This window comes from Setaria italica, chromosome V, assembly GCF_000263155.2.
Source record: "Setaria italica strain Yugu1 chromosome V, Setaria_italica_v2.0, whole genome shotgun sequence".
Classification (NCBI taxonomy): domain Eukaryota; kingdom Viridiplantae; phylum Streptophyta; class Magnoliopsida; order Poales; family Poaceae; genus Setaria; species Setaria italica.
The window spans coordinates 39071098-39138234 of record NC_028454.1 but is presented as its reverse complement, the minus strand read 5'-3'; the positions used below and the strand labels follow the sequence as shown (position 1 = coordinate 39138234).

Genomic DNA, 67137 nt, shown 5'->3' with positions numbered 1-67137 from the left:
GCGCCAAGTGGAGATACGGACGGATCGCGCGGGGGGGTTGCCCCGCGACGCCGGCGCCCGCCTTGTTTGTTTTCGCCCGGGCGACTGATGGTGGGTGATGGCGACAGGCGGCGGGCCGGGCGGGTGGGCGGCGTGCAGCGCGCGGCGCGGGGTGGGACGGGCGGGACACGTCTCCGCCTGCCGTGCGGCCGTGCCACCACCACAGGGTCCAAGTCGTTGTCTCCGCAGCTGCGCGCGCCCGCCCGGCCGGCCGCCCCACACCCCCACTTGACGACGTCTCCCTCCACCGACCGCTTGCTGGCGTACGTGGACGCGGTTTCGCTGGCGTAAGGATCTCGGCATCGCGCCGGATCTCTCGCTCCCGGGATTTGACGACGGCGGGTGGGGCTGGTGGTGGAGCGGATGGGGGCACCTGACTGTTCCTCTTAAATTATCTTGTTCACCAACGCCTTTCAACTTAACTCTATGAACTAAGGGCAGGTTAAATTCTACTTTGACTCTGTTTGGTTCTCCCATCTAAATTTTAGTCGCTTTAAATACAAACAAGATCATGCTAAACTTTAGCTGCAGCTAAAGATCTTTAGCTGGTTGAACCCAATTAAACCACATAAACCCTTAAAAGACCATATGGCCCCTCCACCCAGCTACCCACCCTCGGTCGGTCCCTGCCTGTCCCCATATTCATCTGCTTGCTCCGCTCCACCCGCCTGCCCGCTGTGGCTCCACCCCGCTTGGGGGAGGCACCGCCGCCATAGCTTGCCCGGCCGTGCTGGATCCCGCTTTGCCGCCGCTATCGAGGATAGATCCCTAGTACCCGCAAGGAAGGAAGAAGATACACTCCTACTAGGATTCCTCTATGATCATACTAGGATTCATACCTTGTAATCCTACTAGAAGTTCTCCTTATAATCGACTAGTAATCCCACCCCTAGAGTATATAAAGGAGGGCAGGGGTCCCTAGATCGGTAGGCTAAGACCTTATAGAATCATAGAACCACAACAGAGGACCAAATCCTCAACACCAAACAATATCCAAGCACAAGGACCAATATATAACACCCCAACAAGACGTACGGTATTACTCTACTCTGGCGGTCCGAAACTGTATAAATCTGTTGTGTCCTCGCTTCTACCTACGAGTTCCAAGTCCGACGATTCCCCACCAACCAATCTACTACCTCAGCACCTCCCTCGGTAGGTTGCCGGGTATAAAACACCGATAGCCGCTTGCCCGGCCGTGGCTCGCCTCTGCTCCTTCGTCTGCAAGAACAGCAACTACGGCGCCTCGCCGCCAAGAGCTACCCAGATCGCCGTCGTCGACCCTCCCTAGATCGCTGCCACCGTCGTGCGAGCTGCGCCGCCACCCTCCTCCTTGGATTTTGGCCGAGCCTCTCGACCTCAAGTAGAGGCGCTCCTTCATGTCATGGTCCATAATGATGCAGATCTTGCAGTTGAGATGCAGCGTCGTTGAGCGGCCTGGCAGGGTTGTTGGCCTTGGGGGCTGTGAAGGCGTTGTAGTCATCATCCATCCTGCACGTGACGGCCTCACAGCTCGCCGAGATGCCGCATCGCCCACCGCGGACGCCGCTCGACGGGATGCCATGGTGCTCCCTCGTGTGTGTGTGTGAGGGGGGGTGCTGTGCCAGGGCCGCCGCTGGTCGCTGGGATGTTGCATCGCTCGTTGCGGACGCCGTGCTAGACCCGTCGCTCGCCTCCGTGGTGCTCCCTCGCGGGGGAAGGGGGAGCCACTCGCCACGGATGCTTGTCGGGATGCCGCGCCAAGGGGATGCGGGGGAAGGAGGCCCGCGACCTCCAGTTAGATGAGAGGCGGAATTTTTCTGGAAGGAAAGGATAAAAGGGAAGATAGATGAGAGGTGGGAGGGGTAAAATAGACAAATAACTGGTCAACCACCATTTAGCTGGTGGATCCAAACATAACTGGATGATATTTAGCTGGTTAAAAAAGACACAGTAATCAGTGTGGTCGGAAATACTCACATACTCCTACACCCATTTTGATGAATTTTCACACATGCGCTGCTATACCTCAGATAAATGTTTTCGAGGGTCTGGACCAACATATATTAAGATTGATGAATTTATCATACGTGCTTCTCTGTCAACAAACATGCTGCCTGATAAGATAATTAACCGAAAAGAGTTGAGACTCGAACCCATATGAATATTTTGAAATCTAACTAACTGCGCTATGTTTTCTCCAATATATACAAATTTGTAAGCCCTAAAACCCCGTATCAGCCTCCACGCTTTCCCATTTTTTTCTATTGTGGGAACTTGTCCGTACGGGAGCAACGAAAGATTTTTGGTTTGCATTTCCATGGCGCCTCAGAATCGGTCCATGTGCGTACACGGGCCAGGCCTCTTGTGGGCTGTGGCCTAGAAGGCACCGCGTGCGCCTTTCAAGTTTCGTTACTCGTAATCCTTTCTGAATCTGGGCATTGGATAATCCGAGCACTGGGGATAGCTTATTTGACACAAATAATTGGATTGGAGGGTGCTTACTTCTAACATGATAACCAAAAACTTGAACTAATATGCTGAATACCACGGTAAATTGAATACCTTCGACGTATCGACCGGTGGCGCCGATAGATCTATGGCTACAATCCCGTCATCAGGCTATCAGGAACCGAGACAAACTTTCATACACATCTAGAGCACAGAACAAATGCACTTCTTGCACAACAAAACCGCTATGCGTTAGGGCCCCAAATGCTCGTTTTAATTTAGTTGGACCATGCTTGTATTTTTTCACACGTTAAGAACTCAATGGAGTATTCATTCTAGATGTCGAAAAATTCGAAACATTCACATCTTACAGGATCGTCGTAGCACTGTTCGTACAAGCTGAAGATCACAGGAATAACAGGCTTCGCTGACATCAACATTTTGAAGAAAGTCATTAATTGCTTCTAGAGCCTCCAATGCCTAAACGTCGTAGAAATGATGAACTGCATGCAGTTTCGTAAATGTAGAAAAATCCGCCAAGCAATGTAGAAAAATCCGCCAAGCACGTCAATCCATTCGAGAAGTAAACCTGACAAGGACGATTTGGTTGCGAAAACGTTGCCTGAATTGAAGAATACGCTTTGCAGTAATAGCATGTCATTATCTGGGAAAGGGAATAGAGAATGTTCAGGAAAACCGTGACATGCAGTTTGTTAGAAAGCGCATTAAAAAGAAGTCAGTTGTGAAGTAAACAGAATATCAATCGGAGAAATGAAGAGACGATAGACGGAGCCGCGTACCCCTCCGCGTCGTCTCCCTCGGGGCGACGGGAGGGGCCTCCAAACCCAGCGCCCAACCAGTACCGGTGATTTTGAGGCTCTCTAGTGAACTCGTCACAACGGCTCTTCTAGACTATATATAAATTTTATAATATATATAAGCACTAATTTTTCTTGCAAAGCAAAGATAAATACAGTGATATATTTTTAATTAACATGTTCGATAATTATCGAGGAACAATGTAGACTAAAACTAATATGATTACCTTAAAGAAGAATAGAACTTCATAATATCCATTGCTTCTCGTAAAAAGATATTTCTTCAAGCGTTTCTTGATGCAAATCATCAAGGACAATATTGAGATCAATAGTGTCTAAGATATCCCTCTCGATAGTGCACATAGCCAATCCATTTAACATTTCTTGTGACATAGTTGATCTCAAATAGTTCTTGAACAACTTCAATTTTGAGAAACTTCTTTCAGCCGAGGCTACAGTCACACGTACAGTTAAGAGGATTCGATAGTCAACTGAAATATTTGGATAGCAATCTGCAGCTATAACAAACTCCAGAATCTCAAACGCTGACATCAAAGAATCTGGCAAAGTCACTTGTAGCACCTTTAATTCTAAAAAAAATCATTAATCTCAACATCGGATGAGTCTTCGTGAGAAAGTATTTCCACAAAATTCTTGCAGCGCAGTCAAAGATCAGCTTCATCCAAAGATTTCAAATATTTTGAGTTGAACAAGAACCTAGAAACGTTATCAAATTCTTTCATCTACTCAAATCTACTAGTCAGTGAAGCAATTGCAGCATCAATCATAACATTGAAGTACTCTACTCTAAACGAGTCCACAACAGACTGTTGTATTTTCTCGTCTTGGTCATCTTGTTCATCAAAATATTTCTTTCTCTTTCCTTGATGTTTTGTACGAAATTTTGGCTCTATATCCATTTCAGATGCAATATTTTTTGCTGTATCCATACTAGAAGTGAAACCTTCATCTCTATACTTCTTAAAATATGATATGACACCTTCAATATGTTTGAGAGTAGCATCTATACTCACAATTTTAGATTGCAACTTCTTGCTCAACTTATTTATAAAGAATAAAATATCATACCAAATAACCAAACCAACTAAAAATTCAAAATTCTCTAGTGCACTCACCAAATATTGACATTCACTAACTGCCATTAGGTCATCAGTTGAACCCTTCTCTGGTACTATTAAAGCTGATCTTATTTGAGGAGTTTGGAATCTGATAGCTTGAACACTTTTTATTCGGCTTTCCCAGCGTGTATTAGACCATGACTTAACTGTCGATCCTGGGACACTGTCCACCAAAATCTTCCACCTTTTGGTAGATTTTGCAAACAATGTGTATATACGTTGGATGATAAAAAAAAAAGAAATAGCTTTCCTGCAAGATTCAACAAATAGTAAGTTTCAAACTTTTCCCAAATCATGGCATATTATATGAAAATAATGTATAATAGAAATAATAGTTCTTCGATTAATTTCAAGCAAGCACTTCTGAATGCCTTGGTGTTTTCCCTCCATATTTGAACCATTATCATAGCCTTGTCCTCTCACATCAGCAATATTCAAATCAAGATAGGCCAATGCATTCTTTAATTCATTAAAAAGATCCAATCCTCATGTGTCATCTACCTTCAAGAACTCTAGGAAGAACTCCTCTACCCTTGGAACATTCCTCGACATATTGACACACCGAACAATTAGAGTCATTATTCTTCATGGCTCACATCTGGAGTACAATCTAAAATCACAGAAAAATACTTGGCATCCTTGATGATCTTTGATATAGTTTGTTTCACACAATCTGCTAGAAGAGAAATCATCTCATTCTGAATTTTATGCCCAAGATAATGACAACGAATCTCACTATTTTGAATTAATATAGTCTTGCATCACGGGATCAAATTCACCCATCATTTCAACGTGCCCAGAAAGTTACCATTGCTATCTTGATATAGTTTCTCATTTTTCCCTCCAAAAGCCAAATTCTGTATAGAACCTTTTGAGATTCAATAAATTGATCTTCTATTTTTTTTCCGTTTACTTTTCTGAGCCCCGACAAATATTTCTTAGGTAACATTCTATGATTCTCACACCTAAATTAGAAGAAAAACACGACTATATGAGTACCGAGTACTAGAAGTCTGAAGTAATTAATTTAGATTAAAAAATGATGAAGGAAAAAATACCTAGGGGCTAGGGCCTAATCGGCTAATGAATTGATGATTGATGAAGTGATGATCGGCTGCAGTGATTGGCTAGGGCCTGATCGCCGCCTTGCCGTGCGCGGTGCCAAGCGCTGCGCCGTTTATCCTGATGACCTGATCTGTTTCGTGCCTCTGCGAGCGGCGAGTCGAGTCCGCGGCGGCTGTGGCTCCGTCCCTCCGTGAGTCAGTGCGTGACTCCGCCTCTTCGCATTCAGCTACTGCGGTGCTCGCGTACGTGGTACATACTAAGGGCCGGGGTCTCTGTATACCTGGGTCTGGGCCCCTCCCTCCCATGGGCCCTCGAGTCGTCGCACTTTTGGCACCTCTCTAGGGTCAGCACTGCGCCCAACCCACCTGCCGCTCCAACAAATCAACAGCGGCCGGCGGTGGAGCCAAGCGGCCTCCGCTCTCCTTCGTTTTTCGCTTCTTGTTTCCCTTCCTTTCTGCTGATCCGCAGACATGCCGTGCGGGTGCCATGGCCATTCGATGCCTGGCTGGCGTGCTGCTCTCGTGATGGCCAGATCCGGTCCTTCCATGCCCGGATCTACTCGTTGGTGTCCTTGCTCAGCTGGGATGTGCCATAGCCGGCCGAGCCCCACCTCCTCCACCCTTCTTCCTTGTTGCTCAGATCTGGGTGCCCTTCCACAGGTGTAACGCCCGTAAAATTACCAACTCAAATCACTCGCTAAAAACTCATTTTAAAATTTTTTTCCCGACCGTCGAGCTCCCAAGAAATCATTTCCTTTCCGCCGGACCAGCTGTCCCGGCACCCGACGTCGTCAACCCTCTTTTTCCGTTCCCCGCAAATTTCGCCGCGTGCCGGACGGAAGACCGCCGCGCGTGCCCGCGACCATTTTCGCAATCGCCGCCATCTATTTCTTTTTCCTTCTTTTCCTTCTTTTCCTTCTTTCTTTTTCTTTCATTTTCCTTCACTTTCTTTTCTTCCTTTTTTTTCCTCGCACCAACAGCACCTTACTTTCTTTTCCTACGTACCGCATGCATGCATGCATGCACTGTTTCTTTTTTTTCTATTTTCTTTTCCCCCTGGAACTTGGTGGTGGCCGCATGCACCGTTTCTTTTTTCTATTTTCTTTCCCTTGGAACTTAGTGCCGGCCGCATACACCGCTTCTAGCTCCGCACACATGCGCCTCGTTCTTTTCCTTTCTACCCCCTGCCGCATGCTCCAGAGCATGTGCTCCAGTGCATGTCACCTGGTGCCTGGCTTTTCTTGGCGCGCGTGTACTTCCCCTGGGCCCGTGCCTGGCCTCCAGCGCTGGCCTCCTGCACCTCTGCTGCTCGCATAGCTGCTGCACGCCACCTCCTGCCACCCCCGGTCCTACCTGCACAACGCACGCACCCCAGCACACTGCTACCTAGCGCTCAGCTCCTCCCTCGCACGCGTCCATGGTCATCCACGCACGCACGCGCTGCGCCCGGCCACTCCTGCGCCGGAGCACGCTCGCTCCTCTGCACCAGTCCGCCCGGCCGCACTCGCGTGCCAGCGCTCGCCCGCTCGCCCGCGCCCGCCTGCGCAGCGCACGCCCGGCCTTTGGCGCCTAGCGCCTGGCCGCACGCGCTGCGTCGTCGGCCGCCGGTCGCTGCCGTCCCACCGCACGTCACGCCGGCCATCACCTCGGTGGACTCCCTGTGCTCCTCGTCGACCGAGCCACCACGCCATCCACGAGGACGTCCACTCCGTCACGCCACCGGCCGGAAGTCCGGCCGTCATCATCACCTCAGACCTCCGCCCGCCCCTCCCGTCGCCTATAAAAAGGGCCGAGGCCGGCCCCCCCTGCCACCACCTCACCTCGCCTTCTAGCTCGCCTCCCCCTTCTCCACCGACCCTGTGCGCCGCCGCCAGAGCTCCTCCCGCCGCCCTTTTTCCCCACGCCTGCCCCCTCGCTTCCCATCGCCGAATCCCCAAGGTGAGGGTCAAAATGGAGTCCCCTCGGTCTCCTCTACCTCCCCCGCCGCTTGGTCTCGCCACCGGTAAGCTTGACCGGCTGGCCCACCGCTGGATTTCCTCCTACCTCCGTGTACTCGTGCTCCACGAAGAAGAAGGGAAGAATCCCCTTCAATTTCGATCTAACCCCCTCCTTTCCTCTAATTACAAACCAGCCCTTCCACCTCTCTCAAAGAAGTTTCGCGAATACGCCCTTCCACCTTTCAGAAATAATTACAAATAGGTCCCTGGTTCTCGCAGTTTAGTCCTAAAACCTTGTTTTAAGCCCATAACACTCCTTTATTTCATCATTTCATGCGCCAAACTTTCTCCAATTGATCCCAAATTCGACCACGGCCTCCTCCCATATACTTCCGCCGAGGCATATCCAAATTTCATGAAAATACTCACCCCACCTATTTTCCGTTCGCATTCTCTGTTCGGAGCTTGACGGATAAAATCTTATTTCTTTTTATTTATTGTGTGCTCGTTTGTGTGTGTCGTAGATCGCGGAGTACCCGAGGAGGAGCACGAGGAGGAGTTCGACCGCGAGCCCGAGCCCGAGGACCTGTACCGCGAGCAGGAGCTCCCGGAGGGCTTTGAGAACGGCAAGTCCAATCTCACCCTTTGATGCATATTTAATACCTAGTTTTTCAAACACAACCTATTGGCCTATTTTATAAAATGCATATTGTTTTATCGCAAGACATGGTTGGATAGCCACCCCTTGATTGTTATGATTATTCCTTGTTGTCCTATATTTGTCTCTAAATATGAGTTGCTCTGTTTAGATGATAAATACTGCTAGAATGCTTAGGAACTCGTTACTCAACTTCAATCATGACTACACTTATTTATTCAGAAAATAAATGTGTGAGTGTGTTCAACTGAGGAGATGGGTTTTCGGGTGTAAAGAGAAGAGATGCATAGATGAGATGGATGGTTGTTTCTTGTGTGAAATGCCAGAATGTTGAGCTCGTACCTTAGTGGTTGAGCAAGGTTGGAAGATATCCATCTTGTCATGGTTAAGGACCGAGTTGATGTGTCATCTTCCCTAATTCAACCATCGTGCAACCACTCGACCGTTGTATGGGCAACGGCTTAGCATAAATCCCACTAGCTAAACTGTTAGTCTTCAGGTGTGCTGGTGAGCAACGGGAGCCCATGGAAAAGGAGTAAGCTCTTGGTGACTTAGGTCCCGGTTCCGACCTCGTGGATAGGTCGTTAACCCCTTGGATACTTCCGTGTTGACTAGTTAGTGTTGGCTAAGGTGGGTAATGGCTTTGTTAGGATCCGCACCGGCACCAAGGTGATCGTGCTGCGGTACCCTACTTGTGGGAAAAGTGTACAACCTCTGCAGAGTTAAAACCTATCCGGGTAGTCGTGTCCACGGTATTGGACGAGTTACGGCTTGGTCACATAACTAGCATTTGGAGATGGTTGGTTTTTATGGCGTGTGTTGGATTTTGGAAGTGTCCGGCAGTTGTGCCGTGCGCTACGGCGGACGGGGAGTCCGGTAGCGATAAAACTTTGATCCTTTGTGTAGGATCAACCCCACTTCATATTTCGGTTACTAAATAAAATGCTTTGCGAAACTCTTTGAAAATAAACCCATGCATGTGTTGAAAATCTAGCTTTATTGCAAATGAACCTTAACCTTATCCTTGTCATATCCTGTGCATATTCTTGTTGTATCCCCCTCCATGGATGGGGTTGGATTTGTTGAGTACTTTTGTACTCACCCCTGTTTTGTTGCTTCAGAGGAGGATCCGGACTACGTCGCCGAGGATCTCAAGTAGGAGGTTGCGTCTGCACCCAACGCTGCCTGCGGTGTTGGCCCTTTTGCAGGATGCTTTCGCTGACGCATAGTTCCGATTGCAGCCCGGAGTCCGACTGGACTGCAACTTGGATTTTGTATTGTTATCGCTTTAGTTTTACTTTGGGTGTGGCTTGCCCACCCGCTCCTTCGGGAGCTGTACGGTTTCTGAACTATCTGTTGAATAAATGTGTTATCAGCCTCCTGGGACTGATAATTGGATCACATTTAGTCTCTACTTATGTGGGGACGCTTCAACAGGACTCGGTGCCTGCTCAACTCCGTGCGGCCATCCTTGGTCAGCTTCGGCCAGTGGCCGAAGTCGACCTCCTTCCGGCTGGGCAGGATGCGCTTGGAGCCCTGCTTGATGGCGCACATGATTGGAGTGGTGGCCGTTAGCCTATGCGCTTCTTATGAGTGCAACTTGGTGCGTCGGTTGCCTTTCCCTAGTCGGCCGCTGGGGAAGGCGGGGCTCCTGACCACACGTGCCGGTCATCCGGGCTCACGTGGTCCGCAGAGACGCGGCAGCCGCATTGTGGCCATCGCGAGCTCTGTGGTGCTGTTATGGAGGTGACATTTTGGATGTAGCGGCGGCTCCCGTGCAGCGAAAGCTCCGCGCTCGGTGCGCGGGGTGCCTTACCTTTACACAGCTAGCCTTGGCTGTGGCCTCCTGTCCATGCAGCGAAAGCTTCACGCTCGGCGCAGGGGGGGTGATTCACCTTCGCACAGCCTGCCGTGTGCTCCCATCCTTGCTCGAGATGTCCTTGTGATTGGGAGATTTGGGTGTTCTTCGTGCTTCTATTCCTGCGGCCTGTAGGCTAGCCTCTTGGTTCCCTGTTGTTGGCATTTACTGGAAGCCAGTGAGAACACTGCTGGTGCCTCTGCTTCGTCACTGCACTCCATGTTGATGGTGCCATCAAATCAAATGCTGGGTCTTTCTCCATGGTTGTTGGCCTTCCTTCCTTGGTTTCCTTCCCTTGTAGAACCCGGATGTGTTGCGTGATGTGTTGCCATTGGCTTCAGGGGAGGTCAGTGTTGCCGTTGAGCTTCGATCGGTATGGTTCCATCACCCTTAGTCCCCCCTTTGTTGTGCGGTCCCTTCATCCTTCGTGGATTCCTCCTCTCGTTGGACGTGGAAGGGCGGCAACGGTGTGGCGCAGCGATGACGGGTGATTGGAAGTGCATTGGCCTTGGTAAGCCGGCAAGTATGCTACTCGGGGTGGTGCCCACCGGCAATCAGCGGATGTTTATTTGTTGTTTTCCTTGTCTTTTCTTCTAGTCCCGTGTTTCTTTCTCCCATATGTTTGTGTTGTGCTGCACTCACAACTACTGAAGTTGTGTTCCAATTGTACCTCTGTGCTCCGTAATTTGTGGTTTGCCACAATTTTTAATGACAAGTTTAGGCTGGCATCGTGCCCGCCGTAGTTCCCGTCAAAAATCAATTGGAGAAATCAAGGTATTCGCACAAGTAGTCAAGTACCAAGGATAGCCCACAGGATAAGTGGGCTAAACGCCTAAATTGCTCCAGCAAATTTAAACAGGACAAAGAGGTTCTACCACGCGAACTCTTCAAAAATTCCTGCAGAGACTCTGCATCAAAATCATCACCCAGAGGAAACACATCATGGGCAACCAGTTGGTTGATGAAGATATGTACTCTGGTTACGGGTTATTGCATTTCTTAGATACTGTCTAGAAACAAAATCTATTGCCTAACTTGCAGTTCAATATTCCAAAAATCAAACAGGATGAAAATGATTGGTGGGGAATTTGAATTTGGGGTTTAGGGCCGGGATTCAGTACGAAGAAACGAGGCCATGCCATTTTCTTCAGGTGAAAGCATTGGGCAGCCCAGCATTCCTTTCAAGTGTTCGCACTAGAATCCTGCTATATACATCACCCGTTAGGCCCTGCGCTAACTTTCCTAGACCTAGGACCACTACGCAAGCCCATTTAGAGTAACCTCAAGGCCTCTTAACTGATCTCAGAAAGCCCAACTAGAATCCATTCTCATGGCATTCTGGATGAAATCCACTAGGAAAACTAGAAAGCAGGCAGGCGCGGCTTTGCCGCTGCCCCCGTCGGAGTGAACCAGCCCATGGGTCTCTGCCTTGCGAAATACCTCATCGTTTTAGCATGCAGTTGTTCATGTTATACATCTGGTACTGGATTGTGTCTTTTAATAGACTTTCTATTGATATATTATCATTTTTTTTGTATTTTATTTGTTATTTGCATATAGATTTATGAAAGATGTTGAATCACTACAATGACAACCTAAAATTAGGGAAAAATTTTGGTGCAACCTTAAGGTCTCATTGACTATAATCAAGTGATGCAGCATACATTATTTCAATCAAATATTACAAAGTCTCCAAGCAACGCTTTCTTTATGCTATATATTGTAAGGTAACTGTGAAGAGTAGCTGGCAGGAATTATATCTCAGGCAACGGTAGTATGGAGCTTTTAGTTAATATATTTCAAATTACTATGCAGCAGGATATCCCAGCGCCCAGTAGATGTGGTTCTAAGGCACTGTATCCATGTACTCCCCCCTCCATCCCAAATTATAGATCATTTTGACTTTCCTATTATTATATGCATCTAAACATAGTGTATATCTAAGTGCATAACAAAGTCTATAAATCTAAAAAAGCTAAAACGAGTCTTCTTCATGGTATATTTTACAATATCCTGCTGGCAACGCTGGATTGGAAGTCCAATGATCTCCTATGATCCTTCGCTTATAAATCACGAGCTAGAAATCCATTTAGAGCACATAAATGATCGATGGAAGAATCATGACACCTTCTGGAAGACCTGAATCACCGACCAGCAAACAAGCTAGTGCCCATGGGATAGAAGATTGTCTTATATATATACTCTAAAAGAAAAATTTATAGATAATTTCAGCAATGAAAACTATCCAGATTGTCTTATGGATCGTCACCCTTGTCAAAACTTTCATAAAACATTTTATTTCATTCCTCAACCTGAGCATGTTGTACCTTTGGAAAGGCTATTGCCTTTGCCGGCAAGTCATATGCAACCTGTATGGTTAGAAGATCCATACATCAGCTCAGTCATAGATGAAATGGTGGTAAAAATAGAGCCAAAATGTCAAGTGTCATTAAGCAAAGAAAAAAAAAGGTTCTCCTTATCCCACATGTTAAAGTGGATCGAATAACGAAGTAACAAACTTGATGTCACTGTAGTAGGAAATTGCAACATGGTAAATGCGCTTCAGATTATCCATCTTCTAAGCAAAAGCAAAGGAAAAGCTAGGATTTCCTTTTCCCATAAATTGTTCTGGATATGCAATATTTTACTAACTCTCAGTGGAGAATAACAATTTTACTAACTTTTAGTGGAGAATAGCATCAAATGTGAAATACATTGCCTATTTGCCTGCATTGTAGAACAACAAATTTCAAGCTTGTTGTTTATGTGGCAGATAATCAGAAATTAAGATTTAAAGTTCAGAGTTCAATCAAATGATGAATCCTGCTACTATCAAGTTTGCAGCATAAATCAAAAGTTCAGAGTGTATTGCTAGCTGGTGAAGGAACCATAAAGGAGAGGTAGTCCACATAGCCCAAAGCAATGAGAAGAGCTAATTAAGTGACTTGTCAGCATGACGTGTGAAATCAGGCATATGAAATGGTAATGGGGAACATGGGAGCGGAACTGCAAAAGAATGGTGGCGCCTTGCTGCTGCGAGGATGAAGACACAGGTCAGCAGAGGTGCGTCCCTGTGTCCGCAGCCGTGGCTCGTCGCCGTCACGGGGAAGGCTATTGGCTAGTGGGGAACGGACGCGCCGGCTCTGCCTTGCATCCCCAGGCAGCAGGCACCACGCCTACCCCGCGCCCTGCACCCGCGTCCGATGGTCGGTGCGGACGACGTCAGCGCCGCTGCATATCATGATCCTTCTCCTTGCGTTGGGCTCTATATAGTTGCTCTCTCAGAGGGGAGGCGGCAGAGGAGCGCAGCCCTCGACGGAAGCAGTGACGGCGCCGTGTAAGTGAAGATTGGGAGCAGCGAGGAGGAAAGGGGAGGGAGCAGGAGCAGCAAAGGAGCGGTGGCGCGGATCAGGCTGCGCCGCTGTGGCGGGGAGCTAAGGCGGCGGATAAGACCTTCAGCTTGAGCGGATTCATGAGGAATCGTGCCGAGGATACGCAATATGCGGTTGTTGACCTTGGCGTATACGGTGGCGGGGCCGGGTTGGCCGAGACAAGGGCGGCAAGGTAAGCGTCGGGCAGAGGTAGCCAGGTAGGTGGCGGCACAGACGATGCAGCAGGCGGGGGAGCCTGGCCGGCGAGCCGGCCGGGACTCCAGGAGCAGAGGAAGGCGCGGACGGCGGGCAGAGGCCAGCGGGCGGCACGGCATGCGAAGATGACGGTTTCGTCACGCTCGGGAATGTTCGAGAAGAGCTATTTTCCATGCCCGTGGTTGAACGGCCCGATCAAAATCCAACGGCCAGGAAATGGAAGTGACGTGGCCCAATCCAGTGCCTGATCTTGAACGCCGGATTCGGTCTTAAAAGATTTTGTTGTCAAGTTCATTTCAAGCATGAAAAACGGAACTGTGATGGAGAAGTCCATAGTTTAGCTAAGAGTGTGTGTTCTTTTGCTCCTGGGAAATATATTTGGCTCATTTGCCCACCGGAGTTCCTCCACGTACCTATGAACATTTTTGCAAATGAATGATCGTATATGTTTTTCCCTAAAAATATTAGAATCCACTCTCATGAAAATAAATAAAATAAAATAGTTAAAAGAACGCAGAATCTAAGAAGAAAATAGAAGAAATGGCACGTTTATATTTTTAGGACATGCCAGTTGCAGGGCAGGTCTGCTGCACAATTCGGTACTAGAAACCCAATTCGGCCTGCTACACAATCCTCGCTCGTTAGGCCTTGAGCTAATTTTGCTACACGACCCACCCAGCTCTCTCTCGGCCTCAACAGATATCAGAAGGCCCACCTAGAGTCCATTCTCTCGAGAAGGAAAATAAAATAAAAAAAGGGAACGCAGAATCTTAGCTGTAGCAGAAGATGGTCCAAATCATACCCGTTTATATTTTTCTGAGACGGCCTCATCACTGGACTATACTCCTACATACATATACGCAATGCTATCTTGGCTGCGACGCCGAAGAATTTTCGAAATCAGATCTCGCTTTTCAAAAGAAACGGGAACTAGATCTCAACCGTACACTCAACCACTTCAACACGTGATGAACCACGGCCGCAGGCCGCCGCGCCGGACGGGATTCGCCAACGGCCCGCTGCTGTGTCGCTCGCGCAGCCCTGCCCAGCACCCCGGGCGCCGCCGGCCTGAACGTCCCGTACGCCCCTCGCTTTCCCTGTCCTCTCCCCTGGCCGGCTGGCCGTCTGTCGCGTCCAGCCCTCGTCGAATCCGGTCAGACCTGCCACACGAACACGCACGCACACTACGCACAACAACGCGGGCGCGTCGCGTCGCGTCCCTCCCTTCTCTCTTTCCTCTCTCTCCCGTCCTTTCTCCCTCTGCCCTGCCCTGCCCTGCGCCTCTGCCTCCGCCCCGCAGTTCCCACACCCCCACCCTTCCTCCCTCACGCTCTCCTCCCTGTCAACGAAACCACCGCCACCGCCCCTCCTCCTCCTCCCCCCCACCCCCCCAGCGCCTCGAGAAGGGAACGCCGCCGCAGCCGCCGGGAGGTCGTGGGGGCCCTGACGCGAAATGCCCGCCCAGAAGCGCCCGTTCCCGTCGCCCACCCCGGACGATCCCGACGGCCGCGTCGCGGCGCGGCACGCCGCCGGTGGCGGCGACGGAGGCCGGGGCGGAGGCTCGCGTGAGGTGGACGGGGACACCTCCGCGCGTCGGGGGAGCGCGCTGCACCAGGAGCCTCGCGACGGCGGTGGTGAGACGAACGAACCCGCGGCGCGCCCCTGCCTCTCCACGCGCGCGTCGCGTTCGATGCCCTGGGTCCGTGGATGCGTCTGAGGGGTTTCGTCTCTGTCCGGGTGGTTTCGCAGATCCCGAAGACGACGGGGGCGGCGGCGGAGGAGGAGAAGACGGGAGCGACACCGACAGCGAGTCGACCGTGAGCGCCGGCAGCATGGATGGGTAAGCCCCACCCACGACTTACCTGTCACCTCCCACCTTCTCCGACCTCTCCCAGGTCGTATCGCGTGGCCGTCAAGGCGATCCGACGACCTTGTCGCCGCCTCGTGTCTTGCGCGCTAGCCGCTAGCTCCGGCTCGTAATTGCTGCAGACTGGCATCCGGCGAGGCACGTGCGCACCCGCGGTGAGCTTAGGCTAGAGTTGGTAGAACAATGTGCGCCACGATTGCTTCGTTCGGATTGCTCCTATTTGCTCTCTGCTCGTGGCGTCGGGCGAGCTGATCACCGTCTAGCAGCAAGAGATATGGATCCCCGCTAGAAGCATTGAACGTGCGTGGCGTCTCAGGCCGTGCTTTCGATGGTGTGCATGTCTCCGCCATGGTAACTATTTTCATGTGGACGGCATGGCTGTCGCGGCGAATTACTGGGCCAGCATTGATCCTTACTTCCTTGGCCATTGTTACCGTGATGCTTCCATAGTTCCGTGGCGTAGCCGCCGAGGCCCGAGGCCGGGCCACATCTCCTGCTTGTGCTTGTCCCTCGAGCTCACGTCCACTTCAGGTTCTCTCTGTAGTTTGTAGACAGGCAGGCGGCTATGGAACGCAAGAACCTGATTTTCCTTGCGCCACCGCAATTGATATGTGGATTGCTCTATCAAATTGGTTTCTAGTTTATGACTTCTGTTGACAGAAAGCTTCTAGAGTCTGGATTCTTGCTCAGAGCCTGAAGTGTTTTCTTTTCTCCCCCGAATAGCTACCTAGCTGCTCCCTATCTTTTCCTCCTGCAACCGTGGACTAAAAGTATCAGTGTTCTTAATTTAAGTCGAAAGCATGAGGGACACACGTTTACAGACATACAACTTGCAACGTTGTACCAATCGCAGCAAGCAACTAGCGGGATCTAATAAAATTAGCATATCGTTATCAGACAGCCTGACCGTTTGTAGCCTAATGAACTGAAGAGTTGCTATTAGCCCTTGTAAGTTGTAACCTCTCCATCACAGCATAACTAGAAGTTTCCACGCTCCATCAGTAGTAGAGCTGTGTGAATAACTGAACATATCTTAATTAGTGCTGCATCTTCTGAAACATTCTTTTGCATGCCTAGCTTCGTCAGGAAAGGGAAGTATTTTATGCTTCCAGTGCAATTGACTTCTGCATATACGCTTCCTTTCTCCGATAAAATAGTGTCATTCCATCGTGGGAACACTTGGTTTTGATTGGACTGAATTAGTGGCCCTTTTGTTTTCAGTTGTCTTACCTTGCTAGTACGTCGGTGACTTGCTCAGGTTGCTGTTCCACTGACCACCGTTGCTGCCTTGCTATCAAAAATGGCCACTCCCCTGCTGTAAGCTACGCAAACTGAAGAGTCTATGCTGTGTTTTCGTCCTGGATGGTTTCCTTTCAATGTGCTCTACAAACTGACGAACAGAGATCAATTTATAAGCGGGGCCATGGAAGATCTCCTGAGCTGATCTCCGCCAGTCCGCCGGCCGCTGGAGGCTGGAAAGGTTGGCAGATTGCCGGCAGCCGGAAGCGGCAACATTGAAGATTGATTAGACCCAACTGGCAGCCGCGCACGGTGAGAGAGGCGGAGCAACGCCGGCAGAGGTGGGTCTCAGGCTGCTCGCCGCAGAGCGAAGCCGGGGACGTGGACGACGATGCTTCTACAGCAAACAACAGCTAAGCCGGCGACGCAGCAGCGATTTGCCCGACGCATGTTCTGCAATCTCTGCCTCAATCTGAAACAAGAACACCTGCGTGTTCCCACGTATAGATCGAGCGCCGAGCGGTATGCAAGAACAGCCCTCGGCTTCCTCGGTTCCTCCTCAGGCGGAATCGGAGTCGCCGCTGCCAGCCGCCAAGCCCAGGAACGCGGAAGGCGGCAGCCGGCAGGCGAGGCGGCCTTGACGCCTGCATGTCCCGCGCGTCGCTTGCTGTTGCTGCCTCGCCCCTAGTATCTCGCCGCGCGACTTCCTAAGCCAGTCCGAGCGGAAGCATCAGGCGCCGGCCCCCACCGGCAGTCAGTCAGAGAGAGAGAGAGAGAGAGACCCAAACCTGCAGGCCACCACAAGACGAACACCCCTCCGGCCTCGCGAGCCCCTGCTTTATTTTCCTCTTTCTCTCCGCCTCCCTTCGCAGGCTCCCGCAACCCACCTGGCCACCTCCCACCTCTCCATATACTCCTGCCCTCCCTCCCCCATCCTCCCCGTCGACCCACACCGCCTCCCCTCCCAAGCCCCGCACGCCTCGCGGGGGTGGCCAACCACCGCCCCGCACCCCCGCCGCAATCCCAGACCCAAGATCCTAGGGGCAGAGAAAGCCAGAATGCCCGCGCAGAAGCGCCGGCTCCCATCGGCCTCCTCGAGACCCCGCGACTACGTCGCGGCTCCCGGCTCTGACGCCGCCACCTCCGGCGGCGGCGGAGGCGTAGGAGAAGGAAGAGGAGGACGCCCGCCGCTGCCGAGCGGGGGCGCCGCCAAGCGGAGGTTGACCGAGCCAAAGCCGCAGCGCGGACTCGAAGACGGTGAGCTTGATGACGGCATCGGGGCCGCCCTCCCGCGACCCTCGCTCTCGCGATGTGCATGTCGCGTTCTGTATCTCCGCGCGGATATGGCTGAGAGGCTTCTGTGTGCTTCGATGGGTTTGGCAGATTCGGACGCGGAGGATGGCGGCGGCGCGGACGGCGACAGCGAGTCCTCGCAGAGCGACGGCGGCGGCAACGACGAGTGAGCTTTCCTCCCCTCCTGCGCGTTCTCTCCCTCCCACCCCGTCCGGGCTCGTGGATCCCGTGCGGTTGCCTATGCGATATGGCTTGCCGCCGTCTCGCGTGCCCACGCCTCGTGCACCTCACCCTCGGTTCCTCGTTTCCCGAGTCCCGACCCGCCGGTGACTCGTCCGAAGCGGTGCCTGCCGGAGCCTGTGGGCTTGGTGCTTGATGAGCTGCCCGTTTCGGGCATGGTTGCTTAGTTCCTGTGATCGGGTCGCGTCTATGCAACCGCACCGATCGCAGAGCGGACGACATGGATGATTGACATCAGCTCTGTTGAGCTAGGGACCGTCTTCTACGTGCGGGGTGCATGCTTCCATCACGATGCCGGCATGGCCGCGATGGAGATTGGTCGCCTGCCGGCGGGGAGTAGGCCCTATCAGTTTCAGTTGTGCAGCTACCTGTTTGTGTCGTGCACTTGTACTGTTATGCTCGAATCTCATCTGAAGTTCTCTGAACTGCTCTGTCTGCCATGGCTTTAGCTATACGTTGGAAGAGCTTCCAGTTCCGACTGTAATGTTGATGATCTGTAGCAGCTTGCGAGTTTCTATTTTGAAACTGTTGTTTCCCTGGCATAGACGATCCTGATTGATGTTGCCTTAGGTGTTCTAACTCTGTTCGGTGTAGAGGATTTCTTTTTCCCTGTGATTCCACCCCCTCCCACATACATGATTCTTTGTTAGAAATGCAAACCATGTTTTCCAATCAGCAATGCACATACTTTGGAAATTCATAAGATGTGACAGATACTACAGATCGGTTTCAGTGTCAAGACCAATTTTGGTATTCTTTTTGGTTAGGTGTCTCTATCAATATATTCATCGCAGCTGTTAAGCAAGTCTTTACCATGACTATTACAGTGCTGATACCTCCTGGATAGTTGAGTACTTAAGTATGCTCTAATATTCAGCTTTTTATTTAAATACCAACCGTCGCTTACGCCTTCTATATGCGATCTTTGTGTAGTATCATACAAGAGCTATATTTTTGTTACTTCAATAGAAAATAGCTATATTTAGTATACTTTAGCTGCATCTCAGTGCACTACATAGATTCAAGATCATTGTTGAGGTTCACGGGCTTTGAAAGATTTGATGTTTTACATGGTCTGAAGATCTGAACTGTTTCCTCTCTCAGGTTTATGCTTGTGAAATTAGCAGAGATACGGAAGGAGGTACAGTGCCCTATCTGTTTAGGTGAGAATATCCTTTCTCAATTTTCTTAGAGCTTTTGATATTATGTTTTTGTTCTTCAGATTTCTCACTTGAAAATTGAAACCTGGACATGGTATGATGCCCTTATGCTTGTGTACATATCTGAAGTTTTTTTCGGTTTCACTGCATTATTTAACCTAGCATATTAAACAGCCAGATTGTTTCATTAATGCAATTGTGTATTTTGTGTCGTTAGTAAAATGGTGATCTGCAAACTATTGTTGATAAGACTATGCTATTTATTGGTGTCAACTAGTTATTGTTCAGTTGAGACACTTTGAAGGATACCTGTGCACTTGCATTAGTTTTCTTTCATTTGTTGTAATATGTAGCATCGCTACATTGACACATTCCTCATCCATAGCATTTTTTTTGTTATTTTGTTATTTAGCATATCTACATTGAAGCATTGGATTTGTAGGAGCTGTGTTTCTACATTGAATTGTCAGCACTAGCAATCTGTTAGGAGAAACTCATCCTCCAGTTATTTTTATCATGATAATGTGGCTTCCTTGTATCATATACTCGACACTGTTTTTGGTGGATTATGCCAAATGTAAATCATACTGTATGTTTAGATGTGATCCACTTTCTGACCCTTGTAATATTTCGTGTCCACTGTGGCTGTACCCTTGCTGATTCTGGAGTCAGTTCATCTCTAATTTCACCAGCTATCATGTGTCACATCTGATAGTATCATTCCTTTCCAGTTATAGGCATATAGTGCTGTTTATCGCCTCGTCATTTTACAAAACATGCTAAGTGGTTGTATTAATCTAAGCTAAGGAAGGTCATGGATTAAACCCTAGCAGATCCAAGTAGAAAATCTGTTACTAACTACAATAATTTACAAGTTTCAAGTTTGAGAATATATTGCTTGATTTGCATCATTTTCTGTCAGATGATGATGCAAATCAAGCAATATATTTCTGTCAGATTTACAATAATTTACAAGTTTCAAGTTTGAGAATATAATCCTTCTAATTTGCAGGCATTATCCGGAAGACAAGGACAGTTATGGAATGTTTGCACCGGTTCTGTAGAGACTGCATTGATAAATCTATGCGACTAGGGTATGGTAGCAGACACCATATTTCTGAAATCATGTCACAGTAACAATCTTAAAATGTGGAATTTACAGCCTAATTTTCACTCCAGATCATAAAATAGAGTGAATCAGTGCTCTGATTTTGCAGAAATAATGAATGCCCAGCATGTCGCACTCATTGTGCAAGCAGACGTTCTTTGAGGGATGATCCTAATTATGATGCACTGATTACAGCCTTATATCCAGATATTGACAAGTACGAGGAAGAGGTGATGTCTATGAGCCCCATAATCATTAGTTATTTGTTTTATTAGCCTCATTTAGTTCTTTGAAGTCCTAATATACTTGTCACTTCAGGAGCTTGCTTTCAGTGAACAGGAGAAGACTCGGAATAAAAAGGTGTGCTCCTATGCTTTTGAAGTACCAGCACTTTATATGCTTATGCAAAATTCATTTTCTTTATAATCTTATATTTGACCATCAACATCAATGCCCTGTTGTTTTTTTCATTAAAAAGATTCAAGAAACCATTGAGGAAACATTTCGAAGACAGTCCGAGGCAATTGGTAAGAAGCGTTCCACAGCAAAAGCAACCGCCACTGCCTTTGCACGGAAGTACAGGAGAAATATGCAAACACGGGGCAGAGGCAGAACCGTAACCCCTGATATTGCCCCTACTGGCTCTGATGATGAGGATATACAAGAAGAAAATGCCAATGAGGTCACCAAAGAGCCATCTTCTGCTGATGATCATTCTCCAGATTTAAGACAGAGAAGGTGTAGGAAGAGGTCTGCATCACAAGCTTCACCTGCTAGAACCATTGGCAGTAGTGACCAAAGCGTTGAAGAAAACGAAGTAGTTGGTGGAAAAGAAATTTTGGCCACATCCCCACTGCGGGGAGAGATGCTTGCATGGGGAAAAAATGGTACACGGAGCCAGAATCGACATGGCAGTGCTAGTTCCAATGGCAGAATAGGGAGGAGTGGGCGCATTGCAAAATTGGTTGATCACCTCCGTACTACTGATGAAATGGATAAAGAGGTATTTTAAAACTGCATGCGATCAGATAGTGAACGTGAATTTCATTTTGTATTTATGCTCTTCTGGACATAGTCATTTTCTCATAGTTATACTTTAGAATTTAGGAATTATTTATGAATTGAAACATGTTTCAAAGAGGGACAGAATTGCGAGTTTTGCACTCATGGCATGTTTCTCCAGTGTTGCTGGCCTTTTACTCTTTTTCCCCTTCTCTTCAAGGGAGTAGGAAAGGGTTGCCAACCTTTTTGTCACAGCAGATGCCTCTACTGTGCTGAATTGTCCATATTTCTATTTTGCAGTTCCACTTGTATCTTGTTCTCCTTCCTATCAATGGACAAAGCACGCCTAATTTGGAAAAGCCCTATCTAAGTTGTCGACCAACCTTGTCCATTCAACATCTTGTAAAGGTGATTCCTTTGTCTCAATAAATATCTTCTTGGCTTTTGAACAATCCAAGAAAGACTGAAATTTGCATTCTTTCAGCTCATTGCTCCTCAATTGTCTCGGAAAGACGAAGAACTTGAGATGTACATAAGGATGGACCGGCACAATGGAAGTGTTGGCTCAAAGGCTTCCAGTACAGGTGAGGCAGAACCACGTCCATTTGATGGCTTGGAAAGACTGAGGGGAGATAAACTTCTTTCGGACCTTCACCCTTCATTTGCCTCAAGCAACGGTGATCTGGTAAGTGCAAGGCCCAGTCTTGAAATAGATTTACTGAGATTATGCTTGCTCATTGTTGCACCTCTGATGATACTGTGCTCTTGTCTTTAATTGCCAGGAGTTGCTGTATGCTTTGAAATCTGGAGAGTAGATCAATTTTGGTCCTCGGATATCAATTTATGAGGTCACTTTCCATGTAAAAAAAGTATTTAATGTGCAAAAATGGTGAAGCTATCGTTTTTTCCTCATGTTATTTTACCATCTCTGTAATATATAATGAACTGGTTAGCTGATGTCCTCAGTAGGTGAATCAAGCTGTCCTCTAAGTGTTCTTTTATATCAGTTGGTGCCTTGGTGGGATAATGAGAAGCTGGTTGCTGATTAAGATCAAATCAACTCATAAGTCTGCCACCATATGCTTCTCTTCTTCTTATTCTTGAGTTGATTGCGAACTTTGGCCTGACCCTCGACCAAATATGATACGGCATGAGTTTCCAGTTGTTGTACCCTGCTTTGTCGTCCCGCTCCAATAACTCCGCACGGCTTAGCGACATAAACACCAAACACATTTCAAATCCATTTTAGTGGGCACGCTGTTGTACGCAAATTTAATTAGGATTTGGGGCCATGAACAATTAATTATCCAAGCAGCAGATGAACCATGAAAGCGTAAAGATCACGACGTAACTAGGACGAAGCTGCAAAAAAGTTTCGGTTGCTCATCAGAAGACGGCGCGACGCGAGGAAGAGGACGAGCTCCGCCCAGAAGTCAGCCAACACCTTCCAGGCTCTATCGTGGACTTACCTGAGCTCACTCCCGAGCTTCGCTCCCATCCCCAATAGGCCAATACAGTGAGCTCCCTGCTGCAGCTCCAGTAGCTTGACGCGCCTGCCTCTCATGGCGCCACACCCGGCGAGGTGCTCCCGGGCCTCCATGACGACCGCGTTGAAGACCCGCCTCGTGTCGTAGCCGTGCACCGGCAGCATGTCCGGGACGAACGCCACCAGGTAGGCGCAGTAGTCCGACAGGCACTTCGCCACCAGACGCCAGACGGTCGCCGGCGAGCGCGGCACCGCCTGTCGCGGCGTCATCGCCTCGCAGATGGCCGTCCCGACGTGCCACACGAGGACCGTGTGTGGAAGTGCGTGGGCAGCTCGTACTTGCAGAACCTCCGGTTGAGCAGCTTGAATACCGTGAACGACCGGGCGACGTCTTCGAGGATGCCGCCGTGCTCCCTGCTGAAGACGCTCGCGCTCTGGCCATCGATCCACTGCCAGACGGTGTCGACCGTTGTGATGAAGGCGCACGCGGCGATGGCCGTCCTGTAGTCCGGCTTGGAGAAGTACGGGAGGGTGAAGTCTTCACCGAATCGCCGTGGAATATGTATGGTGGCGGCGTTCCTTGCATGGTGGCGGTGTCGGAAGACATGGCCGGACTCGAGCTCCGTCATCATGTGGTCGGCGCCCACCGCTTGGTGTACTTTTTCATGAGGCCGTACGTCCTCCCTGCTCGCCGCCGCCTCCTCAGCGCCTGGAACTTGGCGTGGGCCTTGGCGATGCTCAGGGTCCAGAACACCCAGATCGTGGCGCTGTAGCTCTTGTTCCGGCCCTCGCAGCGGACCATCACCCACAGCACCATCAGGATCTGCAGGCCCTGCCACAGCAGCGCCCGCTTCCACCGCTCGACGTCGCGCAGCGAAAAAGCATTACTACGCCGTGGTTGATAGGTTGTAGGCGGTGAGGGAGTCGGCTGGCGCCGGCCTGCACCAGGAGGGCGGCGCCCACACAGCACGAAGGTCTGGTCGTGGAACGGGCCGGCCTTCAGCAGGCCGATGGTGTGGGACGAGGACGGCGGGGAGCGTGTAGACCGCCGCCCAGACGAGGAAGCGGAAGGGCTTGTCGCCGCGCTGGTGCCGCCGTGCCGGTGCCGGCTCAGGATGATGAGTCGGGCCAGGAGCCCAGGAGGCTGCTGCTGAGGAGGACGAAGGCCTCCACGCGCACCAGCCGTCCTTCCACGGTCCTGATGCTCTCGACGATGGTCGGCTGGTCGCCGTGGTATTCTTCAGCCCCATCGGAAGCTGCTTTCAGTGCTCTTCCCGTCGTACCGTACGCGGCTGCTTCACTGAGCTGCAATGGTCTTTCAATGACAGCAGTATAATTACACGCGCGTCAGTCCTTTTGCCACGCAAATTTTTTGAACCAATCACGTCTTCTATGGCTCACAGTAGAGCTAGGTCAACTGTCAACAAGAAAAATACACGGTACGGTGGCTAAATCTGGCGCGTTTCTCGTTCACGTTCTTTCATAGCAAGTAGCAGCACTGAAAGATAGTGCTTAGAACATCTGGTTGTCAAATCATAGGTTCTAAGTCGGATCGAAGGTAATTTAGGCAAGATCAAAGCATAAACTAATAGAAACGTATTGACCAGAATCGCAGAATTAGGTTCTTTAATTCATTGATTGATCAAAGAGTTATAAAATCGGATGATATAATCGAGATTTTGACGATCATAGTTTAGATTTCAGAAAAGGGTATATGATAAAAGAAGTTTTATATTTATTTGTAGTAATAAAGTTATAGTGATTTCGCATATTGAAACCTTTTTCTGGATTACCTGATTTTTTGCAACACCTTGATTTGGGCGTGAAACTCATAAAAAATACTCAAATTTTACTTAAAAAAATCCAATGGTAAAAGGGAAAAAATATTCAAGGGGTGAGGCGGAGAATCCGTTATTTTTCACCTACACCTTTTAGTTCTATATTTATCCTCTACAACAAAAAGGAGACAGAGACAGGATGACAACGGCCACAAAAGCACTATGGCCTTAGCATCGATGAATCATGGCTATCGTGGTGCATTGATCATACATTGTAATACATCATGGAAATGACAGATGGCAATGTAAAAGCAGTAAATATGCAGAAATGAAAGGTTATCCGCAATGCAAGTATTCACAAAAACACAAACAACAACAAAATCAATACTAACCGGTATATTTATAGTAACTATCCAGGTTCGAATCTCTCCCCTTTTGTATTTAAATGTCTTTTGGTGTATGTTATCCTGCATATTCCATCAAATGTTGAAAATTTGAAATCAATCACTCCAAATCACCATGGCATAGATTGCAATTTGCTTCCCCGTGAATAAGTAGCCGTGTGTCCGTTCTCGCACGGCACAATAGCACAGTTGACGAATATCCAATCGATTTTTTCCACACCTATCAGCAGCAGCCGGCAACAAGCCAGCGCGAGGCTCCGATGCTACGGCCGCCGTCGGCGCCAGCGCCACTACGCCCTTCCACTCCCCGCGCCTCCCCGCTTCCGCCCCCCAGAGCGGCAAACCCTAACACCGACTCCACAACCACCAGCGCCGCCGCCGCGGGCAAAGCGGCCAACATGGGCGCGGCGGCGTGGTGGCGGCGCGCGCTCGGGCAGCGGTTCAACCCGGCCGGCGTGGCCGCGGTGGCGTCCGTCGCGGCGTCCGAGCCGCGCCTGGCGCTGCCGCACGTGTCGGTGCAGGACATCCGGTGGCTCGACTGGGCCGAGCTCCGCCGCGCCGGCTTCTGCGGCGTCGTCTTCGACAAGGACAACACGCTCACGGCCCCCTACGCGCCTGCGCTCTGGCCGCCGCTCGCCGCCGCGTTCGACCAGTGCCGCGCGGCGTTCCCGCCCGGCGCCCTCGCCATCTACAGCAACTCCGCAGGTCTGGCTGCCCCCACGAGCCGTTGAATTGGGGGGAAAGCTATTTGCTGATATGGGGACTATGGATATGATTGAACCGTTGGTGGGTGTGCGCAGGGTTGAAGGAGTACGATCCAGATGGTGTAGATGCGAGGGCAATCGAGGCGGCCATCGAGGGTGTTCATGTGATCAGCCATGGCAAGTGCAGACTCACTGTCCTCTGAAACACACGACCCAGTAGCCTGAATAGTTCGTAGTCGATCATGATTTTGGTTCGGATTGTTGGATAATCCTCTTTAGTTCTTAAACTTGGTTCGCCTGTTAGTCATATCACTATAATCTGGCATTGTGTGGAAATGATTTTGTTCAAGGTAATGGCTTAATGGGTATATTGCAAACTGTAGGAATCTAATGTCTGCATTAGTTATGGAACTTGTTAAAATCTTCGGCAAAATCCCTTAGTTTTTAGAAGAAAACTCACTGGGTGGAGCTAATTTGTTGCCTGATGGTCCATATGATTTTGTTTTTGAACAATGCCCATTTACATTTCAACGTTAACCCACACCATCACTTTGTTTGATTGTGTCATTTGTATTGAAATATTGGACACTGAAATGCACCTCACAATTTTTTATACGTGTGTACTTTTCTTCCATAATTTGACTTTTCCTATAGATAATGAAGATAATATGCATCTATGCATTCGTTCTGTTGAGTGCAGATACAAAGAAACCTGGTGGAGCAGCTAAGGAAATAGAGACTTACTTTGGTTGTTCAGCCTCAAATCTTGTGATGGTAGGAGTTTAATTATGAGCTATTTACTCATAACATGTACAAGTTTTCTAACTTAAATTTGTCACTGCTCCAGGTTGGTGACCGATACTTCACTGACGTGGTCTACGGGAACAGGAATGGCTTTCTTACAGTGTTTACAGAACCATTAAATGTTTCTGATGAATCTTTCATTGTCAAAAGGGTATATTTCCTATTTCTCCTGTGAAAGCTGATATAATATTTATGACCCTGAAAGGAAAAATGAAGTTGGGTGGTATTATTTATATAACCCTAATGCTGAAACTATACTCTGCTAAGGCACTAGCGAACAGCTTTGTTCATGGATTTGTGGCCTAATATGAAGCTGCATGATATTGTCATAAGTTATACGTTAATGAATGGAAACCAAGCTCTTGAGGGTGATACACCATACCTTGTGATGATTGTTGTATCCTAGAATAATAGTCAGTCTGGCATCACGGAAATTATTTGAACAACTACTGTACTAAAGTACTAACTGCCTATCTCACAAATCGCACCCAAGGTGCTCTTCTATCATTCATTTATAAATGATGTTTGTCAGTAGCTGAAAATTTCTAACAACGATTCAGTGTCATGTTCCATAGAAGTTGCAGTTAAAAAGACTTGTTCATGTTCTTAGACCATGGTTCCTGATCATATTCTTTATTCAGTCACACCAGATTTGGCAAATAGATATAAGGGTCCTCAACATTAGCTTGTGGATTTGAAGTTTAGACATTTTAAAGTATTTGTTGCTGATTATTTTTTATTAAAGATAATGCTCGAGCATATGGTGTTTCTGACTATTTATTTATTCTATGATGCCTGATGACCACCTGTAACGTAGTTCTTACTGATTTGTGATAATATTCTGCTTTCTCAGGTTAGGAAACTGGAGGCATACCTCATCAGTTATTGGTACAAGAAAGGGCACAAACCCATTAAGCATCCTTTGCTCCCAGATGCAAGAAGCATTGTGAAATTTGACCCGTATGATGACTAAGTTACAACCGGAGCATGGCATGATGATCTATGCTGCTCCTGCTGATACTAGAAATTCATTGGTTTCTCTCCTCCAGATCAGCAAGTGTAGAGAGATGGTGTTTGTTGCCGAGAAGATTACAAGGGAGAATATATGGTGTGTAGAGATTTTCTTTTCTTTCTATCTTTTAGCATAATGGAATTCAGGGAAATATATTTTTGATAATCCTGTGTGCGAACATTTACTTTGTTAGTCCTTGGTTCTTTGCTGCATGATAGTACCAACATGCGTCTCCCTAAGAAAATATAGTACGTGACATGGTCACGTACAGTAATAGCTTATGCAGTTCAGTACCCATATACATCACCTTCGTTGTCGCCCATGGCCCTTGCCGTGTGGCATTGACAACTGTACAGCGGCAGGAACGCAGCGGATGTCTATCACCCTTCCACACTCAATGGTATTTGTCACGTGATATGACAGTTTTGCACGAATGCTGACCTAGTGCGATTATTTCTGGGGTTAACTAGCCAGGTGTACCTGACTTCTGAATATATGAAAATTCATAATATGTAGGAAGTTCAGCCCAGGAGGCGGCATCAGCGCAGAGCTTGAATTGACAGATATTTTGAATATGCAAAATTCACGGTTTCCACATATTAGACTGAACCTCTGACAACCATTCATTTCTACATAGAGCAGCAAAGCCTGCATAAGCCTTTCGTTGTGATTTGAAAAACTTGTTAGTGTTCACGGTGTACCTCTGAACTGCTCATGTTTTGCGTTATTTTTCCTCGATATATAAAATAACATTCGTATGCTTTTATTTGCACAGCAGTTTCTCTGGTGTTTACAGAGATGACTTTGGCTTGGAGGATGAAGATTTCTGTCCATATGAATACACACCTAGTCCACGCTTCTTCCCAAGACGACCAGCATCAACATACTGAACGAGAAGAGGGCAAGGGCTGTACTTGTTATCTCCAAGGCCATTGTGAAGTACTCGGAGTACTGAAAGACAAACGTCCAACCCAATGAAATCGGCGAGCTGCAGAGGACCCATGGGGTGATTTGTGCCCAGCTTCATCCCTGTGTCGATGTCTTCTTTGGTCGCCACTCCAGTGTACAGCGCCCAGAACGCCTCATTGATCATAGGCATGAGAACGCGGTTCACAATGAATCCTGGGTAATCGTGCGAGCATATGACAGTCTTACCAAGCCTGCAAATTTTGAAATCATCAGGCAATCTCAAGCGTAGCAATTCTAGTAACATTGACATTACAGATTAGACAGGTGTTGTCAACATCCAAGATAGGCTAGTGCTGTGCTGAGACAGGTGCGTGTTGCTTTAAAACCTGTGTGCCATTTTGTGGGCAAAATTGTTGAGTGGCACAATCATGTGGGTATTGAAAGATTTGTGTTGGAAGGGATAACCACTGATGCACTATGTTACCTACTACAACTGTCAGAAGTTTTGACCAGGTAAATACTGCTGGTAGTGTCAATTCAGGAGCTAAAACTTCACCAGAACTTTGAAAAGAAGCAAACTCAATGTCTTTTAGACCAATTCACTTGTTTTGTGCCACTAGTCATGAACAAACTGATTAAGGTGAAAGCACTTAAGCACATAGCGCAAAGCTTTACCTCTCAGAAAAAGATTTGACCGTAGCAAACACCTCATCTGATGTATCAGCTCCTCGGATAATCTCGATCAATTTCATTATCGGAGGAGGGTTAAAGAAGTGCATGCCTATCACCTGCAGTAAGTAGCTAACTTTACGATCTTGAAGACTAAATTCATATTCTTGGCATGTAAAGATAATGCCGGATTGATCATCACCTGAGCGGGGCGTTTGGTAGCTGAAGCCAGGCGGGTTATGGAGATGGAGCTAGTGTTGGACGCAAGAATGGTTGAGGGCTTCGTGATCTTATCCAGCTCCACGAACAGCCTCTTCTTGACATCTTCGTTCTCAACGATGGCCTCAATCACAAGATCCGCGTCCCTGAGATCTTGCACGGCGGAGACGCACCTTATCCGCCCGATGGAGTCTTCGCACGCGGCCTGGAGACGAAGCGAGCCCAAACTTTGTCAAGGGGAAACCAGAAAGCGGGATCTTTTACCGAGCGACTGAGCCCTGATTTGGGAAGGATGCTTCCGGAGGTCAACGCGCTCACCTGGGAGAGGTGGCCTTTGGCGGCGAGGCGGCGCAGGGAGGAGGAGATGGATGCGACGGCGCGGGAGAGGGCGGCGGGGTCGGCGTCGAGGAGGAGGACGGCGCAGCCGGCGGCGGCGGCGAGCTGGGCTATGCCCGAGCCCATCTGCCCCGCGCCGATCACGCCCACCGCCGCGATCTCACTCGCTGTCGCCATGGTTTCGTCTCCGAGGAAGCGGTCGGGCTTATCGTCTTCGGATCCTTCTGAGCTCTGACCACTACTGCACTAGAGACAGGAGTTCGCAAGCCGAAGCAAAGCAGAACACCTTTCGTGACGTCTCGTGCATTTCTACTGGTGTGCCAGCTTACGCGACTCTCTCTCTTTTTTTTCCTCTGATGAAAAATCGCAATAGATAGTTCCGAAATTACAAAGATTACTGATTGAAAGTCATTTTCGCTTGTTTCGAAACACAAAATTTAGAATCATTTTCTACCGCTATGTGACGTAGGCTGGCAATATTCTAGTACATACTGTAATGGCCTACGTGCTAGCCTGAATGCGGCATCAGCAGGGATGGGCATAGCAATATAGCATACCGTTCGTAGTTCACCTAATGTTGGAGGCAATTAGGCCAGGGACAATATGGTGATTTGAAATAGTCACCAGTGTACTCAAAATCAATAGTATCTGTGTAAAACTAGAAATTCATGCAATCACTAGTCACAGCTTCTCCATTCCAAAATACAACCACAAATCGATCACATACACCCGAATTCTCAATATCCATGCATAAGCATAACACACATGCAACCTGCAAACCCACTTGCATTCCTGCACAAGTCACACAGTTCAAAAAAAACTTCCAATCCAAAGAAAAAAGAAAAAGGGTCACTCGCATTCCCACACACAAGTCACCCAGTCCGACTGATAGACGTTCCTCGATGCAGCGTGAGAAAGTCTATACGAGCATGACCGCTGCGGCCTGCAGCGTGAGGAGAGTCTACAGGAGCATGACCGCCGCGGCCAGCAGAGAGGACCCGACGCACGCCATCCAGGTGCCGCCGCTGAGGCCGCGGGGGGCATCGCTGGAGCCTCCGCCGAAGCGGACCCCGCCTCTGCCGCGCTTCGCTTCCGCGACGTCCGCGAGGCTCGCCGCGCAGATCAGGAGCACGACGAGCAGGAGCGCGCACAGTGGCAGGACCCGTCTCATCGTCGTCATCGATCTCCCAGGCAGGCTACTGCTACCCTCACGGAATGGCAACCTCTGTGTTGTGGCTGTGGACTTGTGGTGGAGTGGTTTCTTCTTCCCTCAGTCCAGGTTGTCGTGGCCAGGTGCGCGCCCACCTGGGGGTTTTATGCGCGATCTCAGGAGTTGACCAGTAACGTGTTAGCAACTAACGAGGAGTGCTCGGTACTATGTACGACGAAGCAGGCGGCGGCACAGCCCGGTAGTTGGAAATTCTATGCTGGTTTTTTTATGTTGCTGATGCTTGGCTTGAAAAGTCTGCGGGGACACGTCATTGTGATTGGTTCCATGGACTAAAGTCTAGTTTGTGTCACATCGAATATTCGGATGTTAATTACGAGGACTAAATATGAGCTAATTATAAAACTAATTACACAGATGGAGGCTAATTCACGAGACGAATCTATTAAGCCTAATTAATCCATCATTAGCAAATGGTTACATTGTCAAATCATGGACTAATTAGTTTCCATAGATTCGTTTCGCAAATTAGTCTCCATATGTCCAATTGGTTTTGTAATTAATCTATATTTAATACTTCTAATAGTATCTAAACATTCGATGTGACAGGAATTTTAGAACCTCCTAAGTCGTTTTCACCTCTGTATTCTGCAGGGGACACATAACACCTGATTATTGCTGTTATCCTCAACTTTATTTGCAAGTCATCTTGCCTCCGTATCGAAAAGAACGATAAGCGTGTTATTCGAGCTAATTAAAACAATTTGACTTAGGATAAACATAAAAGGACAAACATAAAAGGACAAGGACGGAGAGAGTAATTGACTTGAATAGAAATTATCCGCCAATCTTAATACTAAAGCTCCGAGATAGGTTCCCTATCCCACTCGGTCTACGGTTTTGGTCTACGGTTTTCTAAGTACACTCACTCCTCTCAATCAGATGACGTCTTAAAATTATGCAGTCAAATCTCAAAAACTTTGATCACTCTTGAAAAATGATATGATCGAGACTTTGAAAGCAAGTATGTCCCTATTTCAGTTTTGATGGTTAATGATATCCTGATCATTGCAAACAACATGTATTTTGCAAGGTAATTTAAAGGTAAGTTACAAGGGTTTATTCAATATTATTTTTGGTCCCCTATATATTGATTATCTCAGCATTAGTGCAAATTAAAGGATGCGTGTGGAGGCTAATATAAGGACAATAGTTCTAAGTGTTCTTTTAGTCGAGAAATACTTAGATGCAGCTTAAGTCTTTATTATCTTTTGGTTGTACTATAAAGGGAGCGAAAAGTAGTACTTATTAGAATTTCGGTGTTGTGACTACTTGTGAAATCTAGCGTTAAGTATCTCTGGTGAAGCCAGGGATGTGAAAAAACTTTACCCATCTATTGAATTGGTGTGGTTTTTTGAGCAAAATGACTCACCAGATGTTTGTTTTGGAGCAACGGATACTTTCAGCGTTGTTAGAATGCAGAAGTGTCGTTGAAACAAGAATCACATGATGCTCCAGTGATTTATGCTTAAATCACCGGACACTTCACCGAAGTTAAGGTGGACATGGAGTTTTTTAGTCGTCTCTTGCTACACTCACTGCTGGTGGACTCAGTAGGAACACCGAATGGTATCACCGGACAACACATTGTAAATAACCTGGATTTGGAATGCCTCGGTTTGGAACACTGATAGGCCATGATAAACATGTATTGGCCCTGCAACTGAGAGGAGGAAAGGCCCAGCAAGTTATGCGTCCATCGAAGGCCCAACAAGGCTACAAGAGCACGGCCGCGGCGGCCAGCAGCTGAGGAACCGACGCACGCCGTCCAGGTGCCGCCGCTGAGGCCACGGGAGCAGCCGCTGCGGGTGTAGTTTCCCCTGGTTCTCGCCGCTGCCGGGCTACCGGGGTAGGTGCTGCGGAAACCCCTGCTGCCTCCGTGCCTCGCTTCTGCGACGCCCACCACCCACCAGGCCACCAGGCTTTGCCGCGGCAGAGGAGCAGGACGAGGAGCGCGTACAGGCACAGCCGCGTCATCTTCGTGCTGGTGCTAGAGGCACGGGACGGCTCGTGTTGTGGTGGGTCTGCTTATGCACGATCCGGAGCTGACCCGAACTGACCTGTTGACCAGTATACGCCACAGGTTCTGAGCACAAGACGAGCAGACGACACGGACACGGTTGTTGGACTTGGACATGTATATCTCTCTGTTTGACGCACATTCTTTTTTACAGAATCTGGTTTGAGAACTTTGCAGGAACACGATGGCACCTAACGCATTGGCTGCCTTCAGAGGGGACGCGGATCACTGTTCTAGCTCAACGTTGAATTTTGCAGCAAGTCGTTAATCACTCTTCCGCTGAAGACAAGGGTTTCTTTTGTCAGTCTACGATATAACTGCGGATCGACAGGCCATAGCCGTGTGTTATCAGATGAACTGGGCTGCGATATAAAAATACTCCAGCATTCTTGGTAGCGGAGCTCCATCGACTCGGTCTATGTGCGCGTGGCCAGGTAGATCGATTGCTAGCTCACACTATAAAGACTCGACGACTTTACAACGCGGTCCAGGCTACTAGTACTCGGTACTCGCTGGGACGCAGCATTAGCGGGGAGTTTGCTTGTGCGCACAGCACACCGTTCATTGGTCACCTAATGTTGATGGCAATTAGAGAGTTTGGTGCGTGTTTTCTAAGTAACCAAAAGCCTGACCACCTAATTTCAATTGCCATTGTGTTGCTTCGGGTTATCGAATTGCGCGTTTACATTACATGCACTCAGAACTAATTGTCTTTGTAAAAAAACTCGAAATTCATGACACGGTCACTAATTACAGTTTCTCCATGGACCATGGCAAATGCAGCAACAGGATCTATGCACAACACTGTCAACACATCACCCAGTTCATGAGAACAAAAAAGGGAACCTGTACGTACTCCAAAATCCAAATAAGAAAAACATAAGAAGAGAAAAACTATGTACGCCATAGACGCTCGTCGATGAAGCGTGAGAAGAGTCTACTGTCTACAGGAGCATGGCCGCCGCGGCCAGCAGCGAGGACCCGGCGCACGCCGTCCAGGTGCCGCCGCTGAGGCCGCGGGAGCCGCCGCTGCGGCTTCCTCTGGCTGCGCCGGTGCCGCCGAAGGCGCGGCCGCCCCTGCCTCCGCCGCGCCTCGCCTCCGCGAGGCTCGCCGCGCAGAGGAGCACGACGAGCAGGAGAGCGCACAGTGGCAGGACCCGCCCCATCGTCTTCATCTGATCTCCCAGGCTATTGCTACCCTCACGGAACGGCGCCCTGCTGCGGTGAATGAATGGTTTCTTCGCTCAGTTCAGGTTGTCGTGGGCAGCTTTCGCGCCCATCTGGCTTGTATTTATGCTCGATCCCCGGAGTTGACCACTTCTGACGTGTTAACAGCCTAAACAAGTAAGCAGGACACCACGAAACCACGGCAGAGCATGGTAGTTGATATTTTACTGAATTTCGTTGTTGTTGATTTGGTTTGGAAAGTCGGCAGGAACGCGTTGCGCCTGATCTTTGTTGTTATCTTGAACAGTTTCGTTGAATTTTGCGAGTCGTTTCGCTTCTGTGTTGAAGAAAGCGATTTTTTTATGTCACCTCTTGTTGACCGATAGATTGGAGTAAGCTATAGGCGTGCTATCCCATCTATTCACTCCTGATGCCGAAGCTCCCTGATAGGTTCCCTCTCCGACTCGGTCTACGTGCACGAGCCAGGAGATTATGGTGCGCTGTTTATAAGCTGGTTGATAAAGAGCTCCTCCTTCTAATGCATTGTGAGACATCAATTATGTGATTTTCTATATTGAATTTTAAGGAAAAGTGATTCTGCCTTGACATGAACCAGAAGAAGTTATCTTTTTTTTTTGTTCCCAGTCCTTTAATTCATTTTCGATAATCACTTTAGAGTTACTTATATATGTAAATTATTGTTTGACAATCAGCCAATGTACTTCTTTGGAGCTCCGCTAACATGGATGCCGCTTTAAAATTTATGCAGTGAAACCTCAAAAGCTTTGATCATTGATGAACACAAAATGGTCCAAGGTTTGACACTTTTTAAATGAGCCGTCCCAAAAAAACAAATCATTCTAGGATTCAAAATTTATCTAAAAAAGTCATTTTACCGTATTTAGTATATGCATGTGGCAACCAGTTAGCGCTAAATATGGCTAATAAATAGGAGCAATCAAGATCATTATACTTCCTTGTTAATTTGGTCTAAACTTTCTATAATGACTTTTTTTTTGGACGGAGTGGACTTGCCATGACACTTTCATTCTCATGGTCACTATAGACTGTACCCTAAATTACAAGTGTGAACTATAATTAAGACAACCTTATTTCAATGAACAATGTAGCTTCGACTTCACAATTATGCGCGCTTACATGTACACAGAATCAACGCCACTCGTACAGAACTCAACATTTACGACGACAAAGATTTACATCCCCTGACCACGGATTGTGATTCACCGTTTCCCCTGCGTGCGCGCCAACCATGGCCATGCACATCCCAACACCCAAGCACACCGCCCAATTCATACGCAGCAGCTACAGTACTACGCATCTCCACGAACGCACGCTGATACAGCGCGACCGGAGGCAGCCTACAAGAGCACGGCCGCGGCGGCCAGCAGGGAGGAGCCGAGGCACGCCGTCCAGGTGCCGCCGCTGAGGCCGCGGGGGCAGGCGCCGTTGGCGCTGCGGGGTAGTTTCTCCTGGTTCCGTGCCTGCCGGGGTGGTAGGTGTTGCGGAACCCGCTCCTGCCTCCGCGACGCCCGCCAGGCTCGCCGCGCAGAGGAGCACGACGAGTTATTCATCATGTTTTCAAACACAAATTTTGGCTTGAGAAGTTTGCACTTTGCAGGAACACGGTTGCATATCGGGATGGGTTGGACTGCGATTGGCCACGTAGTTCCCTGGTACACTTCTCACCCGCCGACTCGGTCTACATGCACGTGGCCGAGTCGATTGATTGTTAGCTCACACCGGAACGAGTTACCGACTTTACAACGCGGTCCAGGCGAGGTTGCCCCGCGCCACTGGTGCACGTTGCTGCTAGCCTGAAAGTAACGCTCTTTACGATCGAAATAGAAACCCGGCAAGTCGCTTTCTGCTATGAAGATTCGACAAGCATCTGTGTGCTGCCGAAGATGAGGTCAAAGCCAAAAGAAAGGACATCAGCGATGATCATTATGTCCGCAGCCGGCGGATAGTATTGTACCAAAAAAAAGGCGCCCATTTTTCCTTTATTATCCTTTTTTATAAGAGAATAAAATATGGGCCCATGTTGATCAAGACTCAAATTGGGTGATAGTGAGGCCTATTCACGAGAATGGCCCACGGGCCACGTGCAGGTAAAATCAGCAGCAGATGGCCCATCTGCACAACCGCACAATGCAAGTTCCGCAGCCCAACAACCAGCGACAGTCCCGAACCGGAAATCCTATCCTCTCCCGGGAGACGGAAAACTAGTTATTGCGAATGCTTTAAGATTCGTGTACGCACTCATGGCCATTCAATCTGTATCGTCTTCCTTCGCCGCCCGCCTCCATGCCCAGCGCGGCGCCTCGCCCCTGCACGGCCCGCCTAGGGAATGGAGGAGTGGGAGGTGGGCAGGAGCAGCTCGGTAGCGAGGTCGCCGTCGGCTGTGGGTGGTGGTCGAGGCGGCGGCGATTTAGGGTTTATGAGGGTGAGGTTTCATGGCCACCAGCCTTAGAGGAGAAGGTCGGGGGACAGCGGTAGGCCCAGTAGCGAGGGTAAGGCGGTGCTTCTGAGCAGGGTAACAAGCTTTAGGTTAGAGAGGACGAGGTGGAGGATGGCGGTGGACAGTGGGTGGGTAGTGTGGCGGTGTGGAGAAATTTGGATTTTTGCCATTGCAAATATTGAGCTTCGTAATTTTATCACTGTAATTGTTGGCTTCGCAAATTTACCACTTAAATTGTTGGCATCTTGATTTTCTTGCCATTACGCCTCTTTTACTATTTTTATATTCCTTTTCTATTTTTATAAGTGGGTCATGGGTTGTATCGTGGCGATCAGCGGCCAGCCGATAGGATAAATGGCCGAGGGTATTTTCATCCTTTCGCTGGTCTGAAAAATAGAAAAGAAATATAGAAACAGTAAAAGAGACTTAATGGCAGAAAAAATTAAGATGCCAACGATTTAAGTGGTAAACTTGCGAAGCAAACTTTTGCGATAAAGTTGCGAAGGCTCAATGTTTACAATGGCAAAAATCTAAATTTCGGCGCGGCAGCCGCCGGCCGAGGCGGTGGAGGCGGCGGCGGGGATGGTGAGCTGTGCAGGGAAAAAGATGAAGGGGAGGATGGGTCGGCGTTGGGCTGGAAGTTCACATGCATAGAGAGCCCCCGTCCCGAACTCCTTGCCTACCCCCACATCCGACGGCGGAAGAAGCGCCGCCCGCCACGGCAAGCCCGGCGAACCCCTCGGCGTCCTGCGCCGCCAGCTACGCGTACGTCCCATCCTCTCTCTGCTCGCATTGATCCCGTCCTTCGATTAACCGTGATAAAACAAAGATTTGGACCTCACCAGTAACCAGTTAACCTAATAATTGTAACACCCCAAAAGTCTTCTTATTGCCAAATGCCAATGCTTTATAAGTACCAATTTCAAGTAATCGTCTTATTTTTGATGCACATAAAAAGTAATGTATGGGCTACCGATCTTTATTCTCCAGCCATCTGCTTCAGATCATGCAACATCGGCATAGAAATCTTGTATTGTGATCCGGACTGCTATTGGGATCCTCACTGTATGCTGCTCGTTGTACCAAGTCAGGCTGCCAAATGTGTAGTCCCCTTGCACCTTCCACAGTGGTTTTATGCTAGCCTTGAAGGTGTGCACTTTCTTTGTGGAATTGAAGACTAGTGTTGCTGGTTCAACTCTGATCTTGACTCCTAAGGGGGACTGAATGTCTGATCGATAAACCGCGTCGATCTTGCCAACATTTGTCACTGTTCTCTCCACCTTAATTGTGTGCCTCAGTTCAGGAATAGATATAGATGGCAGGTTTAGGTGATAGGCTGGCTTCGTTGTGATGTTGCAAATCTCGTATTTCTTGATCTGGCATTCAAAGAACTTGTTGTACTCCCTTGGATCAATGTCGTAAATGAGGCCAGGATCAGCAGCTCCATTAGGATTTATGTTCCCCCCTCCATAGTCAAATGGGTCAGCTACCTTCCTAGGTAGTGCTTCTGCTAAAATTGGCGTGCCATGTTCATCCTTGGTTGATGCTTTTTCCATGCAATAGGTAAATCATAAGTAAGGTGGTGCATATGAGTTCACCGATATAGCATTTCATGAGGATGAGATGATTACCAGAGGTGATAATTGCAGATTTTAGGGCAGCATGAGACCATTGGGGATGTAGAACCTTTAGCAATGCCACAACACCTGCTACATGTGGTGTTGCCATTGATGTTCCTGAGTTAAATACGTACGCATCTTTTGTGGCTGCTAAAATGTTGACTCCTGGGGCTGCTATGTCAGGCTGTTAAAAGTGGTAATGCCAAGATCAGGAAAGTGCTGTTGCAATAAATCATAGCTAACTTATGTAATAAATTAAATATCAGCCTATATCCTTATGTTCTATATTTTTGTCACAAGATGCATGCACAGGTAAAATGTAGATGACTTTCCCCAAAACAATTTAGATTGTCTATACAAAATGGATTCACTGTGTTCAGCTTGTGTACCTTAAGAATTGTAGGGTATTTGATGGATGGGCCTCTTGAGGAGAACATTGCAACCTTTGGTGCCAGAACTTGTTTTCCTGTAACGCTGCTTGCTGGCTCAATCTTTACAATTGGTAATCTACACAATTACATTACTAGACTATTTAAGATTTTTTGTGGTTGTGGAGAAAATATAACCGCTAAGCTTGGTAGCTCACAAAATAATTCTTACCGTTGACTGCCAATGTATGTTAGAACTTGAAACCCAATATCAATGTCAATTAAAACACAGGGCATGCCTTGGCATCCCTCAGTGCTCACAAGAAAATCTGTGGTATATAGAGCCAAAATAAGGCCAGATGCGCCACCACTATGGACATTTGCTAAGGCATCTTTGAAAATTTTTGCTACTGGGCCAAAAGTTATTTCAATGCAGAGAACAACTTTTCCCTTGATATTTGTGCCATTTAGCGCTTCCCTTGAACAGCTGTAAACAGAAAAATGAAAATGATTGCTCACAAGTACTTCCAACTTAGATCCGGCATATATTGAAAAATGTAATTAATTAAGAAACTGAACAGCACTCAAACATACTTGCCACCGTTTACAAGTGTCTGGAATCTGCTGTTGGATTCGTTCTTCAACATGTAATATAGTGATTGGCCCTGCAAATATATATAAGAGACTATTAGACATTAGTGGAATAGAAGCCTAGAAGGTGCCCCCCCAGCATTCCAAAAGAATAATGTGCCTCTACTACATACAATTAATTTCTTCTTGTTTCCCAGGGTAATGGTAGTTGGAAAAGATCGATCAATCTTGCTTGCTGCGACTGTAATGACCCAAGGAGCTGTGTTAAAGAGAACTTGTGATCTTGGACCACTGTTTCCCCCAGCATAAACAACAGTAATCCCATTCTGGATGGCATGGAGTGCACCAAAAGAATCCTCATCGACGGCTAATGAGAGAGACAGGATGTCAACTCCATCATGTATTGCGTCGTCCATTGCTGCTAGCACTGCAGCATTTGTAAGGTATACCCCATTCTCCTCCTCCCACCCAACTTTATACACTGCAAGGCGCGCTCTGGGTGCACCACCACGTGCTACCCCTTCCCCCAGGCCATGGAGGCTGACTCCCTCTACCACTGATCCAGCTGCTGTGGATGCTGTGTGCGTTCCATGCCCATTCATGTCTCGAGCAGACATGTAATTCAGCTTGTGGCTGGCTTTGTTGAGACCTGCAGCATAATACCTTGCGCCGATGATTTTCCTGCTGCAATTTGTACGCCCCCACTCTTGTCCTAGTTGACACACACCCTTCCATCGTGGTGGTATTATTCCGTATCCATGATCGCTGAAACTTCTTGATTCAGGCCAGATCCCTGCATCAATTGTCTTACTTAACTACATCCATGACACCATTCATTAAGGTTTTTAAGTAATTTATTGCCAAAAGTTTACAGCTGAGAGCTGTCTTTGTAAACTGAAGGACTGACCTGTGTCAATTATCCCAATAATTATGTCTTCTCCATAATTGCTCCTCTGCAGAAGTTCACTAGGTCGTTGGTAATTCAGCCCCAGGAAATCCCAGCTTCGCGTGGTCAACAATTCATGCTTCTGATTTGGAGTAACACTGATTACTTCAGGTAACTCTGAACATAAAAAATATGTAAAGTCAATCTTCTATTGAAGAGAACAGAGAGAAGAACTTTATAAGATTCTCCCTGGGAAAGTATGCATAGTTATAGAGATCAAATAGAACACATCAGAGAACACTCAGCTTTCCTCCTGTGGAGGGCAGTGCATTACTTAATGGAAGTGAATTAGTTTCAGATAGAAGACATTCTTTCAACCACTAACGCAATATATGTTTGTAAGTGTACTCTATTCAGTCAGCAAATAGGATCACATATATTCAGTTTGGCGATCTTAACTAGCAATAGCAGACTTAGCAGTGAGCTAAATTTCTTAGCTAATGCCAGCGCACCTGCAAGGTTTTCAGCCTGATCTTCAGTTAACATTGCCGCAAATCCTGAGAAGCCATGCTTGTAGCTGTAAGCAACGGAGTCTATTGCCTCTTCCTTGCTGAAACTCAGCTAGCAAGCAATGATGAGAAACAAATACACACATATTTGGAGGTCAAACAAATATGAACTATATACAAACTGTTTCTGATGGTATGGACTGGAACTCAAAAAACAAAACAATACATAATGGTTACCTTCCAAGGATGGTGCTGAGCATTTCGTGGTGTGAAGCAGCGACAAGACTAGGGTCATCATGTTTCTTGTCACCCAGGTAGGCAATGTATAACTATGCATACAGAGATACACAAAACATCATTTAACGGATAATAGGGCTAATTATATGTGTAGACCTCAAATCTCAAAACAATTTTGAAATTAAAACTCTAGATATACCTCCCTTGAAATTTGAATACTGAACTCTGAGTATGTTAGAAGAAATTAGAAGGATGAATTTGCTTTGAACTGTGAGCAATGGTCTTTTTCGTTCCTCCTTTTGTTCAGTACTTTGGTTTATAATTGCTAAAACATTTCTTTTTCTGTTACTTTTATACATGAATACATGTAAATGGAGTACTTTTATAAGTAATTCAACAAATTTATTTTCATATATTTTTAAAACTAATTTGATACCCAAACTACAAGTTTATGCACCATGGTTCTTGTGTACTAAATATCTTCCAATCGAATAGAACTATGAAAAGAAATATAGTTTAACGTTCTATTCATACCTTGCGAGATCCATCTGCTCTGATCATGAAACTAAAGCAAATCAGGAGGCAAGCTGATAGACGCTGAGAGCGAGAGTGAAAAGCCATGTTGCCAGTACATGCTAATTCGATCCAGTGGGTTACGCTATTTGTAGGCTATGAGGTCTTCAGTTCTTGTAGGTGGCTATGTCCAGGAAAAAAAGGTCAGAAATTTGGTTATGTCTTGAAAGAAACGCCAGAGACAGGTTCTGTTTGACGAGTCAATCTTTGAAAATTCATCTCTCGCTATCACTGTGTGTCTCTTGTCATCATTTATCACTGTGCAAGACAAAACGGCATCTGATTTGCTTAGTAAGCTTCTTGGTGGTTCAGCTTCCTCCATGGAGCCTCCGACAAAACTACTTAATTTGATGGGATTGGTGTTTCTCCTTGCTCCAGTTCAGTAGCTACAACCTCCAGCTTATCTTGCATGTTTGCTATATTTAATATTCATTAATTGGAGCACTACCAGAGGTATGCTATAATTTTTTCATCTTTGCTACACACGTGTTAAACTAAGAAATTAAACTTGTGTAGATGTGGACTGTGGAGGACAGAAATACAGATTCCAAACGAGGTTTGCACTACAAAAACTCAGGGCAATAGCCAAAGACTCTTCTGATTTGTGCTAAATGTAGTTTCTCTGAATTCAGTCCATCTTGTGTTTCTCAATCATTGCGGAATCTTGACAATCCACGGCGATGATTTTGTCAGTTTTTCCAGGTCACTGCACAACATCGCACGTAGTCACCTTCCATGGTCTCACCAACGTACTAACGGATGACTATGCAATGATGCTGGTTCTTCTAATGTGATATGCCATCAGAGTCTTCAGTCTACCTTTGCTTTCTTTGGGACGAAGTAGAAGAAGAAAAGGCTCAGCCTCATGCTGCAATATTCTGTTTCCTTCGAGTTGAAGTATGACAGGAAAGGTCATAACCTGATGCAGTATACCTTTATATAAGATTAAAAAAGAAAAATCTGAACTTGTGTCAGGCATCTTTTCGGTGGGTAATTATACATCACCTGTACTGTGTTTTTTCTTTCTTTCCAGACACACATGATAGATGCATATTGTTGCATTAAGAGGAAGAATAATTAAGAGTTTACAATGCCAGTCTGAGGGGAAACTCACAATCCCAAGAGCATTAGAGGCTACTTATACAAATAACAGAATAACCAGTTCAAGGCAAGGATCCTAGGCTACCCTAGTGGCTTGGCAATCCAAGAGCTGCAAGCTGCTTGGCTCCTGCATGCGTGGCAGAGTTTCTCTTCCTCCAGACTTCCACGATGGAGACGACAAATTAGCTTTCCTCCATGCCTGGTAAAATTACGCTATCCTCCATGCCCGTTTGCAGCTGCACTGTCTGAATTTGGTGCCAGAGGTCAAGATACTGGGCGATTGCTTGCACTGTGAGCGGACTAGTGATTTCTTGGATCCAAAGCTTATTGGATATGCCCTCAGCCACCGTTCTTGACAAGAACATGTCTTCAAAGTGCGTGGCCGACTAAGCACCTGTACACTGTACTGCGTGGCGTTGTCATTGGCTAAGGATGGTCAAATGTGGACCATTCTGTTAACTTTCCCCCCCTCATTTAGTGTCCTTTTCAGCATAATGAATGTGGCCAAAATAGAGTTCATATTCCATTTGACAATTGCAGTCCTCTATATATAGGCACAAAAGATGAGTCTCAGAGCTGCTCGGGCTTGGATTGTGATGGACTTAGCCGGTTAGCCCCTGTTTGCTTGGGCTTCTTCTAGAGTGCTAGCGGGCAACCAGAGAAGCCCGCTTTTGAGAAACCAAAAGCTTTCCCTGATTGCCTGGCAATATGGAGCTGTGGAGAAGCCAAAAATCACCCAAACAAACACGGACTGACTCAACAAGCTTGGCTTGTAGAGTCATTGGAATTTTTATTGTTATCCTAATAAGCCAAGTTGAGGTGAGCCCATGGTCACCCTCCACTAAAACTTGGGGCTAGCAAATGACTTGGACCTGGCTAATGCTACTCGGTCTTCATTACCAAGTAAGCATCTGTACATTTAGGTATATCATTATATCCAAACAACTACCGGAATCAGGGCGTTTCGGTGCCTAAATTTAGCAAATTTAAAGAAAAACAAACCTTTTAAACCCTCCAATTAATAAAAAAAGAAATAAAAATATGTATACTGCTTATTTTCACAGGTTGACGGCTCTAAGTTTATCATAGTGTATAGTGCATGATTTTGTTGTATAATGAATACAAGCATATTTCAACCAAAAGCACTAGAATTGTATGCCAATAGAGCTGTATTTTCAATCATAACGTTGTGGTTGTAGAACAAAAACTTCTGTCAAGTACAGAACTGTGTGGACAGTTCAGCTGGTCATGTTCAGACTGTTTCTATGAGCGCCATGATATTGGTAAGAACACTATGACATTGGCTGCATGTTTCACCTACTTATGCAACATCAGCATATAAATCATGGATTGTCATCCGGATGGCAATTGGAACGCGCACTGTCTTTTCGCCATTGTGCCAAGTAAGGCTACCAAAAGTGCAGTCCCCTTGTAACCTCCAAAGAGGTGATAACTTCACCTGAAATGTGATAACTTTGTTTGCAGCGTTGAACATGAGAACATGCCGCTCAACATCCATCTTCACTCCGGCTGGGCTTTCAATAGAAGCGTGGTAAACTACATCGACCTCACCTACATTTGTGACCGTTCTCGAGATGGTAACCGGGTACCTTAGGTCTGGGACCGAGATGGATGGCAGGTTCAGGAGATACCCAGGTAGCACCGTTGCATTGCAGACTGTGGATGTCTTGATGATGCACCCAAAGAACTTGGTGTAATCATTTGGATCAATGTCGTAAATCAGGCCAGGGTCAGCTGCCCTGTTGGGGTTTATGTGGCCCCCTCCGTAGTCAAATGGGTCAGCAATCTTTCGAGGCAATCCTTGTGCGAGTATGGGCATGCCACGCCCATCATTTATAGATGCTTCAGCCATGCAAAATGTGACAAGAGGTTAGACAATGACTGATGTTGCTTGACATGAATTAGAGGTGGTGTTCTGAATTCTGGTTAGAATGTAAACTAAATTACCGGTGGTCATGATGGCTGATTTCAGTGCAGCAGGGGACCAATCTGGGTACAGAGCTCTCAGTAGCGCGATGACGCCTGCTACGTGTGGTGTTGCCATAGATGTCCCTGATTTGAATACATATGCATCTTGTTGAGCTGCTAAGATGGTTGCTCCTGGTGCAGCTATGTCAGGCTGATGAGGAAGAATGCAAGATAGCAGTGAGATGGCAACATAATGATTGAGTCACCAGTGGAGGTGTACATTTTAATAGCTAGGCACCTTTATAACTTGAGGGTAGTCGATCGATGGACCTCTCGAGGAGAATGCTGCCACTTTTGGAGCCAGTGCCTCTTCACCTGCGACGGTGAGCGCTGGTGTGATCTTTGCAATTGGTGACCTGAATAAAACAGTGAGAAATTTATCGGAGAAAAGCTCGAAGTTATTGCAAAAGGATCCCATAATCATCTGGGGACTTCTAACCCGCAATGTCAATTGACCGTTAATTGAAGATAGGGATGCAGTTTGCATCATCACGAATAACACTGAAACAACTATCATCTTCACTAATGAGATAGTCCTCACCACCTGCAGTTATTGCTCAGTTTTCTTGTCTTGTTTTGCTGCAAGCTCTCTTTTATAAAATCTGCATTTTTTTTGTAGCCTTCCTTACCGCAATGATAGCAAACAATAGTTGACTTTGGACATGACTGTGATTTCCCCCCGGATTTGCTTCTGCCATGCTAAATTTTAACTTGACTTCGACTACGGCTTTCTTCTTTATTTTGAGCCACATATGCATCAGAAGATGATGGCAAATTGTTGCCCTTTTCTTTTCTTCTAGCTTCCTCATTCAGCAGGATGTTCTTAACCATCTCAAGAGTCAGCTTACCATGGAGCTGAATTGCTAAGTGACACAACAAGCGTGTTCCAGCTGTCCGGCAATGAGTTCAACAATAATAATACTTGCACTTTATCATCAAGATTTATCTTCATAACTGATAGCTGATTTGTGTGGCCTGAGAAGACATTCAAGTGTTCAATAACACTGCTGCCATCTCGGTACTCTAGCTTTGCAAGTCGCTTTACCATCGAGGCGTTGTTCACCGCTGTCTTCTGCTCATACATAGACTCAAAATTTTGCGATAACTTGAATGCATCTGTGTCATTAGCAACATGGTAGAAAATATTGTGGTTGATGTATAAACGAATCATACCTACTGCCTTCCAATTTAGAACTATCCGATCTTCCTCCATGACTCCTGTAGGAATTTCATCTCTTATAATTGGCTCATATAAATCCTTGCAATATAGCAAGTCCTCCATCATGGGCTTCTATAGAGAGTATATAGAGAGTAATTAGAAGCATCCAACTTGATCATACCACTTGACATGGCGCTATCTTCCATGGCCAATGTGAGTTCTTCACCTCCAGTAGTAATTATGACCTGATACCAATTTATGTTGGGATAACCACGCAGCGGGAGCTGATAATTTTAGCAAGCACAGGATGTCAACCTATTCACGAAGGACAACATATGTATCACATATATTTGGAGGAAATTGCAGCAGGAATATATCAACAATTGCAACCGGATCTCATCACCAATTGCAACTTGCAACTGAGAAACACATCAACCAGAGAGACACCAGATTTAATGTGGAAAACCCCAAATCGAGGAAAAATCACGGGACCAAGCCAGCCAAATCTTCTTCCACTACATCAAGATAGGGACTGCCAAATCTGCTTGTGGGAATACAACAAGTTCTTCTCTAGATAGCACTAGAAGTTCACATACATCAAGATTTCACTATCTTGGACAGCAACAACAAGATTTGGGGCTACAAGCTAGGGTATGGAAGGACCTCACCAAAGAGTGGTGGAACACCAGATTGGAGGCACTAAGGCAAAGAGTGGTGGAACAACAGATTGGAGGCACCAAGGATGAGGATCTGCTGCTTCTCAACCTTGCGGACGAATCCCTCTTGCTCTCTCGCAAGTTCTCCTCTCCAATCTCCCTTCTTCTCCCTCTCTCTGTTCTTCTCCTTGTGGAGGATGTACTCTGAAATTTCATGGCTCTCTCTTCTCCCTTCTCTGGAGGCTTCTCCTTCCTTCTATTGTAAGGCAACACACAATGTGCTAAAGCCACCTAAGATTGGTCCACACCTTAGACTTTGTTTCCCTTACAAGTGGGGCTACTCACTACCACATCACGAGGAGGATTACCCAACACCAAATATGATATAATTTTAAGGGTACTTTCTTTAAGGCAGCTGGTGAGGTCACTGGACAGCACCAGAAAGTTTGAGCTTCGCAAGCTACCCGAATCCCTATTAGTATTTCAATTGTTTGAACAAGTGTGTGTATAAAACAAGTTGTCAGAAATCAAGATGCCTCAGCAGTCTGAGGTTTAGCAAAATCAGAGAAAGGAGCCCTTGAAACTATATAATCGTGAGAAAAAGAGAAAGATCTATGATATTTGTTTTGGTGGGACCAAATCATAACAATGCTGATTAATCAAAGCTATAGTATTCGTATAATTTACAAATGTATTCTCAATTAAAAGCACATTTGTAACAGAATATCTGTACTTTGACATAGTTATTAGAGTTGCGATTGAATACAACTAGATTTAGCCCACACAATAGTGCTGTTGTTTGGCTACATTTGATAAAGAAATGGGGGGAAAAAGGTAAAGCCACAGTGGAGCTTAGCATATCTCATTTTCATGTATTGTTGCCAACAGCCCAACACTCTGTTATTTTCTTCAGAAAGGAAAAGAACCCTATGATAATGCCTGCATGTTTCACCCTACCTATGCAACATCTGCATAGAAATCATAAATCGTCATCTGGACTGCTATTGGAATCCGAACTGTCTTTTGGTCATTGTGCCAAGTAAGGCTGCCAAACGTGTAATCCCCTTGTAACCTCCACAGGGGTGATAACTTCACCTGAAATGTGATAACTTTGTTTGTAGCATTGAACACAAGAACAGATGGCTCAACATCCATCTTGATTCCAGCAGGGCTTTCAGTTACTGCATGGTAAACTGCATCGACCTCACCTACGTTTGTGACCGTTCTTGATACAGTAATGGGGTGCTTCAGATCTGGAATGGCGATGGATGGTAAGTTCAGATGGTACCCAGGTAACATTGTTGCATTGCACTGTATGAATTTCTTAAAGGTGCACCCAAAGAACTTGTCATAATCACTTGGATCAATGTCGTAAATCAGGCCAGGTTCGGCTGCTTTGTTAGGGTTTATGTTCCCACCTCCATAGTCGAATGGATCAGCGATCTTCCGAGGCAATCCTTGTGCCAGTATTGGCATGCTGCGTGCATCAGTTATTGATGCTTCAACCATGCAAAATTGTAACAGAGGTTAGAGAAAAAAATGAGGCTGCTTCACATGATTTAGAAGTAGTGTTCTGAGTTCTGGGTAGCATGAACTATGTTACCAGTGGTCATGATGGCTGATTTTACTGCAGCTGGAGACCAATTTGGGTGCAGAGCTTTCAGCAGTGCAACAGCACCTGCTACATGTGGCGTTGCCATAGACGTCCCTGAAAGGAGCGCATAGGAGTCTCCCTTGGCTGCTAAGATGCTGGCTCCTGGTGCTGCTATGTCAGGCTGTGAAGCAAGCAAAACTGCAGTGAGATGACAGGATTATTGCTCAGTCACCAATGATGCCATAGGTTTATGTCTGTGGACCTTGATAACTTCAGGGTAGTCAATCGATGGACCTCTTGAGGAGAATGCTGCGATTTTTGGGGCCACCACCTCTTCACCTGTGACGGAGCGCGCTGGCTCGATCTTCGCCACCGGAGAGCTGCTTAAAAGTTAAAACAGTCAGAGATCCATAGCATAGAGGCTTGAACTCATTGCAGGAAAGATCCTCAACCGAGAGCTCTGATTTGCCATGTTAATTGATCAGTCAGTATGAAGAAGAATGCAATTTGGTGGTTCACCTTGCAGCACCCATGTAATTGCCAATCTGGTTCGCCATGTTGAAGTCCACAAGAACGCATGGAATGCCTTTGCAATCAGCTTCCGCATCGAGGGCATCCATGCTGTATTGAGCAAAAATAAGACCTGAGGCCCCGGCATCGAGGACGTTCTTCAACGCGAGTGGGAAGAGCGCAAGTGGTGGTACTTGGAAAGCTACACACAGCACAATCTGGCCCCTCACATCCGTGCCGTTCAGAGCATCATCAGTGCATCTAACCACATGGAGAAACATGGAGAAAAGATGAACTGGTCAGCTATAAAAATCAAAATGACTGGAATCTGCACAAAAACTAAGCAGCAAAACACAGCAAAGGAACTAAATATCGTACAGGCCTCCATTGGCAAGAAGCCTGAAGGTACGCCCTGACGAATTCCTCCCTTCATAGTACAGAGATTGTCCCTGAAAAAAATTTAGCAGAGTTGGCTCAAGATCATTGCTCATAATCAAGTCAGGAACAGTCATTAAGGATTTAAGGTATTTCCACGTAATCTTGTTACTTACCACGATCTGTTTCTTGTTTCCCAGCGTGATCACGGTTGGAAAAGATCGATCAATCTTGCTCGCTGCGACGGTGATGACCCAAGGAGCTGTGTTCCGGACCACCTGCGGCATGGGCCCGGAGTTCCCGGCAGCGTACACCACGGTGATCCCCTTCTGGACGGCGTGCAGGGCGCCGAAGGAGTTCTCCTCCACGACGAGCGACAGCGACAGCACGTCCACTCCGTCGTGTATCGCATCATCGATGGCCGCGAGCACGGTGGCCGTGTTGCCGGACCCAGCCCCGCGGCCGCTGCCCCAGACAGACTTGTACACCGCGATGCGGGCCCTGGGCGCGCCACCACGCGCTGTGCCGGAGGCAAGGCCGTGGAAGCTTGCCGCCTCCACGACCGAGCCCGCCGCCGTGGACGCCGTGTGCGTGCCGTGGCCGTTGGCGTCCCGCGCCGAGAGGTAATCGCTCTTGAGCTCCTCCTCGGCCACGCCCGCGTGGTAGAACCGCGCGCCGATGATCTTGCGGCTGCAGTTGCTGCGGTCCCAGCCCACCCCGACCTGGCACACGCCTTTCCACCGTGACGGCACCGGCTCGTAGCCGTCGTCGCTGAAGCTTCTCGACTCCGGCCAAATTCCTGTGACAACCCCAGGATCAGCGTTCGCAAGAAATGGCGCCAAAGGCATGCTCCTGAGCAAAATCACTTGAGCAGTCAATTTACCTGTGTCAATAATCCCGATGATGGTGTCTTCTCCATATCTGCTTCTGTGGAGAAGATCGGAAGGCACTTTGTCGTTTAGGCCCAGCCCCAGGAAGTCCCAGCTTCGTGTGGTCGTCGTCTGGTACCTCCTGCTCGGTTGCACACTGATGACTTCCGGCAAGTCTAGATGGACCATGCGAACAAGCAAACAGAACTTCAGTGAGCTTTTCGAAAACTCATTCATAGTGCTTAATCAGACCTTATCTGACCTGCAAGTTGCTGTGCTTGCTCTTTCGTAAGCATGGCCGCGAAGCCCGAGAATCCATGCTTGTAGCTATAGATGATGGAATCTAAAATATCTTGTTTACTGAAATTTCAGGATTGTGCATGGTCAGTCCATTGGAACACAGGTGGCTTGTAATGCTGTTGAGTGGTGAAGTATGATTACGGTTCGCAAAAGAGTCTTAAGACGAAATCAGAGCTGGGAACGAGTGTCGAGTTGAAGTGATCAGATTGAATAAAAAGGTCACCTTTCAAGAACGCTTGATAGTGTTTCATGGTGCGAGGCAACGACATGATCTGGGTGTCCATGCTTCCTTTCGCCCAGGTATGCTACGTACAGCTACGCGAAGATAGATAACATAGTTGAGAAACAGAGAGAGAACAAATCAGGGTAAGGCAGGCAGGCTTACCTTCTTACGCGATGCGTGCACTTCGACTTGAAGCGTGCAAAAGCAGAGCAGAAGCAACAGTGGAGCCAAACGACGGTGGTAAGAAGAGGGTGTTTCCATCCCCGTTCTCGCCTACTTGCAACTGGGCACGGCAGGGCCTATTTGTATGTGTCAATGTTCCCTAGGTCAACAGACGAATTAAATTTTCTATCGGTCGCTTTTCTCTAAACTTTGTTGAAAACTCTAAACTTTTATTTATCTTGGAATGTTATCCGCGCGATGATACCATGGCAATACGGTACTGATGACGTAGTTCTTCAGCTCTCACGTCTCATTCGCTCCTCGGTCTACTACCGATGGAAACGGGCAAGCGACAGATACCTTTTTTTCTCTTCTCTTTTCTTTTCTTTTTAATCGGGTGCTAGCGACCTCTCGTCGTGAATCCTGATTACGACCAAACTCGAATTTCCTATTAAAATGGACGGTGATTTTTTTTTGAAACTAAAATGGACGGTGTTTTGTTAGACGAATACAAAACTTTTTTTTTAGTGAAGTTAGACAACACACGTCTGCTGGAGTGTAAAGCCCAACTATCTGGTGTACAAGTTTCATATAGAAATGAGCCCATATTTTTAGTGGGCCTAATCATCTGGATAGCTGTGCAATTGGGTATTTGCCCCGAGATAGGATTCGAGTTGGCCCAAGGCCCTCTCCTCTCCAACCCGATCGCCTTTTCTTCAGCAGTTAGCAGTTTCCCGCCGCCGCTCACCTCGGCGCGCTTTCGCCGTCCCGTCCGCGCCTGGCAGGCAGGCCGCAGGCACCTGCAGCCGAGGTAACCTTCTGCTCGCTCCCTCTATTCCACTGGTTAGTTTCGTGTTTCCTGACTCGGATTTCTGAAGCCTTGGATCTCGATCAATTTGCGATCGCTTGTTGATCCATGTTCTCGCTCCAAGTCAAGCAGGCAAGCGCAACTTGGGGCTTCTCTGGGGGAGGATTGTTGTGTCGATTTGTTCTCCGATCCTGTAGGCGCTGGGGTTGATAGGGGGGCGGTAGAGGGCTTGATTGGCCCTGGCTCTTCCGACTGTCTGGAATATATGGGGAACTTTTTGTTCCCTAATGATGAATCCAAGGGGAGCTGATTTTGCGTTTTTTTTTTGCTAGGGTCATGACCTTATCTGATACATTGGCTTTCAATTGGAGCAATTTTAGCTGTATAAACAAAGACACCAATATTTTCAATTAAAGGGATTTGTACAGCACCAGCTGGATTTTGACATGATCATTAAGGTACAAATACTGCTTTAGCCAGTGGAGTAGCGCAGCATATTTAGCTTATTGGCTATAAGGAAAAGAAATATCCAAGTAAAACCATAGTGGAACTTTTGGCATGTCTTATTTTTTTTCCTAGACAGTGCAACGAACACCATGATATTTCCTTCAAAGAGTAAAATCACTTTATGATTTTGCCTGTTTCACCTTTCTTATGCAACATCTGCAAACAGATCATGAATCGTGATCCGGGCTGCAACAGGAATTCGCACCGTCCTATGATCATTGTACCACGTTATGCTGCCAAACGTGTAGTCTCCTTGTAACCTCCACATAGGTGATAACTTGACCTGGAATGTATGAACTTTGTTTGCGGCATTGAACACAAGAACAGACGGCTCAACTTCAATCCTGACTCCAGCCGGGCTCTCAATCGCAACGTGGTAAACTGCATCGACCTCGCCTACATTTGTGACGGTTCTTGGTACAGTAACTGGATTTCTCAGATCTGGAACTGAGATGGATGGCAGGTTCAAGAGATACCCTGGCACCGATGTTCCATTGCAGCTTACGGATGTTTTGATGATGCAGCTAAAGAAGTAGTTGTAATCGTTTGGATCAATGTCATAAATCAGACCAGGATCAGCTGCTCTGTTAGGGTTGATGTGCCCACCTCCATAGTCGAATGGGTCGGCAATCTTTCGAGGCAACCCTTCAGCCAGTATTGGCATGCCATGTTCGTCAGTTACAGATGCTTCACCATGCAAAATGAAGCAGAGGTAAGGCAAATGTCATGTTGCCTAGTCAATAGTCAATTAATCATGATTTCAGAAGTTATCTAAAGTTACGGTAGATCGGCCTAATTACCGGTGGTGACAATGGCAGATTTCAGTGCAGCAGGAGACCACTGTGGATGTAGAGCTTTCAGCAGGGCGATGATGCCAGCTACGTGCGGGGCAGCCATTGATGTCCCTGACATAATCTCGTAGTTGTCTCCGACTGCTGCTAAGATGCTGGTTCCAGGCGCAGCTACGTCAGGCTGTCGAGGAAGAAGCAAAACTGGAGTGAGATGGCCTGTCATGGCTTGTAGTGCCAACTGCGTAGTGCTACCTTGTTACCTTGATAACATCAGCGTTGTGGATTGATGGACCTCTGGAGGAGAATGCTGCCACTTTGGGAGCCAATAACTCTTTGCTCGTAAAGGTTCGCGCTGGTTCAATCTTCGCCACGGCAGAGCTGCTTAAGACAATCGGAAATTTACTGAGAGAAGATTCAGCTCAATATAGAACCGAGAGAAATTCACCGGGAGCATAGTAACTTGAAATTTTTGGTTTGACCCATAAGTGTTATACCTTGCGGTTGTCCTGTAATATTCTAAAATCTTGTAGCCGGTGTCAAGGTCCACAAGAACACAGGCAATGCCTCGGCAATTAGCTGTGACTCCATCTAGACCATTGGTCGTATACTGAGCAAAAACAAGACCAGAGCCCCCGGCGTCCTGGACGTTTTGTAACGCATTTGTGAATTCCGAGGTCGGGGTTAGCGCTCGTTCTCGGTTTGATGGAAAGCATAACACGATCCGCCTTTCCAAATCCGTACCATTCAGAGCTTCCGCCGTGCAGCTAATAATCACAGGAAGCAAAACTTATCTGGTCAGCTTCAAGATGTGACACGGTAGGAAATCTCAAGAAGGGTAAAATTTAAGTTAGTGACTTAACGTACAGGCCTCCAACGCCGCCAATGGCAAGGCTTCGGAAACTGCTCCTGGATGAGTTCTTCTCTTGGTAGTAGAGAGATTGTCCCTGCAAAATTGGTAGATTTCTCTCAAGATCGGTAACTTTTACTCTTTCTACATCAGAAGTATCATGCAAGAGTAGTAGTGACTTAGTGATTGTTCAGAGGTGGCATTTGTATTCCGTACTACTATTTGTTGCTTGTTTCCCAACGTGATCACGGTTGGAAACGAGCGATCAATTGTACTCGCGGCTACGGTGATGACCCACGGGGCAGTATTCCCAATGGTCTGCGGTCTTGGACCGTCGTTCCCGGCCGAGTATACGATGGTGATCCCCTTCTGCACCGCGTGCAAGGCACCAAACGAGCTTGTGTCGCGGAGGGCACCGAGGGACAACGACAGCACGTCCACCCCGTCGTGTATCGCGTCGTCGATGGCCGCGAGCACAGTGGCGCTGCTGCCCCTACCGCGAGGGCCCCACAAGGACTTGTACACCGCGATGCGAGCTCTGTGCGCCCCGCCATGCGCGGCACCCGCGGCGAGGCCGTGAAAGCTGGCCGCTTCCACGATCGAGCCCGCCGCGGTGGACGCCGCGTGCGTGCCGTGGCCGTTGACGCCCCGTGGCGACAGGTAGTCGGACTTGAGGAGATTCGCGTCAATTCCGGCGCTGTAGAACCGTGCCCCAATGATCTTGCGGCTACAGTTGCTGCTGCCCCAGGCCTCTCCGATTTGGCACATGCCTCTCCACCGTGGTGGCACGGGTCCGTACCCTTCGTCGTTGAAGCTTCTCGACTCTGGCCAGATACCTAGAGCAGGTACGGTGTATTAGCATGATGCACATTACGGTTTGCACAAGATTTTTGGCACCAAAAGAGCGAAAAGACGAGTTTCTGAACGAGATCATATATATTGATCACTTTCGTAAAGTATGATGGGATTGGGTACGGACCACTGTCGACAACCCCGATAATTATGTCCTCTCCATATCTGCTTTTTTGTAGTAGCTCACTGGGCATTTGGTAGCTCAGACCAAGGAAGTCCCAGCTTCGAGTTGTTGTCGCCGTGTAGCTTCTGCTTGGTTCGACACTGATGACTTCTGGAAACTCTGTAGAGTTAACAAATCCAGAGCCGCGGTTATCAGTTTACTGATGATTTTGCACGACTACAAGGTGAAGAACAAAGCGATCACAAAACTGATCAAGCAGTAAGCAAGAGGGCGAGCGAGTGTGATCGAGGCCTTGTTGGAGCAGAAATTAAAGACTGAAAGTCCTGACCTGCGAGCTGTTTAGCTTGGTCTTCAGTAAGCATAGCTGCGAAGCCTGAGAAACCATGCTTGTAGTTATGAACCACGGAGGCCAAAGAATCTTCCTTGCTGAAAGTTTAGGATCGGAGCAGCAGTATGACGTATTAAGTAGCAAATTTACATAGCTAATCATCGTGTTGATCGATCATGGAATTAGAGTAGAGCGAGAGAAAGGGAATGGGCTGGCTGAAAGAGGCTATATTATATGCATGCGTACCTTCCAAGAACATCACTGAGAAGATCATGGTGCGAAGCGATGACATCTTCGGGGTGTCCATGTTTCACATCGCCTAGGTACACGATATACAGCTGCAAACATTGCAGATTGGAAATTATGTCTTTGAAACATTCTTTAGCGAGTAATATCATACCGCTCTAGGTCGTAGTGACGACTCAACTGTTAGCGGGCATGCTTACCCTGCGAGATCCTCCATGCACACCCAGTAACAGCACAAAGAAGAGAAGCAGTAGCGCCGAAGATGCAGAAGCACGCCATGAAGAATAGAATCCCATGCTTTTCAGTGTTGTCTTGCTCATAGGTGCCATTAATGGGCCAGGGTGTTTATATAGGCGTGATATGCATGAAGAAGACTCAATATGTTCTCTTGGTCTACATAAGAAGTGTACTAAAGGACTCCACAGGTTGCAAACCAATGTAGTACGCAGTTTCAACGGGGACGTGCATTTACACTAATTCTTAGACTTGTTCTCTTCCGTTTACACAGGCACCAAGAGCATAATTCCCAATCAATGAACTGGCACCAATGCAAGCGGGATTTGCTACAACCATTTACTTGTTGCATTTGGTTTAATGGGTATTTTTAGCCGTGGGCAAAAACAACCGAGAACAGAACTGAAAAAACCAAGAACTGAATCGAACTAACCGAGAACCGAAATCTCGGCTCCCTGTTCGGTTCTCATTTCCTAGGAACCAAACTTTGTTCGGTTAAATTGGTTCCTCCCCTAACTAACCGAAGAACCGAGGTCCAATAAGGCCCACTGGCCGGCCCAGCTTGAACTAGTGAACTACTGCGCTGCGTCCGTCTGCAGGCCGAGCGAGTAACCTAGCACTCCAGTCTCCCGATCTCCCCTCTCGTGCTGCCTCCCAGTCCTGAGTCCCCACCCGCGCCGCATCCCCGGCAGCCGGCGGCCGGTGGGCACTCCCGGAGTCCTAGCGCGGCGGCGCCCCCCTGGCCCTACATCCTCCCGCGGCGCCAGCGTCGGAGTCCCGGCGCGGTGGCGCCAACCCTGGTCGGCTGGCCCTGCGTCCTCCCGCGGCACCGCATCCCCACCCGGCGGCATCGCGCCCTCCCACTTCCCGGAGTCCTGGCGCCCCCCTACGTCCTCCCGCGGCACCGCGTTCCCGCCTGGTGACCGATGCGCCCTCCCGGAGTCCCGGCACAGCGGGCCCCTGCGTCCTCCCGCTGGCCGCCGCCGTCCATCGCGTCGCTGATTTTTTGGAAGCTGGAGTTGGTCGGTTAGTTCAATTCGGAACCGGAACAACCGAAATCGAACTTCGTCGGTACTGATTTTTTGGAAGAACCGATCGGTACCGACTTTCTTGGGAACCGAACTTCATCAAAAACCGAGGAACTGATCGGTTCAATTCGGTAGTACGAACGCCTAGGCCTAGGTATTTTTGAGCATTTGAGACTGTGGCTTTGGACACATTGACCAAGAACGGATAGAGAAGCATTAATTGACTTTGCTCTGAAGTTTATCCTTTAGATTGTGTGCTCTTTTCTCTTTTTATTTGTGATCAGCCTATGAGTTGAGAATTATGTAAAGATTGGCTGCGTGCTGTCGCAGAGGTTGTATTTGGTTCCATTTTCTATTTTTTTTATTTAATGGGTCAATTAATCATGAAAGAGCAGGTTCATAAATCAGGACCATATGACCCATTCACCATCTAATAATTCCTCAAAATAAAGCACCTATATAAGCACCGGAGTCAAGTAAGACACTGTTGACGGGAAAAGAAAAAAAAGGAGTATCCATCGCAGCAAGTGGCCCCTATTACAGTTTGAGGAATAAGGAATCATTTATATGTTTGGCACGCAAAGCGTTGAAAGTTCTCACTTTGGATATCTTCAGCAAGAATGGATAGAAAAGTAATAATTAATGTGCTGTGGAGGTCGGAAATATTTCCTTTTTCTAAAAAAATCGCATCAAGTGGCTTGAATGGATATTGATGTGTGTGCGCGCGCTTTCTACAAGAGAAGGTTTCAAAGAGTTCTGCATTGCAAAATTTAATCATGTTTACTAGTAGCACACCTACTTTGATTGAATTAGAAGATCGTGACATCATATAGCATAGTTTATCCAGCCTCTCAACTCTCAAGGCAAAGCCAGAACCAGACTTCGGCAAAGAGCAGGGAGCCTACCAACCACTTCGACTTCGTCAAAGTTGTCTTCTTTGTGTGTTTGATGTTCACCTTAAATTAGTTTATGTGCTACGAACTTTCATGGAACAATGCCCAAACTATATTAAGGCGAGTTCGTTTTCTTCTTATCTTCTTCGAGCTACATGCTAATCTTGATTACGTCCTACAACCAGAAGTGTATACATATTTCTAACAGCATTTTTCTAATATTTTTGTTCGGAAAGTCAATGCTCGATCTAGTCCTTATTACCACTTAAAACGTTGATTTAGTCATATATGATGGTTCATCATCCAGTCTACTTTTCTCGCCACGTGAAAAAGAAAAAGAGTATCCAAATTATTTATGGCGGTGTCTTTCGGAAAAAAAATATTGAGTGAATTTCATGGTGGGTCCTGAGATCTTATCTGGGTCCATGAATTATTAAAGTGGTCATCCAGATTCACGATATATTAAAGAGTATGCGTGGAGGTCCATGAGCGTCCACAGATGCAACCTTTGCCTACATGGCGCTGCCAGCATGGATGAGTCTTGGCTAAGGATGGCAACGGGCACAAACTCGCTGGGTTTTGCCATCCCAAACCTATACCCGCGAATATAAAACCTACCCGTTAAAAACCCCATGACCCGACCCATACCCATCATGTTAACGGGTATCCACAGGTCGCCCGTGGGTACCAAAGCAAGCAAAAAAATTGTCTTATACATATAGGTATTCATAATTTAATATATGTGCATGCAACATTGATGTAAACCAACAGAAATATAGTAAGACAAGATATAAGATTTATCAAATCATAACACCACATGTTAACAAAAGCACTTCGTATCAGTGACATAGATGCATAGTATAGATTTTAAACTGCCAAAGTTCAGTTTTTAACAATTTACTTACGATAATAAGTAGCACATGCATATATGAGTTGGGCTTTCGCCATCAAAATTGATGTGTGGGTTAAGAACATGGACTTATTTGGTGGTATATGGCCGGGTCTAAAAAATCCATGGGTTCACGGTTTGGGTTTTATTTTATATTTTCAAACCCATGCCCGTGAACCTGACAGGTCCCACCCATTAATAAATCCACGGGTAGAAAAATTGATCCACGCCTCTACTCTAATAGAGTAAAAACCCACGGGTTTCAGGTTTCGGCCCATTGCCATCTCTAATCTTGGCCTTCTCCGGTCCGCCGTCCCCTTCCTATAGAATGCAGATCGATATACTCCGCGAACGTAGCTTAGGACCTGAGGTCGTCGATGACCCTGGCAACCATCGCGGGCAACCAAGAGCAGCCGAGCACGGAGCACACGCCTGACGCCTGGCACCGTGCGGTTGTCTTCCGCTTCCAGCTGCAGCTGCGTCGGCGTGTGCCTTGCCTGCACGGTCACCATCCTTGCGGCAGCGTGTCCATCGCCACGGCAACAGAGCCCACCACAATTTGGACCTCCGACAGCCGTGGCAGCTCCATTGCTTGTGCGTCCAAAACCCATGGCAGCTCCTTTGCTCCTGCGGTCATTGCGTTGTGGTGGCGGAGGTGGAACAGGAGCGAAATCACTGCGGCGCGACTGAAATCGAGGGCGTAGCGGAGCAAGTGCAGGCAAAATCAAGGCGCGGAGGGATGAGCTCAAGCAGGTGAGCGCGATGGCGACCGCACGGGCGAGTTACACGGCCAGAGAGCGGTAGATGCGGGCGGCGGTGCTCCACGTCCCGTCGAAGTTGAGCACGGATATAGGATTTGATGCGCATCTGCTGCTATCAATGGATGGCTTCCAGTCCACGGGTTTGATTTGTGTCATCGATGCTGCACATACAAAGTACACACTGCCGTGGCTCGTGGATGCCTTCTTGTTGCCGCTACTGCCCATGCCAATGTCGAAGTTGAGCACGTCGATGCGGCCGGTGCCGGTGAGGTCATCCAGCAGCAGGCAGCGACGAGGTCAGCGCCGGCGAGCTCCGTGCGGCGGAAGGCAGACTAACGTGTTGCCCGATGCCTGTGCGAGCAGCTCGCCGAGGCGGACGCCGACGACGCCACGTTGCTGGGCCACGCCCAGCGGGACGGAGGTCGCCGAGCACGCGTCCTCCATCCACGCGACCATGAGGACCGCTGCGTCATCAGTTCAGAGCAGCGTTTGTTAGATGGACCACGGGCAGGGGCTCGGGCGGGCCCCGTGCGCGGTGCGAAATTACCGTTTGGAACGTGCGTTCCCACCCGTCCATTCTCCTCTCTAGATCCGCGCCACACTCTCTCTCCTGAGGTACTCTCTGTGTATTTCCATTTCCTTCACGCTGTATTGCTTCGCTGCGGCTCCTACCACCCCTCCTCGCCTCTCTCTCTCTCTCCCATTCTATTCCTCTGTCTCCATCCAGCGGTCGTGACCTTTGGCGCGCCGCCGCTAGGCTCTCCGGTGAGATTCCTCACCGCCGACCCAACGGATGCCATCCCCTTCTTCACCGCGGCCCTCGACCGAGTCTTTAGCTGGGTGCCCATGTTAGGAAATAAGTCTCAGGGAGACTAAGACACGATAATGTTGGGAAGCACTCGTGGTTTAACTTAAGAAAATGAGCCTCAGTTTACATCAGGGTCGGACTCCACTTTTATAGTATCCCGGAGGACACTTTACATTCCACAATTACCCTTATTCAACCACTACATTCTTAGAATATGCTATGCACGAAGGTCATTTGGAGATTACTTGTACGACTTGGTCTCCTCCAGCGAGTCACGCTTCTCACGCCTCCAATCAGCTCCATGAATCGCGCTCTCAGACGATTCTGCGAATCACGCCTTCACGTTTTTAACCTCGGACCCGAAGCCATTTTAACCTCGAGCTTTGAGACCGTTCCAACTTCGCACCGGAGAGACGCCAACCGTGCGCCCTGATCCTTGTTTCAACAACCCTGCACGAGACAGCAGACAACTCGACGCCTCAGGGTTAGCTTCGAGCGTTCGAGGGCAAGCTTAGTTATTGTCTGGTGATCGGTGATTGTCTCTTGGCTTCGAGGCAGAGCTCTTAGCAGCGCGGCGAGGCTAGAACTACTCTTTCATGCCAGATTTGTCCCCCGAGGTTAGGGACCCTCGCCCGAAGCTACTTATTTTGTGGGGCTACGTGAAATATGCTAAACATAATGACCTTGAGGGTGACTATCTTTTTGGGGATCCCTAACACGGTGACCTCTCCCGGTCCCTCGCCACCAACCGCCGCCGACCCACCGGATCCCATTCCCTTCTTTGCCACCAACCTCCCACCTCCGCGCTTCATTCCGACGACCTTCTGGACTCCCGCGGTCTCGTCGTCCATCGCAGCCGAACCACCAGAGCGCATCGCCTTCTCCCTCACTGCTACTCTTGACCCCATCCTCGAGCGAGCCACCTCCTGCCCGTGCGTGAGTGATCTCCCGCATCCGCCACTGGATCCCGTCTCTGCCGTGGCCATGCGCGGTCTGCCACCGGATCCCATCCCTCCTCAAGTTCTGCCCCTGTCCGTCCATCCCTGCCTTGGCCGCCCACCTGTTCCTCTGCCCCGGCCGCCCGTCTGTCGATTCAGTCCCTGCCGTGGCCGTCCGCTCAAAGTTGTACTAGATAACAAAGATGAGCTCCTCCTGTGATGGTTAATGAACAAATGTATCTCCTATTGCTCTTGTACCCTCCAGCTTCCTATTGCTCCGTTGTTTGCTCAGTGCTCACGCCTCATAGTATTTGATGGCTTGCTGCTCTGTTGTCTGCTACTTTGCTCTTAGTTCCATAGACCCTGAAGCATGCATAGTTGGGTTACTTTGCATCTGTTACTTTGAACATCATATGTGTACTATTTCTCTCAATACTCATACTCAAAACTCATAGCCCCAAGTGAGAAGTGACCAACTAGGCAATTATACAGTATATATATATCCTTTGTGTATTGTCATCTTGATGTACCAATTTATACCAAAATAAGCTACCTTTAAGAGGTACTCAGGATAGTTTCTTACTATCACTGAGGATGTATTCTTCTCAATTTTAGGGCATTGATAATATGTATTATGAGACTGAAAATAGAAGGGAGTGGTGTACAAGAAATGGAAAACCGGCACCTTACTTTATGAGCTCACATGTCCACGCTGGCAGCGCCACGTAGGCAAAAATTGCATTCGTGGACACGCATGGACCTCCGTGATCACACTTTATTAGATCGCAGACCTAGTTGATCACTTTAATAATTCATGGACTCAGATGAGATCTCCATTTAAACTAGGATGACGTTTCCGTTCAAGGCTTAGTTTGAAGAGTCAGTTTTTGCTGGAACAGCAATAGCTTTGGGCCTCCATTACGCGAAGAAACTCACGGAATATCAGCCCATAATATTGGTGGGCATAAACTCAGGAAAGCTTAATTCACCTCAGGCCCACGAGTGCCCTCCTCCTAGGCAAAACCTCCTCCTTCCTCCTGTAGCTCTCACCCAAGCATGCGCCTCCGCCATCGTCTTGGGTGTAAAGGTGGAGTGGAGCTGAAACGGTACGACCGCCTGTGTTTCTCATTGTCCTTCGCTTGCCTCGCCTAGTCACCTTATTCGCTCTCCATTCACCATCCGCGCCACCAAGCAAGGTGACCTCCTCACTCTCCCTTCTTCCCCCTGTATTAAAGGCTATGTTTCCATCCTTAGACTTGTGATGAAGCCTCGATCTGGTGATGATGGAGAAACCCCGTGAGATGGTTGACCCTATGTTCGCTAGGCACCCCTAGGCCCACCGGAAGATTTGTCCCACTCAAGGGAACGTACCCGAAACCTATTCGGCATGAAGACTACTCTGCAGAGCGCGTAGGCTTCATGGACTCCCCAAGACTAGTCGGGTCAAAAGGAAACTACTCTACCGAATTAGAGTAGGACTCTGTAAACATACTCAACTAGGACTCGTACACAATCCGCCCTGTAACCCTGCTCCCCTGACTATATAAGGGCGGGCAGGGACCCCCTCCAAACAACAAACAACAGAAAACAAGATCAATACAATCTACACACAGGACGTAGGGTATTATGCGATCTAGCAGCCTCAACCTATCTAAATCGTGTTCCTTTCGTCAACATCGACTCCTTGAGTCTCGACGATACCCACCGCACAAAAGACCACCTTGGGTACTCCCTAGGCAGGTTGCCGGTCTAAAATACCGACAGTTGGCGCGCCAGGTAGGGGCAGTCGCCGAGTTTCTCCACGCAAGATTGCTAGCACCAGACATCATCAAGCCTGCGTTCGCTCGAGAATCATCACCTTTAATCAGGGAGCCGGATAAAGACCGCGGAGCTCATCATCCTTCACCCGCAAGTTCCAGCACGGACTCAGCTGGATCACGAGCTGCAAGATGAGGCACGCGACAAACGCTCCTACGATGATTCTTCTAGCATCACGGCTATCCCTACGAGCGTAAGAATCTATGGAGGGAAGGTGGCTCTAATCCACGAGGAATCTTCTAGCACTGGGACGCTCATTGGAAGCTCTCTACTATCAAACAACAGCAACATGAAGCAAGCCATCGCTATACTGAAGGGCATGATCCTGATCGAGTACCCAAGGGCTCATTTATAGCCGAAGGGCTACAACTGCCAACTACTTGCAGTTACTGCTCGCTCATGATGAGCAGCCTGAAATACTGACAAGGGCCAGATAGACGCCTTAACCCCACGCATGTGACCACACTGAGCACACGGATAAAAGTAAACAGTGTACCCATGCACCCTCTCAAGTACAAGGCAATAATAGCTACAGTACTCCCAACAGCAACTCCAATAATTGAAGACCATACCGGATACTACGACTACTCGGTTACTTGAATTTGTTTTCCCGACTACGAGGTCAACCAACAAAGATCATCGATCATATTAGAATTTCTCAGGGCAAGATTTACATGACTAAGTTTGAGTACAAGTGTTTGGCAAAAAATACAACGAGTTCAAATGACTAGGGTTCTTCCAAAGATATGAACTCGGTCATCCTTGTCGCAATGGGCTTAGCCTCCTCAAGGTACTGCGCATAGGCATCCTCTGTGCAGTTCTGGGCAATTCCATCTCCAGCCGCCGACAAGTTTGCCCTCGGGTAATACGACTTGACCACTGCAAGGACTTGCTTGCAGATAGTCTTACACAGTCCAGCAACTCTACCCGGGGCAGCTCTTAGTCTCTTGATTAGCGAGTGAGGCTCCGCATCATCTTCAGGTGGAGCAATAGCGTTGACTATGTCCTGAGCAGCACTAGTCAACTCTTGGAGATCACTTTCCAGCCTCCCCACAGTTCTAGCATGGCCTCTACAGGACACCATAGCCAACGCCAGCATCACTCCCATCCAATCCTTTCTATCCCTCTCACACTCATAGGCCGCCTGAGTTTCAGCCAGTGATGCCCTAAGGCGGGTAGCCTCATCGGCTACCCGGTCGTGAGCATTTCTCCAGTCAAGTAGCTGGCTACTCGCAGCGGCCTCCTTGCTTTTGAACTCTGTGTCAAACAACATGCAGATCAGAATCTACGACTATGAGTAAAACTTACTCAACAACCACGAGTACTCACCCTGATATCTTTGCTTCAAAGATCTATAGCGATTCTCCAGTCGCTCCTAAAGAACTTCATGGTCGCTCCTCTCATTTGCAAAAGATTTAGCGGCCTCCTCATGAACTCTCAAGGAATCCGTAAGGCGGCGACACTCTTGCTCCAGCTGCGTCAAACGAGTGGACGTGGAATAACCCCTGTTTAGGTTCCAGTATTATCCATGGATGGAGCTAGAGGATGTCGTCCAAAGATGGACGCTGGTGGGTATGGCTCTTGTAGGGTAGTACCGTCAAAGGCCTTGGTATGATCTACCCGATCATATGGTAAAGTGTACAAGCTCTGCAAAGTTAATTAATCTATTCAAGTAGCTGCGGTTCTCAGTCATGAACTCACATGGTTAAAGCTCTCTTTGATTAGTTACACCCTTTTAAAAATAGAGTATAAGGAGCGGATGACCGTACCTCTAAAATAAGCATGATCCCGACGATCGCTGCCTTTAAAATATGGGAACTGGCAGGGGAGGCTTTGTTTTTCCCTCCAGGGTCAAAACAACATCATTATTATTATTATTATTATTATTATTATTATTATTATAAAAACTTTCCCTTTAAAAGCCCAAACGGTGTTACACTTTGCATATAGATAACGTTCTACATATAACCCTAGCCTTTCCTTGATTCACCCTACATATCATTAACTTTTCAACGGTAAGATACTTGCTGAGTATTTCTGGCAAAAGTACTCAATCTTACTTATTTTGCCAAGTATTCTAGAGAGCCAGCTTTCGTCATTCCGCCGTGTCTTGATTATTGCTTGCTATTCCCTAAAGGTGAAGATGACACAGTCGTAACTCTTTCTATTTTCTCTACTTCTTACTTGGATAATCATTCCGACTATTGCTGGTGCCAGATACTGATCTAGGGAATGGCACTGAATTGCATAAATGTGGATGCTCAAGGGGTGGTCCCCACAACCGTCGTGGAGGAGGATTTGCCCCTCATGAGAGGAGGGATGGAGCAACTGCCAAGATCCACGTCTCCTATGCGAAGGAGACAAATTTAGGTGAACTTCCATCTACAACACTGAGCAACTCAGAAGAAAGAGGCGTCGGTGATCTTGTCGTGCCTCTGCACCCATCCATGCAGCTTTTAAAAGCAAAATTTGACCTTTCCCCTCTCGACTTGTACCTAGTTTGTTCATTTCCGCCGTCTCAATTTGGGCCCACTCATGAACCGAGGTACCTCAACAATTTAAACATTAGAGAAATAGGGAAGGTGGACTCTTAGAAATTCTCTTTCATCAAAATTTGAGAGAAAAGTGAAAGATATACACATTAATTATACTGTCTTCAATCAAAATACTTGATGCTTTGATCAAAATTTGCTTAAACTTTTAAAAACTTTGATTGTCAATAGTTTTTAAGTTTTAGTTTGGGAACACGAAAATCACATGTGTAGATATGTATTAAAAGTACCTTCATAATATCATACATTCATACTTATTTATAAAAAAATATCGGTCAAAGGTAGCTCGAAGACAATAGAAAGTCAACAAGTGTCAAGTTTTTAGAAAGTCAACAAGTGTCAAGTTTTTATGACTGGAGAGAGTATTTATATAGGGCTGATTCCATACAAAAGTTGAAAGCTATTACAACAAATATAAGTATAGTTTCAATGAAAAGTCCTTGTACAGGAGCAACTCCATTTTGACATAGTTATTAGGATTGCATAGCACAAACAACTTCATTAAAATTTAACCTGCTGCAACAATGGCAGCTGTTTATATGATTCCGATAAGAAAAAGGATTACACAAGTAAGGCCATAATGGATCTGGGCACTTCTTAATTATTTATGTTTTCTATACAATGCTCAAAAGTTAAAACACTATGATAGTCTTTCAAAAAGTACAAGAACAATATGATGTCATCTCATGTTTCGCCCTAGTTATGCAACATCTGCGAAGAAATCATGAATTGTGATCCGGGCTGCTACTGGAATTCGCACTGTTTTTTTACCATTGTACCAAGTAATGCTTCCAAATGTGTAATCCCCTTGTAACCTCCACATAGGTGATATTTTGACCTGAAATGTATGAATTTTGTTTGCAGCATTGAATACAAGAACAGACGGCTCAACTTCGATCTTGACTCCAGCTGGGCTTTCAATTGCAGCATGGTATACTGCATCAACCTCGCCTACATTTGTGACCGTTCTCGATACGCTAATTGGATACCTCAGGTATGGAACCGAGATGGATGGCAGGTTCAAGAGATACCCTGGTATTGATGTTTTATTGCAGCTTGCGGAAGTCTTCGTGGCGGTGCAACCAAAGAAATAGTTGTAAACATTCGGATCGATGTCATAAATCAGGCCAGGATCAGCTGCTCTGTTAGGGTTGATGTGTCCACCTCCATAGTCGAATGGGTCAGCAATCTTTCGAGGCAACCCTTCCGCCAGTATCGGCATGTCGTGTTCATCAGTTACAGATGCTTCACCGTGCAAAAATAAACAGAGGTAAGACGCATGTAATAGTGCCTAGTAAATTAGCCATAACTTTATTAGAAGTTATCTCCTAAAACTGAAGCTGTTAAAAATACAATAGTTCCAATGAAGCGTACAAAATTCCTGTCTAGCTAATATGAAAAGGCAATGCACCTGGCGAATTGCCCTAAAAACTCTTCAAAAGCTGTGGTTGGTCTAATTACCTGTGGTGACTATGGCCGATTTCAGTGCAGCAGGAGACCAATTTGGATGCAGGGATTTTAGCAGTGCGATGATGCCAGTTACATGAGGGGTAGCCATTGATGTCCCTGACTTAATTGCGTAGGAATTCCCCTGTGCTGCTAAGATGTTGGCTCCAGGTGCAGCTATGTCAGGCTGTTGAGAAAGCAAGAGCCAAGTGAGATGGCAGATCATAGCTTATTAGTACGCAGTGTCTAGCGTTACATTGAACTCTTGATACCTTAATGATATCAGCATAGTCGGGTGATGGACCTCTAGAGGAGAATGCTGCCACTTTTGGTGCTAGGATCTCTTTACCTGTAATGCTTCGGGCCGGTTCAATCCTTGCGATTGGAGAGCTGCTTAGAACAACCAGAAATTTATCTGAGAAGCCATTACAGAGCATGATCAAGAGCTTCTAATGAGCAGTGTAGGCCTGATCAGGATTCTGGAAGCGATATACCTGGTGGTGTTGATGTATTCTTTGATCTTTTTACCATAGTCAATGTCCACAATAACGCACGTAATGCCTTCACATGCTGTGAGACCATCGGTGGTATACTGAACGAAGATAAGACCGGAGCCCCCTCCATTCCGGACGTTTCGCAACGCTTGTGGGAATACCAAAAGCGGGCCATCTCCCATTGGTGAATTTGGTGATGCACAAAGCACAGTTTTCCCTTTCAAATCTTTACCATTTAGATCATCCGCCGTGCACCTGACCGCACAAGGAAAAAAAGTTTAATTTCTGGCCAGATTCTGAATTTATGGCGCATTTGCAGAAAACCAATTAAATTTAATGGTTTTACATACAGGCCTCCGTTTTCAAGACTTCTGAAAATGCTCCTGGATGAGTTCTTC

The 67137-nt window shown here is 47.5% G+C and overlaps 8 protein-coding genes and 1 long non-coding RNA gene across 15 annotated transcripts in view; 3 read left to right on the top strand and 6 right to left on the bottom strand.

The window, feature by feature from the left end:
- Positions 1–14838: 14838 nt before the first annotated feature.
- On the top strand, positions 14839–22495 carry LOC101784876 (putative E3 ubiquitin-protein ligase RING1a). Of its 2 annotated transcripts, none has more exons than XM_004970193.3 (10): positions 14839–15164; positions 15280–15370; positions 19274–19332; positions 20342–20423; positions 20547–20667; positions 20756–20797; positions 20916–21440; positions 21740–21847; positions 21924–22124; positions 22222–22495. In XM_004970193.3, the coding sequence occupies exons 1-10, from the start codon at positions 14984–14986 to the stop codon at positions 22252–22254; spliced, it is 1443 nt and encodes a 480-aa protein (XP_004970250.1). In that variant the 5' UTR covers positions 14839–14983; the 3' UTR covers positions 22255–22495. The 2 variants fall into 2 exon arrangements, with proteins under 2 accessions (XP_004970250.1, XP_004970249.1); XM_004970192.4 differs by lacking the exons at positions 14839–15164; positions 15280–15370 and adding exons at positions 17459–17893; positions 18020–18095.
- Positions 22496–25278: 2783 nt separating this feature from the next.
- LOC101784477 lies at positions 25279–28543 on the top strand. Of its 3 annotated transcripts, none has more exons than XR_002677858.1 (6): positions 25279–25812; positions 25908–25988; positions 26512–26585; positions 26659–26766; positions 27469–27723; positions 28406–28543. XR_002677858.1 is itself a non-coding variant. In XM_004970191.2 (5 exons), the coding sequence occupies exons 1-5, from the start codon at positions 25368–25370 to the stop codon at positions 27586–27588; spliced, it is 828 nt and encodes a 275-aa protein (XP_004970248.1). In that variant the 5' UTR covers positions 25279–25367; the 3' UTR covers positions 27589–27851. The 3 variants fall into 3 exon arrangements, 1 of the variants encoding a protein (XP_004970248.1); XR_001164179.2 differs by having other exon boundaries at positions 28403–28541; XM_004970191.2 differs by lacking the exon at positions 28406–28543 and having other exon boundaries at positions 27469–27851.
- LOC101784061 (probable 3-hydroxybutyryl-CoA dehydrogenase) lies at positions 28175–30046 on the bottom strand. The gene is made up of 4 exons (XM_004970190.2): positions 29743–30046; positions 29408–29629; positions 29212–29324; positions 28175–28787 (listed from the first exon to the last, which is right to left on the bottom strand). The coding sequence occupies exons 1-4, from the start codon at positions 29935–29937 to the stop codon at positions 28418–28420; spliced, it is 900 nt and encodes a 299-aa protein (XP_004970247.1). The 5' UTR covers positions 29938–30046; the 3' UTR covers positions 28175–28417.
- A 7460-nt stretch (positions 30047–37506) lies between these two features.
- Positions 37507–41518, bottom strand: LOC101782848 (subtilisin-like protease SBT3.5). Its single transcript, XM_004970187.4, has 10 exons — positions 41399–41518; positions 40865–40956; positions 40631–40728; positions 40140–40295; positions 39406–40025; positions 39236–39306; positions 38874–39128; positions 38663–38780; positions 38286–38457; positions 37507–38200 (listed from the first exon to the last, which is right to left on the bottom strand). The coding sequence occupies exons 1-10, from the start codon at positions 41483–41485 to the stop codon at positions 37659–37661; spliced, it is 2211 nt and encodes a 736-aa protein (XP_004970244.1). The 5' UTR covers positions 41486–41518; the 3' UTR covers positions 37507–37658.
- On the top strand, positions 39571–42533 carry LOC105914497. 2 transcript variants are annotated; one of them, XR_002677748.1, is made up of 2 exons: positions 39571–39675; positions 41954–42533. It is a non-coding gene; the product is annotated as an uncharacterized LOC105914497 (long non-coding RNA). The 2 variants fall into 2 exon arrangements; XR_002677749.1 differs by lacking the exon at positions 39571–39675 and adding an exon at positions 41465–41814.
- A 1084-nt stretch (positions 42534–43617) lies between these two features.
- On the bottom strand, positions 43618–46842 carry LOC101782446 (subtilisin-like protease SBT3.11). The gene is made up of 3 exons (XM_004970186.2): positions 44766–46842; positions 44507–44678; positions 43618–44401 (listed from the first exon to the last, which is right to left on the bottom strand). The coding sequence occupies exons 1-3, from the start codon at positions 45042–45044 to the stop codon at positions 43860–43862; spliced, it is 993 nt and encodes a 330-aa protein (XP_004970243.1). The 5' UTR covers positions 45045–46842; the 3' UTR covers positions 43618–43859.
- Positions 46843–47015: 173 nt separating this feature from the next.
- Positions 47016–50507, bottom strand: LOC101782031 (subtilisin-like protease SBT3.5). Of its 2 annotated transcripts, XM_022826761.1 has the most exons (11): positions 50376–50507; positions 50214–50305; positions 49953–50050; positions 49705–49866; positions 48998–49620; positions 48825–48895; positions 48456–48707; positions 48199–48316; positions 47946–48117; positions 47551–47841; positions 47016–47437 (listed from the first exon to the last, which is right to left on the bottom strand). In XM_022826761.1, exons 1-11 carry the CDS (start codon positions 50472–50474, stop codon positions 47370–47372), a joined length of 2046 nt encoding a protein of 681 aa, XP_022682496.1. In that variant the 5' UTR covers positions 50475–50507; the 3' UTR covers positions 47016–47369. The 2 variants fall into 2 exon arrangements, with proteins under 2 accessions (XP_022682496.1, XP_022682495.1); XM_022826760.1 differs by having other exon boundaries at positions 47020–47841.
- A 1063-nt stretch (positions 50508–51570) lies between these two features.
- Positions 51571–55185, bottom strand: LOC101781373 (subtilisin-like protease SBT3.5). Of its 2 annotated transcripts, none has more exons than XM_004970183.2 (10): positions 55079–55185; positions 54879–54970; positions 54633–54730; positions 54308–54463; positions 53545–54164; positions 53346–53425; positions 52976–53245; positions 52742–52862; positions 52491–52662; positions 51571–52377 (listed from the first exon to the last, which is right to left on the bottom strand). In XM_004970183.2, exons 1-10 carry the CDS (start codon positions 55172–55174, stop codon positions 51836–51838), a joined length of 2247 nt encoding a protein of 748 aa, XP_004970240.1. In that variant the 5' UTR covers positions 55175–55185; the 3' UTR covers positions 51571–51835. The 2 variants fall into 2 exon arrangements, with proteins under 2 accessions (XP_004970240.1, XP_004970241.1); XM_004970184.2 differs by having other exon boundaries at positions 51836–52377; positions 52742–52859.
- A 10100-nt stretch (positions 55186–65285) lies between these two features.
- Positions 65286–67137, bottom strand: part of LOC101780964 (subtilisin-like protease SBT3.5) — a 3502-nt gene continuing 1650 nt past the window's right edge. Inside the window, exons 5-9 of the mRNA XM_004970182.3 lie at positions 67090–67137; positions 66740–66994; positions 66518–66635; positions 66261–66432; positions 65286–66044 (exon numbers count right to left, since the gene is read on the bottom strand). The exon at positions 67090–67137 is cut by the window's right edge and continues 23 nt beyond it. Of these exons, the coding sequence (XP_004970239.1) occupies positions 65500–66044; positions 66261–66432; positions 66518–66635; positions 66740–66994; positions 67090–67137 (1138 nt within the window). The 3' untranslated portion in view covers positions 65286–65499. The remainder of the gene's footprint in view (positions 66045–66260; positions 66433–66517; positions 66636–66739; positions 66995–67089) is intronic.

Excerpts from the sequence above, each read along its gene's own strand:
- LOC101782848 (XM_004970187.4), bottom strand. The coding sequence starts at position 41,485 with ATGGCTTTTCACTCTCGCTCTCAGCGTCTATCAGCTTGCCTCCTGATT. Across the intron at positions 40,729-40,864 it reads CTCAGCACCATCCTTGGAAG|CAAGGAAGAGGCAATAGACT; the intron begins GTAACCATTATG and ends GCTGAGTTTCAG. Across the intron at positions 39,129-39,235 it reads ACACTTGTAAACGGTGGCAA|CTGTTCAAGGGAAGCGCTAA; the intron begins GTATGTTTGAGT and ends TTCTGTTTACAG.
- LOC101782446 (XM_004970186.2), bottom strand. The coding sequence starts at position 45,044 with ATGATAGTTGTTTCAGTGTTATTCGTGATGATGCAAACTGCATCCCTA. Across the intron at positions 44,679-44,765 it reads ACTACCCTCAAGTTATAAAG|CCTGACATAGCTGCACCAGG; the intron begins GTGCCTAGCTAT and ends CTTCCTCATCAG. Across the intron at positions 44,402-44,506 it reads ATCAGCCATCATGACCACCG|CATCTATAAATGATGGGCGT; the intron begins GTAATTTAGTTT and ends GCATGGCTGAAG.
- LOC101784477 (XM_004970191.2), top strand. The coding sequence starts at position 25,368 with ATGCTACGGCCGCCGTCGGCGCCAGCGCCACTACGCCCTTCCACTCCC. Across the intron at positions 25,813-25,907 it reads CATCTACAGCAACTCCGCAG|GGTTGAAGGAGTACGATCCA; the intron begins GTCTGGCTGCCC and ends GGGTGTGCGCAG. Across the intron at positions 26,767-27,468 it reads AATCTTTCATTGTCAAAAGG|GTTAGGAAACTGGAGGCATA; the intron begins GTATATTTCCTA and ends CTGCTTTCTCAG.
- LOC101781373 (XM_004970183.2), bottom strand. The coding sequence starts at position 55,174 with ATGGGATTCTATTCTTCATGGCGTGCTTCTGCATCTTCGGCGCTACTG. Across the intron at positions 54,464-54,632 it reads CCAAGCTAAACAGCTCGCAG|AGTTTCCAGAAGTCATCAGT; the intron begins GTCAGGACTTTC and ends TTAACTCTACAG. Across the intron at positions 52,863-52,975 it reads TATTACAGGACAACCGCAAG|CAGCTCTGCCGTGGCGAAGA; the intron begins GTATAACACTTA and ends GATTGTCTTAAG.
- LOC101784061 (XM_004970190.2), bottom strand. The coding sequence starts at position 29,937 with ATGGCGACAGCGAGTGAGATCGCGGCGGTGGGCGTGATCGGCGCGGGG. Across the intron at positions 29,630-29,742 it reads CCAAAGGCCACCTCTCCCAG|GCCGCGTGCGAAGACTCCAT; the intron begins GTGAGCGCGTTG and ends CTTCGTCTCCAG. Across the intron at positions 28,788-29,211 it reads GTCAAATCTTTTTCTGAGAG|GCTTGGTAAGACTGTCATAT; the intron begins GTAAAGCTTTGC and ends CAAAATTTGCAG.
- LOC101784876 (XM_004970192.4), top strand. The coding sequence starts at position 17,695 with ATGCCCGCGCAGAAGCGCCGGCTCCCATCGGCCTCCTCGAGACCCCGC. Across the intron at positions 19,333-20,341 it reads ACAGTGCCCTATCTGTTTAG|GCATTATCCGGAAGACAAGG; the intron begins GTGAGAATATCC and ends TCTAATTTGCAG. Across the intron at positions 21,848-21,923 it reads CCATTCAACATCTTGTAAAG|CTCATTGCTCCTCAATTGTC; the intron begins GTGATTCCTTTG and ends GCATTCTTTCAG.
- LOC101782031 (XM_022826760.1), bottom strand. The coding sequence starts at position 50,474 with ATGGAAACACCCTCTTCTTACCACCGTCGTTTGGCTCCACTGTTGCTT. Across the intron at positions 49,867-49,952 it reads GCAAGCACAGCAACTTGCAG|ACTTGCCGGAAGTCATCAGT; the intron begins GTCAGATAAGGT and ends TGGTCCATCTAG. Across the intron at positions 48,118-48,198 it reads ACTACCCTGAAGTTATCAAG|CCTGACATAGCAGCACCAGG; the intron begins GTCCACAGACAT and ends CTTGCTTCACAG.